We start from the raw sequence: 72,089 nt of genomic DNA, 5'->3' as shown, positions 1-72,089 counted from the left end.
GCCAAAGGGACGTCACACCAAAAATTAATTTGATTTTGATTTTCTTCTGTTCATTCTGTTAATTGATAAAAAATAAACTATTAACACTTCTGTTTCTAAAAGCATTCTTAATTTACAGCATTTTTTCACACCTGCCTAAGGCTGTGTTCGAATTCCCTGTCTGTTTTCACTGTGAGTTTCCAAAGCAGCTGTTCCGTGGTTCATCTGCGATTTCCACGCGGTTCAGATGCAAATGTTCAGAGCCGCTGGTGTCTTTAACAATAGCTGGTTGTTAAGGAGTGGTCTGGGAGGCTGGCCGCCTCATCCTTAACAACAAATGACTCATCAGCTGTCAGTGGGTTCCCCGGTGACAGTTGAATGTAAAAAAACAATTGCCAGCAATGAAAAATTATGTTAAAAAAAGCAGCATGCCCCCCCCAATCCTTACCAGACCCTTATCCAAGCATGCAGCCTGGCAGGCCATAAAGGGGTGGGAGGGGCACATGCCTGAACCATACCAGGCCACATGCCTTCGACATGGGGGGGCTCTGATGGGAACAAGGGCCTCTTCCCTACAACCCTGGCCAGTGGTTGTGGGGGTCTGTGGGTGGGGGCTTATTGAAATCTGGAAGACCCCTTTAACAAGTGGGCCCCCAGATCCTGGTCCCCCATGTGAATCAGTATGGGGTACATTGCACCCCTACTCATTCACCAGAAAGTAAAAAAAAAAAAAAAAAAAAGCAGACAGTTTTTTGACAATTCCTTTATTTAAAAAACATAAACAATGCCCCCCCCCCCGATGGAGATCCATTGTCAATCATGATGAATGTTGCTGCCGACCCTAAAGGAAAAAAAAAAACATGTCCGCACCCGTCGCTGGCTCCCGCTGTCAGCTTTTTCACCCAGTAGCAAGCTCCCACTGCAGAGAATGTGTGAGAGAGAGACATACTTATCAGTCAGCTTACATTTATAAAAAGAAAAAAGAGAGCCCTGAGCATTAGTCATTAGCATTTATGTAAACCTTTATTGCAAAAGGAATACAACTGTTGCTGTAACTGCTTATAAAGTATCAGTTGGAGTTTGTCTTTAATTTTAGTGTATTTAAATCTGCTAGTACATCTAGCACTCTCCTACCCCCAGATTGACAATGCCGCTGTCCAAAGGTGTTTCTGCACTCCTTTATCCAAGGTGGGGGCATTCTAATGCAGGAGATGTGTTACTGGTCAGATCACCAAGTGAAAACAGAGGGAAAAAGACAAAAAAAAAAAGAAATCAAATGCAGCCATCACATCTAAAGATTGGTAAGCTGCAGTATATTTCATTTGCGGTTTTGTGCTTAATACCTTTAAGACTCTGAGAAATCAAAATTATGTTTTCCTACATCAGCCCTAAAAATCTAGAGGCCCTCGCCATGTGAATGTGAGAAACCAACATAATCCTGCCAGCCACTGCCTCATGTAGAAGTACAATGTAGGAGTACAATAGGAAGACAATTTTCACCCTATTACAGGAAGTCCTGAACACTGTCGGTCATAGCAGGATCACCAGGTATTATTTTATAGTTGATTTCCAGGGAAAACAAAAATAATTCCTGTTTCAATCGTTTTTTATGAATATGTTTTGAAGAGAGAATATAAAATTAGATTACACAGTAGCGAACAATCCTAGCATGCTCAGTCCATGTAACAAAATTGGTACATAAATGGGGGGGGAGGAACGAAAGAAGAACTTGGCAGTCGGGTTAGGTCTTCTATAAGGCTCACATTGAACTATAGACTGAGTATGAGATAACTCTAACATCATAAACACTGGGAGGTAGCTGTCCAGCAGAGATGTATAGTAACTAAGTAGAACTACTTCACTACTGTACTTAAGTACCGAAAGGCGGTATCTGTACTTTCCTGGAGTAGAATTTTTTTCTCCTACTTCCACTTTTACTTCACTACATTTTTTCGATGATTTCAATACTTCTACTCCGATATTTTTTTTTTGTGCGGCATAGTTACTCGTTACAATTATACAAAATTACCACTGCCAGAACAGTAGACGGCAGGATTCATAAAGTTCAAAAAAATGTGTATAATGTCATGTGTAAATCAGCGCTTACAAAAATAAATGCTACTGTATGTATAAATTAAATGATCTACATATCTGCTGTTAAGGGGAAAGAGAACCTCCCCCAACCAAGGAGAGTCACAAGCGTACATAGACCTTTTTTCTGGTAAGAGGCTGATTTTTTTTTTTTTTCACTAGAAGTTGAGAGCACAGGTTCTGCAGTTTTGTTTCACTGGAAGAGTCTATTTGGATATTATTTTGCACTTAGCTTCATCCGCCGGGTAAGGGGGAAATCCACAAGGTGGTGGGACTCGGAGTCTGCACCTTGTATTTGGAATAGCACCTGTTTGATTCCTACACCTTTGAAAATATATTCATCTTGTTTTTTCACATATATATGGTATTATGACATTATATATATGGACTTTTTATTGACTTTGATTTCTTACACTCTTCCTTTATTTCATTATTGGAATATATTGTTGTATATCACATTGGTTTATATATGATTTTGCGCACCAATAAGCTGTGGAGAAAAGAAAAAAAAACATGCAGGGAAGAGAAGGAAGGATGCTTTAAAGGGGAAAGGGAGGGACATACTTTATCTGTTTTTGTTTACAAAAAGTTACAGCCAAAGGAATTGTGATTGTCCTTTAGGTTAATCATTTGAAATAATAAAAAACAATATGATGTTCAAACTTTTGACTTCTTTCTTTAATAACTACATAACACAGTACTTTCAGTACTTGAATAGCAATTTTTTTTTTAAATCTACTGGTACTTTTACTTTCAGTACTTGAGTAGCAAAATTAAAAAAAAAAAAATTACTTGCAATACTTAAGTACAAAAAATGTTGAATACTTTAGTACTTCTACTCAAGTCACTTTTTGATAGAGCATTTCCACTTCCACTCAAGTCACTTTTTGATCGAGCACTTGTACTTTTACTCAAGTATGGGTTTCGAGTAATTTATACAAGTGTGCTGTCCAGACAACTGCCCAGTTAATCAGAATAAAAAAAAAAAAATACACAAAAATGCTTCCTTACAGTGGGACTGCCCTTGCACTGCATAGGTTACATGCGCATTTAGCTACAGAGGACAGCAAAAAGCACTTTTACTTATCTCTGGGTTGTAAGACTGTTTCCCACAGCCTACTCTCCCCTCTGGTGTTCAGATGTCCTCAGATGTCTTCAAGAGCCCTGCACTGGACATAAAGATGCAGAGGGATAGTCCTCTGCCAGAGTGCATCGAGAGGGGGCTGGGGGCAGTGGAGCATTGGGTAAGTAAAACTGCTTATCATGGCCTCCTAGATTTAAACAAGGATTAAACCATTGGAGTGCAGGTGCAGCTCCACTGCAAGAAATAATTTTTGTTCTGCCTGGAGATGGGCTTTAAATAAATTTGTAGATTTAAAAAGACTTAAGCAACTTAAAATTACATTAACATGTTAAAAGGTTATATAAGATATATATTTTAATAAATGGGTTTAGATCTAATTTTATATTAATGAAGAAATGGACAAGCATGGCATCAATAATCACATTTCATAGTCACACCTAGTGCTGAGAGAGATTGTTCAAGGATCCAAAGGCCTTACTTTTGGCCTTGCTTGCATAAGAAATGATGGTTATGATCATTATGTAAGCCTGATGAATGTATCATTTAACAGTTATGGGTGGTTACAGAGGGGCATCAAGTATGACAGATGGTGGGTGGCCTGCTTCTGGGCCCTACTCGAGTCAATAGATCGGGACTGTAATCTGAACTCTAGCACTGACCATTCTACAATCTGCCAGAATTTTTTTTCACATATTGAAAATCAGATCAAATATTTACTGAAGGGTTCGTTGCTGAATAGCAGTTGCACAACTAAGACATAAAAAAACAAGGAACTACTCATCCATGGAAACATTAATCCTTTTTATACACACTGCTAGTACTTCTTATATTTTCTCACAGATGTGGAACCAACATTTTATAACCTCTCCCTTAACTTTCATCCATTAAATACATATATATTTGTGTTATATATATTCATAGTATGTAAAGGATCATCCTCGAATGAAAGATCTTCAATGACTCAGTCCACTTTGCAAGGTGTGTTTTTGGACTTTTATTCATCCGTGAAAAACATAAACTTCTACCCTTGCAAGAATGACCCAGCATTCCAGCCTCTTGGTTATTTATTGCAAGCACAAGCAGGCCTGGACACATATTCCCATTGTGTCTTCATCAAATGAGGACACAATGAGGGCCACACAGGTGCCCTGACTGATTGTGTTCACTTCTACTTATGGGCAAACCCTACCTGTCATTGGTAAGACACCTCCATTTGACTATCTGTTCTGGGCTCTCAGGTACTTGTTCTCTGCCAAAACTGGTTCTTAGTGTCACCTCACTACATTAACACTTTGACAGCCATATGGCACTTTTCCACTGCATGTACCAGCTCAGCTCTACTCGGCCCTGCTTGGCCCGGTTTGCTTTTCTACTGCTGGTACCGCATGGTACGGTGTTGGAACGGTTCGGTACGGTACGGTATGGTTTGCTTTTCCACTAAAGTAGTACTAAAGTTAAGTGGGTGGGATAACAACGGGGTGGGTGGGATTCTCTGACCAATCAGTGGCTAGTAGTGACTGCATGCAAAGGATTGTGGGATATGGTATGGTACCTGTTGGAACCACAATCGAGGTGGTACTGTTTCTGAGAGCCGTACCGTTCGGTTCCATGCAGTGGAAAAGCGCCGCTGTACCGTACCGTACCGAACCGTTCCTACACTATACCATGCGGTACCAGCAGTGGAAAAGCACAAAAGCGAGCCGAACCGTTCGGTTCCATGCAGTGGAAAAGCGCCAATAGTGTGCTACTGACACAATATACAATTTACTTTACACTTATGTCGTTTCTGTAGGGTACTGAAGTGGTATCATGAATACCCCATCCAAGTTGTCACATAGAAGAAATAAACATGGAACAATAGGCAAGGATTGGAAACTCCTTGATTACTATTATTGTAGTTGGACTGGTTACAAGGCTCTACCCTTAGTAAATAACCAACTGTTAGGTTTTAATGTTCTTATTGCTAATAAAGTAAAATGGATCAAATAAACCTTTCACTACCCTGAGCTTATGGTTTATAGGTATTTTCATTGAAAACCACATGTCAAGTTGAGATGAAGTCAGATAAACCTGTTTCCCAGCACTATAGTGATATCATCCAGCACCATAAGGTATCTACTAGTGTAATAGTAACATCTCTGGGCTCTTTAATAGTATATTCCACCACAATATCTTATCCCAGCATGAAACTATAATGTAATAGAGTTGATATCCCTGGAGGTGTATATGATATGGAACATGATTTTGGCATTGCTGGAAAATTGGTCAAAGCAGTGGAAACTGCAGTTCAATGTTTCTAAATGTAAAATAATGTATCTAGGGAAAAATAATCCCTAGAGAGAGAACGACATTGGGGGGTACAGTGTTGGCCAGCACTACAGAGGAAGTAGATTTGGGGGTACTTATTTCAGATATCTGCAAAATCATCAAACTGTGGGGTTGATTTACTAAAACTGGAGAGTGCAAAATCTGGTGAAGCTCTGGATAGAATCCAATCCGCTTTCATTTTTTTTTTTTTTTGTCAAAACCTAATTGAACAACCTGACATTAAAAGCTTATTGAGTAAAAAAATTGCACTTTTGCTGCATTACTCACTTTTTCTTCAGCGTTGTCCCCTATATGGGTTCACAGTGAATTGTTGCTACTGTCAATTGATTACTGAGCACTGCCCACTGCTGACACCAGAGGAGGTAGAAAAGGACCCAACTTGTCATGTGACCAACAGCTAGACATTTGGAATTAAAGTATATATACTCTATACTTTTTCATGTATGGGAAGGGGGGAGAAACATGAGGCTGGGCTTCAAATACTATTTATTTTTGTTTGATGTATATATATATCCACTTGCCCTCCTTAAGATTTACCCCCCCCCCCTCATGACTAGGCCATTTTTTTGCAATACGGCACTGTGTCACTTTAACTGACAATTGCGCGATGATGCGACACTGTACCCAAACAAAATGTTATGTATTTTTTTTCCAGAAACAGAGCTTTTTTTGGGGGTATTTGATCACCACTTCGGTTTTTATTTTTTGCGCTATAAACCAAAAAAGACAGACAATTTTGAAAAAAAGGCCAATATGTATTTTGCTACATATTTTTGGTAAAAAAATCCCAATAGGCGTATATTGATTGGTTTGCGCTAAAGTTATACAAAAGTTATACTAAAGTTATACAAACTATGGGATATTTATTTATTTTTTTAAATAGTTATGGCGGCGATTAGCAGCTTATAGCGGGACTGCGATATTGCGGCGGACAGTCGGGACCCTAACTGACACTTTTGACACTTTTTGGGACTAGTGACACCAGTAAAGTGATCGGTGCTAAAAATATGCATTGTCACTGTACTAATGACACTGGCTGGGAAGGGGTTAAACATCAGATGCGATCAAAGGGTTAAATGTGCCTAGCTTGTGATTTCTAACAGTGTGGGAGGTACTTTTACTAGGGGGAGGCATTGATTCATGTTCCTGCTTTGCAGGAACACAGGATCAATGCCTTCCTTACTGACAGAGCGGCGATCTGCCTTGTTTACATAGGCAGATCGGCATTCTGCCTGTGTACCGAACGTTTAGAGGACATTAGGTACACAGTATGTATGTATATGTACGGTGCCTTAAAAAGTATTCACACCCCTTGAAATTTTCTACATTTTGTCATGTTACAACCATAAACGTAAATGTATTTTATTGGGATTTTATGCAATATACCAACACAAAGTGGCACATGATTGGGAAGTGGAAGGAAAATGATAAATGGTTCTCAAAATGTTTACAAATAAACATCTGAAAAGTGTGGCATGCATTTGTATTTAGCCCCCTTTACTCTGATACCCCTAACTACTATAAAATCTAGTGAAATCAATTGCCTTCAGAAGTCACCTAATTAGTAAATAGAGTCCACCTTTGTGCAATATAATCTCAGTATAAATACAGCTGTTCTGTGAAGCCCTCAGAGGTTTATTAGAGAACCTTAGTGAACAAACAGCATCATGAAGGCCAAGGAACACACCAGACAGGTCAGGGATAAAGTCGTGGAGAAGTTTAAAGCAGGGTTAGGTTATATAAAAATGCCCCAATCTTTGAACATCTCACAGAGCACTGTTCAACCCATCATCCCAAAATAAAGAGTATGGCACAACTGCAAACCTACCAAGACATGGCCGTCCACCTAAACTGACAGGCCGGGCAAGGAGAACATTAATCAGAGAAGCAGCCAAGAGGCCCATGGTAACTCTGGAGGAGCTGCAGAGATCCACAGACCAGGTGGGAGAATCTGTCCACAGGACAACTATTAGTCGTGCGCTCCACAAATCTGGTCTTTATGGAAGAGTGGCAAGAAGAAAGCCATTGTTGAAAGAAAGCCATAGGAAGTCCCATTTGCAGTTTGCGAGAAGCCATGTGGGGGACACAGCAAACGTGTGGAGGAAGGGGCTCTGGTCAGATGAGACCATAATTTAACTGTTTTTTTAACACTGCACATCACACTGAACACACCATCCCCACTGTGAAACATAGTGGTGGCAACATCATGTTGTGGGGATGCTTTTCTTCAGCAGGTACATGGAAGCTGGTCAGAGGTAATGGGAAGATGGATGGAGCCAAACACAGGGTTTAGAAGAAAACCTGTTAGAGTCTGCAAAAGACTTGAGACTGGGGCGGAGGTTCACCTTCCAGCAGGACAACGATCCTAAACGTACAGCCAGAGCTACAATAGAATGGTTTAGATTCATGTATTAGAATGGCCCAGTCAAAGTCCAGACCTAAATCCAATTAAGAATCTGTGGCAAGACTTGAAAATTGCTGCTCACAGACACTCTCCATCCAATCTTACAGAGCTTAAGCTATTTTGTAAAGAAGAATGGGCAAAAATGTCACTCTCTAGATGTGCAAAGCTGGTAGAGATATCCCCTATAAGACTTGCAGCTGTAATTGTAGCGGGGGGCGTCTGAATACAAATGCACACCCCACTTTTCAGATATTTTTTTTGTAAAAAATTTTGAAAACTATTTATCATTTTCCTTCCACTTTGTGTTGGTCTATCACATAAAATCCCAAAAAAATATATTTACGTTTTTGGTTGTAACATGACAAAATGTGGAAAATTTCAAGGGTATGAATACTCTTTCAAGGCACTGTGTGTGTATGTGTTTGTGTACATATATATATATATATATATATATCTTTTTTGCTTTTCTGAAAAAATCCTGTTCTCTACAGAACTTAAGCTGATATTTGCACACACAGGAGAGCCTGAGCATAGTCTCCTTCCACTACCTCCTGCTGTGTTCACACAATTCCACCCTAAAGCCCCGTACACACGTAGCGATTGTCGGCCGAACGATCGGCCGTCTTTTGTCCGGTGCTGTCCTGTCGGTTGAAAAGTGCTAAAGACTGCACTCGAATTTTGTCGGCCAACAACAGCCGACTGCAGAAGATATGTCATGTGATGGTTAACTTTCCCTGTGTTTTTTCTTCTCTGAGCATGCCCAGTCTTGCTCATCTGCTGTTTGTCGGCCGAAATCTGTACTGACTGACGAACAATCGGCCGTTCTGGTGTTGGCCAACAAAAATTTTAAAGCCTGCACGACAGATTCTGTTCGGCCGAAAAGTCGCAGTCGGTTGTCGGAAGCATCATACTAACAAGCCAACAATCGGCCGATCGGACGTTGGCCGAATATTTACGGCCGACAATCGCTATGTGTGTACGGGCCTTTAGTTTTCATTAGTGAGAGGCAAACATTAAATCTGTATTAAATGTTTATGTGTTAAACAAAGATTTTGTATACATAAAAAGCTGATATAAAACATTGGTTTAAAACCTATAAATCGTAAAAACCCCAAACCAGCATAGCAGTAAAATAATTCCTAAAACCAATGCAGTCCTTCCTACTTCAAACAAATTGCACAAATATTGGCAAAAATGTCTGATCTACATAGTATATACAGTGTAAACCATTTAGAAGTGTTTTCTGTTTTGGTTATTGCACAGATCTTTCCTTTCATGTGGGCTATTAAGACCTTTAAAAAGTTTCCATTTTGAATATTGACTTGTCACTTGCTTTTTTTTTGCTAAGGGCAAACTAAACAAGTCAGCATGTGGTTTATTTGTAATAAAGGAATATAATGTTTTAAATGAAGTTTTTTTTTAGTTTTTATTAACATTTTAACCACTTAAGCCCCGGAAGATTTTACCCCCTTCCTGACCAGGGCCTATTTTTGGTGGTATTTGATCACCTGTGCGATTTTTTGATCATGCGCTATAAACAAAAAAAGAGCGTCAATTTTGCAAAAATAACAATATTTTTCACATTTTTTTATATGAAATTCCCCCCCAAAAAAATGTAAAAATCAAAATTTTTTAACATTTTCGGTCAATTTGTTTTATGCTACATATGTTTGGTAAAAAAAATTGCAAAAAGCGTATTTTGATTGGTTCGCGCAAAAGTTATCGCATTTACTAACAAAGGGAAAGATTTTTGTAATTTTTGTTGTTTTTTTTTTTTAACGCGTAATGGTGGCGATCTGCGATTTTTTTTTTCTGTACTGCGACATTGCGGCGGACAGATCGGAGCCTTGACTGACATTTTTGACACTTTTTGGTTTACCAGTGACATTTCTACAGTAATCAGTAAATATGCACTGTTACTGTAAAATTACACTGGCAGTGAAGGGGTTAACTTTTTTTGAGAGGGAGGGGCTATGTGTGTCCCTAGGGGCGTGATTCTAACTGTGATTGGCTGTGGCTTGAGATGTATGAACAGTGATCAATGGTCCTACATAGTAGAACCGTATGATCATCAGTCATACACCGGAGACCTACGTCGCTCTGCCTGTGAGGGGCTGACTGCCGCAGTAAATATACTGTGAGCAGTCGGCAAGTGGTTAAACTAATGTTTTTAACCTTTTTTTTTAATTTACATAAAAAAAATCTTGATTTTAGAAGTAAAAATTAAATGCAGGATCACCTAAGTGGCAAAGAACACCAAATACAATGATTGCCGTGAGACTCTCTGGCGATTCTATATCTAGCTTAAAAAAAATATATATATATATTGGAATTCCAGCTAACATGCCTTAAAACTGTCCTCTTCCCTCTCCAAATGCCTATGTTGACTAACCTGTGTAAGAAAGATGTATAAACTTACCTATTTTCAGCCTGCTCTCGTTGGGTTACGTGACCTCCCCTGTGTCAGCCAGCATGGCTGCAGGGGAGAGGAGGGGCGCCAACATTGGATGAGCCAAGGAAGACTATGAACAGACTATGAGTGACATCACCACTCCAGGCTTTACCAGCTGTTGTCAGAGCGCTATCTCCTCTCCCCTGCAGCCGCCGCTGACTGACACATGGGACATCATGTGGCCAGACCAGAGCAGACTGAATATAGGTAAATATATACATTTTTCTTACACAGGTTAGTCAACATAGGTGTTAGGAGGGGAGAGGGACCAGTTTTAAGGCTACTTAAGTATTTGCTGGAATTCCTCTTTTAATCACTTTGACACAGACCTCTTATTCACTGCAACTAATTTAAACAATTATTTCTCAGCATGATGGATGATTGTTTATAAATACTTTTGTATTACATATTATGAATGGGCCTTAGCCTCTTCCTGCCAACGTAACGCAAATATGTGGCCTCGGCTTCAAGGGGTTGTACCAGGGTGATGCCTGCATTATCCCCGTACCATTTTTTTAGAGCCAGCGGTCGGCTTTCTTGTAATACAACCGATGCGGCTAATCTGCTCAGCTGTTATTACAAGCAGTGGGATGGGGGGTCCCCCCCTCCCGCCACCTTCCGCGGCTTGCCTGGGTCTCCCATCCCACCGGGAGGCCTGAGCGACCAGCCAGCATGTCTGCCGGCTGGCAGAAGACCTGATCAATGCCGAAATTGGCTTTAATGGGGTCTTGGATCTAGTAACTCGGAAGCAATGCCATGACATCACTTCCAGTTACTGGAGCCTTAAGGGCGACAGATTTAAAAAAAAAAAAATGACAGTATTCAAAACAGCCAAACTTGCTGTTTTAAATACTTTTAAGTGCAAAGAAGGGATTTGGGGTCTTTTAGACCCCAGATCCCTCCATAAAGAGGGACTGTCACTGCCTATTACTGTCACAAGGGATGTTTACATTCCTTGTGACAGTAATAAAAGTGATCAAAACAGTGATCAGCAGCAGGGACAGTGTAAAAATAAAATAAATAAGAAAAAAAAAAAAATTTAAAGCACCCCGTCCCTCCATACTCACGCACAGAAGCGAACGCATAGGTAAGTCACGCTCACATATGTAAACAGTGTGCAAACCACGCATATGAGGTATCACCGCAATCGTTAGAGCGGGAGCAATAATTCTAGCACAAGACCTCCTCTTTAACTTTAAACAGGTAACTGTTAACATTTTTTAAAGGGTCGCCTATGAAGATTTTTAAGTATCGTAGTTTCTCATCATTCCACGAGTGTGCGCAGTTTCAATGCTTGACATGTTAGGTATCTATTTACTCGGTGTAACATCATCTTTCACATCATACAAAAAAAATGGGCTAAATTTACTGTTTTTTTTTTAATTCATTAAAGTATATTTCTTCCAAAAAAAAAAAAATGCATTTGAAAGACTGCTTCACAAATACCGTGTGACATAAAATATTGCAACAATCGCCATTTTAATCTCTAGGATCTCTGCCTAAAATATATATATATATATATATATATATATATATATATACTGTATATATATATATATAATGTTGGAGGGTTCCAAGTCATTTTCTAGCAAAAAATACTGAGTTTACCTTGTAATCAACAAATGTCAGAAAACGGCTTAGCATGAATAATAATAAAATACAGGCTGCAGTGTAGAGTAAGTTTGCATGAATTTCAGTGAATTTCTTTTCTGATCGTTTTTGGCTTACTTCACCTGACATATTATAGTCTTTATTTCAAAAGGTAAATGTTCATAAAACTGCTACAATTAGGTCCTACAATGGAAGATTTACTGCCTGTTGGGGGCTTCCCATTTTCTAGCATTGGCCTCTGATTGCTTGTAGAGATGTATAGAACTGTTCGCCGGCGAACAGTTCCCGGCGAACTTAGCATGTTCGCGTTCGCCGCTGCCGGCGAACATATGCGATGTTCGGTCCGCCCCCCATAAGACATCATTGAGGCAAACTTTGACCCTGAACTTTACAGTCAGCAGACACATTTCCAGCCAATCAGCGTACCTCCCTCCCACACCCTCCCACCTCCTATAAATAAGCAAGGGCAGCATCCATCTTAGATCATTCTGAAGCAGTGTGTGTAGTGAGAGTAGGGAGAGCTGCTGCTGCTGCTGCTGCTGTTAAGCTAGGGACAGTTAGTCAGTGTTCCTGGTCTTGCAGTGTTCTTGGTCCACTACTGCTGTAATATCAGCACCCCAAAAAGCCCTTCTAAGGGCTGGTATTTGTGTTTTTTTTTTTTTTTTATATATATATATATATATATATATACCTAGCGTCCCCAAAAGCCCTTTTAAGGGCTGGTAATTGAGTTGTTTCTTCATATATATATATATCTATATCTATCTAGTGTCCCCAAAAGCCCTTTTAAGGGCTGGTAATTGAGGATTTTTTTATTTATATATATACATATATATATATATATAGTGTCCCCAAAAGCCCTTTTAAGGGCTGGTAAGGTAATAGATTTTTTTCTTTATATATATATATATATATATATATATATATATATATATATATATATATATATATATATATATATATCTATTGTACACTGCAGTTGCCTGCCCGCTGTGTGTGAGAGGCCACAGACCTATCACAGACTGTACTGTGTGCACACCACACTCATTTCGGGTGGCACAGGCACAGTACCTGGCATTTTAAAAAATATTTTTTTTTCCTCTGTCATAATTGCAGTGAGTGCTGTGTCAGGTCCACAGAGTGCACTGTACCCACTGCAGTGCACTGCCCACCACTGATATATATACGGTGGCACAGCATCTTGTTGCAATAAATTGAAAAAAAAAATATTTTTTATTATTGCAGTTGCCTGGGCTGCCAGTGACTGTCAGGTCCACAGAGTGTACTGTGCCCACTGCAGTGCCACTGTGTGCCCACCCACCACTGATATATAAGGTGGCACAGCAGCTTGCAAAGTAAAAAAAATATATATATTTTTTTAAATTGCAGTTGCCTGGGTGCCAGTGACTGCTGTCAGGTCCACAGAGAGTGTACTGTGCCACTGCCCACCCACCACTGATATATAAGGTGGCACAGCAGCTTGCAAAGTAAAAAAAATATATATATATTTTTAAATTGCAGTTGCCTGGGTGCCAGTGACTGCTGTCAGGTCCACAGAGAGTGTACTGTGCCACTGCCCACCCACCACTGATATATAAGGTGGCACAGCAGCTTGCAAAGTAAAAAATATATATATATTTTTTTAAATTGCAGTTGCCTGGGTGCCAGTGACTGCTGTCAGGTCCACAGAGAGTGTACTGTGCCACTGCACACCCACCACTGATATATAAGGTGGCACAGCAGCTTGCAAAGTAAAAAAATATATATATATTTTTTAAATTGCAGTTGTCTGGGTGCCAGTGACTGCTGTCAGGTCCACAGAGAGTGTACTGTGCCACTGCCCACCCACCACTGATATATAAGGTGGCACAGCAGCTTGCAAAGTAAAAAGAAATATATATATTTTTTAAATTGCAGTTGCCTGGGTGCCAGTGACTGCTGTCAGGTCCACAGAGAGTGTACTGTGCCACTGCCCACCCACCACTGATATATAAGGTGGCACAGCAGCTTGCAAAGTAAAAAAAAATATATATATTTTTTAAATTGCAGTTGCCTGGGTGCCAGTGACTGCTGTCAGGTCCACAGAGAGTGTACTGTGCCACTGCCCACCCACCACTGATATATAAGGTGGCACAGCAGCTTGCACTCATAGTACAACAGTAACAACACATTAAAAAAAATGACAGGCAGAGGCAGGCCACCCCGCAAGGGCCGTCGTGGTCGTGGTGCTGTGATTTCCTTAGGCCCTAGAATAATGCCCAGTGTTCAGAGGCCACCACAGACCCTGAACTCAAAAAATTCTGAGGCCATAGTTGACTGGCTTACACAGGACACCCAATCGTCTACAGCTTCCGCTCGGAACCTTAATGCACCATCCTCCTCCAGCTCAGCTTCGGGCACCTCTCAATTTACCACTCGCCAGCCCGCCGGCACCACCACCAACACTAGCACCACAGCCGCTTCACTTGATCCGTCAGAGGAGTTATTTTCACATCAGTTTGAAGAAATAAGTGATGCGCAACTATTAGTGCCAGAGGATGTAGATAACGGGGATATGTCTCAGTCAGGCAGCATTATACACATGGACGTACATTGTGATGATGATGATGTTGTACCTACTGCTGCTGCCTTTGCTGAGTTGTCAAGTGAAGCGGCTGATGATGACGATGTGTCTGTGGATGTCACCTGGGTGCCTGCTCGAAGAGCAGAAGAAGAGGGGGAAAGTTCAGATGGGGAGACAGAGAGGAGGAGGAGACGAGTTGGAAGGAGGGGGAGGAGGTCATCGCAAGGAGCTAGTGGCGCAGTCAGACAGCATGTAGATTCGGCACCCGGGGTCAGCCAGACAGCACGCCAATCAACGCAAGCTGTTGCCACCACCAGAATGCCGTCCTTGCAAAGCTCAGCAGTGTGGCATTTTTTTTGTGTGTCTGCCTCTGATATCAGCGATGCCATTTGTAACCTGTGCCAAAAGAAACTGAGTCGTGGGAAGTCCAACACCCACCTAGGTACAACTGCTTTGCGAAGGCACATGATCTCACATCACAAACGCCTATGGGATCAACACATGAGTAAAAGCAGCACACAAACTGAAAGCCACCATCCTCCTCCTGGTCCAGCATCTTCAGCCACGTCAACCACTGCTGTCCTCCATGCCCCCTATCAACAACCCGCCCCTCCGCCTCTCACCTTCAGCAGTTCCTGCTCGTCACCTGCCCACAGTCAGGTGTCTGTGAAGGAAATGTTTGAGCGCAAAAAGCCAATCTCGCAGAGTCACCCCCTTGCCCGGCGTCTGACAGCTGGCTTGTCGGAACTCTTAGCCCGCCAGCTTTTACCATACAAGCTGGTGGAGTCTGAGGCCTTCAAAAAATTTGTCGCTATTGGGACACCGCAGTGGAAGGTACCCGGCCGAAATTATTTATTATTATTCACAAAAGGCAATCCCCAACCTGTACTCTATTGTGGAAAAGGAAATCATGTCACGTCTGGCACACAGTGTTGGGGCAAGGGTCCATTTGACCACTGATAGCTGGTCTGCAAAGCACGGTCAGGGCAGGTATATAACGTACACTGCGCATTGGGTAAACCTGCTGGCGGCTGCCAAGCATGGAATGCGTGGCTCTGCTGCAGAGGAGTTGGTGACACCGCCACGACTTGCAGGCAGGCCTGCTGCCACCTCCTCTACTCCTCCTACTCCATCCTCTTTGCTAACCTCCTCGGCTGAGTCCTCTTCTGCTGTTGCGTCTTGCTCCACACCAACTGCACCCCCCCAGCTCCCCAGGGGCTATTCCACATGCCGGATACGACAGTGTCACGCTGTCTTGGGGTTGACTTGCCTGAAAGCAGAGAGTCACACCGGACCAGCACTACTGTCCGCCCTGAATGCACAGGTGGATCAGTGGCTGACCCCGCACCAACTGGAGATCGGCAAAGTGGTGTGTGACAACGGGAGCAATTTGTTGGCGGCATTGAATTTGGGCAAGTTGACACATGTGCCGTGCATGGCACATGTGTTGAATCTGATTGTGCAACGTTTTGTGCAGAAGTACCCAGGCTTACAGGACGTCCTCAAGCAGGCCAGGAAGGTGTGTGGCCATTTCAGGCGTTCCTACACGGCCATGGCGCACTTTGCAGATATTCAGCGGCGAAACAACATGCCAGTGAGGCGCTTGATTTGCGACAGCCCGACACGTTGGAATTCAACACTGCTAATGTTCGACCGCCTGCTCCAACAAGAAAAAGCGGTCAACGAGTATTTGTATGACCGGGGTGCTAGGACAGCCTCTGCGGAGCTGGGTATTTTTTTGCCACGCTACTGGACGCTCATGCGCAATGCCTGTAGGCTCATGCGTCCTTTTGAGGAGGTGACAAACCTAGTGAGTCGCACTGAAGGCACCATCAGCGACATCATCCCATATGTTTTTTTCCTGGAGCGTGCCCTGCGAAGAGTGCTGGATCAGGCCGTAGATGAGCGTGAAGAGGAAGAGGAAGAGTTGTGGTCACCATCACCACCACCAGAAACAGCCTTACCATCGATTGCTGGACCTGCGGCAACACTGGAAGAGGAGTGTGAGGAAGAGGAGTCAGAGGAGGAATGTGGCTTTGAGGAGGAGGAACACCAACCACAGCAGGCATCCCAGGGTGCTCGTTGTCACCTATCTGGTACCCGTGGTGTTGTACGTGGCTGGGGGGAAGAACACACCTTCAATGACATCAGTGAGGACGAGGAATTGGACATGAGTAGCTCGGCATCCAACCTTGTGCAAATGGGGTCGTTCATGCTGTCATGCCTGTTGAGAGACCCTCGTATAAAAAGGCTGAAGGAGAACGACCTGTACTGGGTGGCCACGCTACTAGACCCCCGGTATAAGCAGAAAGTCTGTGATATGTTACCCAATTACCGGCAGTCGCAAAGGATGCAGCAGCTACAAAATAAGTTAAAAACTATGCTCTACACAGCGTATAAGGGTGATGTCACAGCACAACGGGAATCCAACAGGGGAAGAGGTGAAAGTAATCCTCCTCCTACCACCACAACCACGCCGGCAAGGACAGGACGCTTTACAGACGTCTTGTTGATGGAGGACATGCGGAGCTTTTTTAGTCCTATGCATCGCCACAGCCCTTCGGGGTCCACCCTCAGAGAACGACTCGACCGACAGGTAGCAGACTACCTTGCCTTAACTGCAGATATCGACACTCTGAGGAGCGATGAACCCCTTGACTACTGGGTGTGCAGGCTTGACCTGTGGCCTGAGCTATCCCAGTTTGCCATTGAACTTCTGGCCTGCCCCGCTTCAAGTGTGCTGTCAGAAAGGACCTTCAGCGCAGCAGGAGGTATTGTCACTGAGAAGAGAAGTCGCCTAGGTCAAAAAAGTCTTGATTACCTCACGTTTATTAAGATGAATGAGGCATGGATCCCGAAGGGACTGACAGTGGGGGATGCATTTGACTAAAAAAGGCCTGGTGATGACTGAGATGCCTTGGCCTAAAAATGGTCCACACGCTGCTGTATATAATCATTCTCTGCATGCCGGATGACTTACGTGACGTCTCCGCCACCAACTACGGTTCAAGCCGCAATGTTTTAGTGCACTTTCTGCCTTAAAACCTCAATTTTTCAGGCCGCTGCTACTTTTTCATGCATGTGTACATGCCTAATTTTTCTGGCCTCTGGTGCTACACTGTGGCTGCAAAAAAACAAAAAACAAAAAAAAAGGCACATACATGTGTCAATTCCCCTTCGTGATCGTTACCTTGTCGTGGTGAAGGGGCTTGCGTATCACAATGAAGCGATCACCTCTAGGATTGTGTTGGCACACCCCAGATGATAAGGTCGTTGCTTCATTGTGTACAGACCAAAAGCGATCCGCAGGATAATTTTTCCTAAAAAAAAACATTCATTTTCTTTCATTCTTTCTGCGGAGCTGGGTATTTTTTGGCCGCGTTACTGAATGCTCATGAACAATGGCTGTAGGCTCATGCGTCCTTTTGCGGAGATGACAACCCTGGTGGTCAGTCGAACCCAAGGCAACATCATCGACCTCATCCCATATGCGTTTTTTCTGGAGCGTGCCCTGCGAAGAGTACTGGATCAGGCTGTAGATGAGCATGAAGAGGAAGAGTTGTGGTCCTCATCACCACCAGAAGCAGCCTTGTCGTTGTCAATTGCTGGACCTGTGGCAACGCAGAGAGAGGAGTCTGAAGAAAAGAAGTCAGAGGAGGAAGGTGGCTTTGAGGAGGTGGAATACCAGCCACAGCAGGCGTCCCAGGGGGCTTGTTCTCACCTTTCGGGGACCCTTGGTGTTGTATGTGGCTGGGTGGAGGAAGAGACCTTCAATGATGTCAGTGAGGACAAGGAACGGGACATGGCTAGCTTGGTATCCAACCTTGTGCAAATTGGGAGTTTGCGGTTGTGCAAATGGACTGACTGACTGTTAAACGGGGAGTTTGGTCTGTCAGAGTTTGGTCTGTCACTGTGAAGCGGGCGACGGGCGTAACCCTTACACTACTTGACCGATAAAACATCATACCTGATCGTATTCACACACTGGATGTTTTAGTGCTGGTTTACACTGCCGCTACCACTAAAGTAGCGTCGCTTCCAGTGCGACTTTGGCGCGACTTAGCGCGACTTTGGCGCGACCTCATCGCGAGGTGAATTTTTATTTGGCCAATCACAATATCATGTTTTGTGACCGTCACCTAATTTCCTTTTCCTGTTTTTTGTTTTACATATTTCCCCATGTGTGCAGTGTTGTCTGTGTCATAGCTCAACTGATAGGCATGTTTGCCTTGGCATATCATATTTCAGCTTGCCAGAAAGAAAAAAAGACAGCTGGAAAGACACTGCATTAGTTTTCTACTAAAAATCATAAGAAAAATGCTGTTTTTTTTGGGTTGTGGACATACTACAGAGCTGAAACTTGACAGGTACACTTTTTAGACCCCCCAGACACTAAATACAAAAAATGACATGCCTGCCTAAAAAAATGCCCGCTAAATGCCTGCAAGAGAAAAAGCCAGCCGCAGAGAAGCCGTATTCCTGAAAATATAAGAAAAATGCTGTTTTTTTTGGGTTGTGGACATGCTACAGAGCTGAAACTTGACAGGTACACTTTTGTGACCCCCCAGACACTAAATACAAAAAATGACATGCCCGCCTAAAAAAATGCCCGATAAATGCCTGCAAGAGAAAAAGACAGCCGCAGAGAAGCCGTATTCCTGAAAATATAAGAAAAATGCTGTTTTTTAGGGGTTCTGGACATGCTACAGAGCTGAAACTTGACAGGTACACTTTTTAGACCCCCCAGACACTAAATACAAAAAATGACATGCCTGCCTAAAAAAATGCCCGCTAAATGCCTGCAAGAGAAAAAGCCAGCCGCAGAGAAGCCATATTCCTGAAAATATAAGAAAAATGCTGTTTTTTAGGGGTTCTGGACATGCTACAGAGCTGAAACTTGACAGGTACACTTTTGTGACCCCCCAGACACTAAATACAAAAAATGACATGCCTGCCTAAAAAAATGCCCGATAAATGCCTGCAAGAGAAAAAGACAGCCGCAGAGAAGCCGTATTCCTGAAAATATAAGAAAAATGCTGTTTTTTAGGGGTTGTGGACATGCTACAGAGCTGAAACTTGACAGGTACACTTTTGTGACCCCCCAGACACTAAATACAAAAAATGACATGCCTGCCTAAAAAAATGCCCGATAAATGCCTGCAAGAGAAAAAGACAGCCGCAGAGAAGCCGTATTCCTGAAAATATAAGAAAAATGCTGTTTTTTAGGGGTTCTGGACATGCTACAGAGCTGAAACTTGACAGGTACACTTTTGTGACCCCCCAGACACTAAATACAAAAAATAACATGCCTGCCTAAAAAAATGCCCGATAAATGCCTGCAAGAGAAAAAGCCAGCCGCAGAGAAGCCATATTCCTGAAAATATAAGAAAAATGCTGTTTTTTTAGGGGTTCTGGACATGCTACAGAGCTGAAACTTGACAGGTACACTTTTGTGACCCCCCAGACACTAAATACAAAAAATGACATGCCTGCCTAAAAAAATGCCCGCTAAATGCCTGCAAGAGAAAAAGCCAGCCGCAGAGAAGCCATATTCCTGAAAATATAAGAAAAATGCTGTTTTTTAGGGGTTCTGGACATGCTACAGAGCTGAAACTTGACAGGTACACTTTTTAGACCCCCCAGACACTAAATACAAAAAATGACATGCCTGCCTAAAAAAATGCCCGCTAAATGCCTGCAAGAGAAAAAGCCAGCCGCAGAGAAGCCATATTCCTGAAAATATAAGAAAAATGCTGTTTTTAGGGGTTCTGGACATGCTACAGAGCTGAAACTTGACAGGTACACTTTTGTGACCCCCCAGACACTAAATACAAAAAATGACATGCCTGCCTAAAAAAATGCCCGATAAATGCCTGCAAGAGAAAAAGACAGCCGCAGAGAAGCCATATTCCTGAAAATATAAGAAAAATGCTGTTTTTTAGGGGTTGTGGACATGCTACAGAGCTGAAACTTGACAGGTACACTTTTGTGACCCCCCAGACACTAAATACAAAAAATGACATGCCTGCCTAAAAAAATGCCCGATAAATGCCTGCAAGAGAAAAAGACAGCCGCAGAGAAGCCGTATTCCTGAAAATATAAGAAAAATGCTGTTTTTTAGGGGTTCTGGACATGCTACAGAGCTGAAACTTGACAGGTACACTTTTGTGACCCCCCAGACACTAAATACAAAAAATAACATGCCTGCCTAAAAAAATGCCCGATAAATGCCTGCAAGAGAAAAAGCCAGCCGCAGAGAAGCCATATTCCTGAAAATATAAGAAAAATGCTGTTTTTTTAGGGGTTCTGGACATGCTACAGAGCTGAAACTTGACAGGTACACTTTTGTGACCCCCCAGACACTAAATACAAAAAATGACATGCCTGCCTAAAAAAATGCCCGCTAAATGCCTGCAAGAGAAAAAGCCAGCCGCAGAGAAGCCATATTCCTGAAAATATAAGAAAAATGCTGTTTTTTAGGGGTTCTGGACATGCTACAGAGCTGAAACTTGACAGGTACACTTTTTAGACCCCCCAGACACTAAATACAAAAAATGACATGCCTGCCTAAAAAAATGCCCGCTAAATGCCTGCAAGAGAAAAAGCCAGCCGCAGAGAAGCCATATTCCTGAAAATATAAGAAAAATGCTGTTTTTAGGGGTTCTGGACATGCTACAGAGCTGAAACTTGACAGGTACACTTTTGTGACCCCCCAGACACTAAATACAAAAAATGACATGCCTGCCTAAAAAAATGCCCGATAAATGCCTGCAAGAGAAAAAGACAGCCGCAGAGAAGCCATATTCCTGAAAATATAAGAAAAATGCTGTTTTTTAGGGGTTGTGGACATGCTACAGAGCTGAAACTTGACAGGTACACTTTTGTGACCCCCCAGACACTAAATACAAAAAATGACATGCCTGCCTAAAAAAATGCCCGATAAATGCCTGCAAGAGAAAAAGACAGCCGCAGAGAAGCCGTATTCCTGAAAATATAAGAAAAATGCTGTTTTTTAGGGGTTCTGGACATGCTACAGAGCTGAAACTTGACAGGTACACTTTTGTGACCCCCCAGACACTAAATACAAAAAATAACATGCCTGCCTAAAAAAATGCCCGATAAATGCCTGCAAGAGAAAAAGCCAGCCGCAGAGAAGCCATATTCCTGAAAATATAAGAAAAATGCTGTTTTTTTAGGGGTTCTGGACATGCTACAGAGCTGAAACTTGACAGGTACACTTTTGTGACCCCCCAGACACTAAATACAAAAAATGACATGCCTGCCTAAAAAAATGCCCGCTAAATGCCTGCAAGAGAAAAAGCCAGCCGCAGAGAAGCCATATTCCTGAAAATATAAGAAAAATGCTGTTTTTTAGGGGTTCTGGACATGCTACAGAGCTGAAACTCGACAGGTACACTTTTTAGACCCCCCAGACACTAAATACAAAAAATGACATGCCTGCCTAAAAAAATGCCCGCTAAATGCCTGCAAGAGAAAAAGCCAGCCGCAGAGAAGCCATATTCCTGAAAATATAAGAAAAATGCTGTTTTTTAGGGGTTCTGGACATGCTACAGAGCTGAAACTCGACAGGTACACTTTTTAGACCCCCCAGACACTAAATACAAAAAATGACATGCCTGCCTAAAAAAATGCCCGCTAAATGCCTGCAAGAGAAAAAGCCAGCCGCAGAGAAGCCATATTCCTGAAAATATAAGAAAAATGCTGTTTTTTAGGGGTTCTGGACATGCTACAGAGCTGAAACTTCACAGGTACACTTTTTAGACCCCCCAGATGCTAAATCCAAAGAAATTTTTTATTTTTATTTTTTTTTAATTTTTCCAATAATTGGCTCTCTATCAAAAAATTATAATTTTTAAGAACTTTTTTTTGCGTGATCCCTCTCCGGCATGCCACAGTCCAGGTGTTAGTCCCCTTGAAACAACTTTTCCATCACTATTGTGGCCAGAAAGAGTCCCTGTGTGTTTTAAAATTCGCCTGCCTATTGAAGTCTATGGCGGTTCGCCCGGTTCGCCGGTTCGCGAACATTTGCCGATGTTCGCGTTCGCCGTTCGCGAACGGCGAATTTTAGGTTCGCGACATCACTAATTGCTTGTTTTGCCCCACTTTTATGCAATTATTCTGTGTTGTATTGAACTGCATCAAGTTAATATTGTCCACTAGTATGCTGACATTTTTTTTCCAGCGTTTACTATGTGATTTTGGTGGCTCCCTTTGTATCCCCCTCATGTTTAGTGCTAGTTAGTTCAGTTCTAGCTAAACCCTATTTTTTCCATGTTCCCTCAGTCAGTTTATTTATTCACAGGGCTTAGGAAAGTTATTGTCTTCCCACTTTTCAAAAGACTGGAAAAGTATTGCAATTAGCTGAAATAAAATTACAGTGGATTCAACTTCTGTGTCTTAGGCTGCATTCACACCTGAGCGTTGTGTTTTTGAGCATTCCTCGCATGTTTTTTTAGCATTTTTGAGCTTTGATGTTTTTTTTTAGTAATCAATAGAAAAAAAAACATCTGTGTTATCATTTGTTGCTATGTTTTTAATCTTTTTTAACTTTTTCATCTGCTTTTCTTTATTATTTTTTATTATTATTATCATTATTATTAACAAGAAAAATCAATAAAAAAAAACAATAAAAAATAAATAAAAAGTTCATAAATCTATCTCATAGTTTGTAGACACTATAACTTTTGTGCAAACCAATCAATATAGGCTTTTTGGGATTTTTTTTTTTTATTTTTTACCAAAAATATGTAGCAGAATACAAATTGGCCTAAATTGATGAAGAAATTAGATTTTTTACATTTTTTTATTGGATATGTTTTATAGCAGAAAGTAAAAAATATTGTTTTTTCAATATTGTCGGTATTTTTATGTTTAAAGCACATAAAATAAAACCCACAGAGGTGATCAAATGCCACCAAAAGAAAGCTCTATTTGTGGGTAAAAAAGGACATCAATTTTATTTTGGTACAGCGTCGCACGTGCAATTGTCAGTTAAAGCAATGCAGTGCCGTATCGCAAAAAATGGCCTGGTCATTAAGAGGGTAAAACCTTCCGGGGCTGAAGTGGTTAGTGGCATCCCAGTCTTAGTCCGTAGGGTTCAATATTGAGTTGGCCCACTCTTTGCAGCTATAACAGCTTCAACTCTTCTGGGAAGGCTGTCCACAATTTTTAGAAGTGTGTCTATGGGAACAATTGACTATTCTTCCAAAACTGCATTTGTGAGTTCAGGCACTGATGTTGGACGAGAAGGCCTGGTTCCCAGTCTCTGCTCTAATTCTTCCAAAAGGTGTTCTATCGGGTTGAGGCCAGGACTCTGTGCAGGCCAGTCAAGTTCCTCCACCCCAAACTTGCTCATCCATGTCTTTATGGACCTTGCTTTGTGCACTGGTGCACAGTCATGTTGGAACAGGAAGGGCCATCCCCAAACTGTTGCCACAAAGTTGAGAGTATGAAAATTGTCCAAAATGTCTTGGTATGCTGATGTCTTAAGAGTTCCCTTCACTGGAACTAAGGGGCCAAGCCCAACCCCTGAAAAACAACCCCGCACCATAATCCCCCCTCCACCAAATGATTTGGACCAGTGCACAAAACAAGGTCCATAAAGGCATGGATGAGCGAGTTTGGGGTGGAGGAACTTGACTGGCCTGTACAGAGTCCTGACCTCAACCAGATAGAACACATTTGGGATGAGTTAGAGGGGAGACCTCGCAAAGGCGCTTCTGGAAGAATGGTCAAACATTCCCATAGACACACTCCTAAACCTTGTGGACAGAAGAGTTGAAGCTGTTATAGCTGCAAAGGGTGGACCAACTCAATATTGAACCCTACAGACTAAGACTGGGATGCCATTAAAATTTATGTGCGTGTAAAGGCAGACGTCCTAATACAATTTTGACAATATAGTGTATGTTAACTGACTGTGAATAAGCATAGCAGACATTTAGGTATTGTTACTTTCTAAAAACCCATAAATAGCAGACTGCATAAAAGTCAGTGTGTGTTTTAAGTGGAAAATTTGGCCGTGTAAACTCATCTACCCTTTACTTACACCATACACCGTAGTCAGTGGTGCAGTCCTAGTACATTTTAAACCCACAGGCAGAAACCACATTGCTTTCCACTGTTGTTTCTCTGTTTCCATTTCCTTACTCACCAGTGTAAGTTATAGATGTAGACTTCAGCGATGACCCCATGATAATATTCCCTGGCTGAGCTGTCAGTGTGCTTCAATATGTGATTTGCTGAATGACTCATTCTAGTTTCATGTCATCTATTGCTGGCTGCAGTCTGATGACAATTACCCTCCGGGTCCCGCTATGTGTAATGGGTGAGATTGAAGGTGAAAATAACACAGGAACCTAAAATAATTTATACAGGATATTACACCCACAGCTTGAGATGGGTAAGACGGACAGTTTTTAGAAACACAATTTTACTTTCAATAAATTTTTATTAATTAATGTAACACAATTTTAGACAAACGTTACGCACTCCAGTTATGATTCCATAATTTTCAATGAATAAAAGGATACTCAGTACTTGAAAGCACAACCTGTGCTTTAACCGGTTGCCGACCGCCGCAAGTACATATACTGCGGCGGTCAGCCCCGGCCCGGCTCGTTCCCTGGGAAGTCCGTGCATGTGACCGGCGGACCCGCGATCGTCCGCCGTGAAGGGAGAAAGGCAGGCGGCTGATGTAAACAAGCCGCTGTGTAGGAATGGTGATCATACGGTTCTACTATGTAGGACCGTTGATCACTGTTCCTACACCAGTAGCCATGTCCAATCACAGTAAGAAGCACACTTAACCCCTCCTTCCCCAATAAAGTTAACCCCTTCCATGTCATTTTGCAGTAACAGTGCATATGTATAGCACTGATTACTGCAGTAATGTCACTGGTAACCCCAAAAGTGTCAAAAATGTCAGTCAAGGGTCCGATCTGTCCGCCGCAATGTCGCAGTACCGCAAAAAAATCGCAGATCGCCGCCATTACGCGTTAAAAAAAAAAAACACCAAAAATTACAGAAATCTTTCCCTTAGTTAGTAAACGCAATAACTTTTGCACAAACCAATCAAAATACGCCTTTTGCGATTTTTTTTTAACCAAACATATGTAGCAGAAAACAAATTGGCCAAAAATGTTAAAAAATTTTGATTTTTACATTTTTTTGGGGGGGAATTTCATGTAAAAAAGTGTGAAAAATATTGTTATTTTTGCAAAATTTACGCTCTTTTTTTGTTTATAGTGCAAAAAGTAAAAATCACACAGGTGATCAAATACCACCAAAAGAAAGCTCTGTTTGTGGGAAAAGAAAGACGTCAAATTTGTTTAGGTACAGTGTCGCACGACCGCGCAATCGTCCGTTATAGTCACGCAGTGCCGAATCACAAAAAAAGCCCTGGTCAGGAAGGGGGTAAAATCTTTCGGGGCTTAAGTGGTTAAAGTGACACTAATATCTGGTTTTAAAAAACCTGTTCAACAGTGGTAGCTGGTGCTCCATGGGTCGGGGGGGGGGGGGGAGACGACACCACACCATACCCCCCCGGACCACACCAGCCCGCACACCGGTCACCGGCTCACTCCCCCTGGACATGTGGAGGGCAGTCGGCAGCGGCGGCTTCCCCCTCGCTTGGTCTCCTACGTCTCAGCAGTCAGCAGCGGTAGCAGCGGCTTTCCCCTCGCTCGGTCTCCTGTGTCTCCTTCCTCCTCCTCCTTGGCCAATGGCATGGCTTCTCCTTTCGGCGAATCGGGAACGGGTCTCAGGACCCGCTTCCTGATTGGCCAGGAGGAGAAACAGTGTGATAATAGTGAATATTCATTCACCCACACTTTTTTGAAGCCTTTTAGAGCCTCTGTCTCTAATCACGTGCTTAAAAAAAAAAAAAAAAAACCCATTGGAATCCATGCATCCGACGCCCTGCTTGTAGATTAGAGGGCCGGACGTATGGATAGGGGGGGGGGGGGGGTGGCGCCCCTGCGCCCCCAATGGACGGGCTTCCCCTGCTGTTCAAGTATGTATTTTGAAAGCAGTATTGAATCCATCAACAAAAATGTAATATATTGCAACCTAATAATTATTAAATGGTAGCTCCACTTTCATGGGGAAAAAAATAGCAAATAAAGAAAAAATATTATAGCGTATACAATTGAGACACAAATCATATTGTGATTGAATGTTATTTAAAATTACTTTTCCTTTCCAATCTGCAGCCGCTGTCATTTTCTGAAAATGCAATGCAATATGGCTACCTGGAGTTGTTCTGTACACAGAATGTATACTGACCACACCCCAGAGACATCATTTCCTGCTTGTGTGATTGGTTCATCGATTTTCCCAGAAGTCTGCCTAAGATACAAGTCAGATTTTTGGCATCTCCTGAAATAAAAATGTAATTTTTAATGAGATACTGCCAATAGGAACACATCTAAAGGGATGCAGGCCCAGCAGATTTCCTCATTAGAACCCTGCAGCGTCACAGCTGATGGATAATTATGAAACCACTCCCATTAGACCCACTCAGCACAGAGGCGCAGAGGAACAAACAATGATTTCTTCAGAATAACAAAAGGTAGGAATCTGCAACAAAGTTTGTTAAAATTCTTGCAATGTACATAGATCACCCAGAGGGAAATGTTTTTTTCTCAACAAAAGTGGAGTTACGCTTTAAAGTAGTTGTAAACCCTTACATATACCCATTGAAGTGACTGGCCCCAGGTGATCTACACACGCATCAAAAAAAAATCCTCCTACGTAAGTTGTACCTGTTTATCTGCAGCCACCCCTTCTTTACATCCGTTCAAAGTGCTAAATTTATAAAGTTTGTCTGAGAAAAAAAAAAAAGGGGGGGGGGGGGCAGAGAGCGAAAATTACACTCTGCAGAGCTCAGTGAGGAGAGCTCTGGGAGCTGATTGGAGTGAAGGGATGGGACACCCCCCTCCCATCACACAGCACACAGGAACGGAGGCTGTCAATCAGCTGGAGGTCCCTCCACTGTCACCTTCTTTCTCTTGGTGTCAGGCAAACCCCATGCCATTGGCCAAGGAGGAGGCGGGAGCGGGAGGACTGTAGGAGACGTGCCGCCGGGACCGAGGAGAGAGAGAGTGATGAGAAGCAGTCCCACCGCCGCTGCTGCTCCAGGTAAGTAAGGGGGCACGCACGCTGATCTCTGCATTGGGGGAATGGTATGCTGGTCACTGCATTGGGGGAATGTATGCTGGTCACTGCATTGGGGGCATGTATGCTGGTCACTGCATTGGGGGCATGTATGCTGGTCACTGCATTGGGGGAATGTATGCTGGTCACTGCATTGGGGGAATGTATGCTGGTCACTGCATTGGGGGCATGTATGCTGGTCACTGCATTGGGGGCATTTATGCTGGTCACTGCATTGAAGGGGGCATGTACGCTGGTCACTGCACTGAAGGGGGCATGTACGCTGGTCACTGCATTGAAAGGGGGCATGTACGCTGGTCACTGCATTGAAAGGGGGCATGTATGCTGGTCACTGCATTGAAAGGGGGCATGTACGCCGGTCCCTGCATTGAAGGGGGAATGTACGCTGGTCACTGCATTGAAGGGGGCATGTATGCTGGTCACTGCATTGAAAGAGGGCATGTATGCTGGTCACTGCATTGAAAGGGGGCATGTACACTGGTCACTGCATTGAAAGGGGGCACGCTGGTCATTGTGCATTGAAAGGGGGCATGCTGATCACTGTGCATTGAAAGGGGGTACGCTGGTCACTGTGCATTGAAGGGGGCACGTTGGTCACTGTGCATTGAAAGGGGGCACGCTGGTCACTGTGCATTTAAAGGGGGCACGCTGGTCACTCTGCATTGAAAGGGGGCACGCTGGTCACTCTGCATTGAAAGGGGGCACGCTGGTCTCTCTGCATTGAAAGGGGGCACACTATACCTTAATTACTGAAGGCCCCTTTCACACTTTTGCGACCTCAAAGTCACGCAATTTTTTACATCGTTATTTGCCGCAAAGCAATGCCTATTACATTTTTCTGTTTGCGCCTCCCCAAAAATTTTGAGCACCAGCCGCCACTGATGTTGATAACAGAGGAAGGAGAGAGCAGACATAACTGAAACTTAATGCTCCTAATTGAGACAAGTACACACCATAGAGGGATAAACTTTCTTCATATTCCATATTTGAGGTTTACAACCATTTTAAGGGTCTATTCATACCAGCCACTGCGTTACAACACAGCTGCTGGTTTGTGGTGTAATACTATGGGATCACTGCAGTGCAAATTTGCAGATCGTGGCACATGGCACTGTTCATAAAGTTTATTGAAATGTCACTCAGTGACCTTTTAGTAAATTCTGTCAGCCACTGAATGGCACTGCAAAAAGTACTTTTTTAGTGCACAACAATGCAGTGATGTGAGCCAGCCAGATGGGAGACAAGACATTTTGCCTTGCCTTGCGATAGTACTGCAGTGGGACTATACTGGAATAGCCACTCAATGCAGTACTACAACTCCTGGTGTGAATAGGCACTAAATGTGGTGGCAGCATTTGTTTTTGATATTTTTTTTCTAGACTTTTTTCCTTTAGTTTCACCTGGTGATCTGGCCAGTAACACATTTCCTGTCTTAGAGAGTCTACACCCTAGATAGAGGAGTAATGGAGACACCACTGGACATCAGCATTGTCAATCTAGGAAGAGGGTAGTGTTAGATGAGCTAACAGATTTACCCAAAATAGAGACCAGCGGATATTTAAGATACCAACGTAGCAACATATACATTTACAAACATATCTCTTTTTAACATCTTAAAACCAATATCATTAAAGGAGAGATATGGTCTTGAATTAAAAACATGGCTACCCACCTCAATTGTGCAACATCAGTGTGATTCTGCCGCTGTCCCACATTCACATGACCGCTGATCGCTCAGCTCTCAGTCCTCTCAGAGTGGAGAGCAGTGACTGTTAGTCACCAGCCTCTACTCTGCCACTCCAGTGCTCACTGGCTCCGGCGCTGTGATTGGCCGAAGCCGCGATGACGTCACTCCCATGCATGTGCACGAGAGCCGCCGGTCACTGCACAGGCCCTGAAGAAACAGCATGAGCGGCCCTTCCTTCAGAGTGCATGTGCCGATGAAGTAATCGGTGCAGTGTACAGTAAATATCTCCTAAACGGTGCAAGTTTAGGAGATATTTACAGTACCTATAGGTAGGCCTTATTATAGGCTTACTTATAGGTACAAACAATCAAAGGAAGTTTTATTCCTCTTTAACAATAGCTGGTTGTTAAGGAGCGGGCCAGAATGTTGGCATCCGCATCCTTAATAACCGATGACTCATCATAAATCAGTATGATGAGTCATTATTGAGATTATTTTAACAAAATAAAATAAACATACACAGTGTGAATTTATTTCCTGCAACCATGAGCTGAAACACAGATCTCTCTTTTCCTCTAGTGCATCCACTCCCACCACAGTTAGAAAGCACTCTCTAGGAGCACACTTAACCCCTTGATCACCCCTAGTGTTAACCTCTTCCCTGCCAGTGTCATTTAGACAGTAACAGTGCATATTTTATGCACTGTATCGGTGTCACTGGTCCCCAAAAAGTGTCACTTAGTGTCAGATTTGTCCCCTGAAATGTCGCAGTCCCGCTAAAAATCATTGATTGCCGCCATTAGTAGTAAAAACAATTAAAAAAAAAAAAAAAGTCAATAAATGTATAGAAACATAGAAACATAGAATGTGTCGGCAGATAAGAACCATTTGGCCCATCTAGTCTGCCCAATATATCTGAATCCTATGAATAGTCCCTGGCCCTATCTTATATGAAGGATAGCCTTATGCCTATCCCATGCATGCTTAAACTCCTTCACTGTATTTGCAGCTACCACTTCTGCAGGAAGGTTATTCCATGCATCCACTACTCTCTCAGTAAAGTAATACTTCCTCATATTACTTTTAAACCTTTGCCCCTCTAATTTAAAACTGTGTCCTCTTGTGGTAGTTTTTCTTCTTTTAAATATGCTCTCCTCCTTTACCGAGTTGATTCCCTTTATGTATTTAAAAGTTTCTATCATATCCCCTCTGTCTCTTCTTTCTTCCAAGCTATACATGTTAAGGTCCTTTAACCTTTCCTGGTAAGTTTTTTCCTGCAATCCATGGACTAGTTTAGTAGCTCTTCTCTGAACTCTCTCTAGAGTATCTATATCCTTCTGGAGATATGGCCTCCAGTACTGCGCACAATACTCCAAGTGAGGTCTCACCAGTGTTCTGTACAGCGGCATAAGCACTTCTCTCTTTCTACTGCTTATACCTCTCCCTATACATCCATGCATTCTGCTGGCATTTCGTACTGCTCTATTACATTGTCTTCCCACCTTTAAGTCTTCTGAAATAATTACTCCTAAATCCCTTTCCTCCGATACTGAGGTCAGGACTGTGTCAAATATTCTATATTCTGCTCTTGGGTTTTTACGCCCCAGGTGCATTATCTTGCACTTATCCACATTAAATTTCAGTTGCCAGAGTTCTGACCATTCTTCTAGTTTTCCTAAATCCTTTTCCATTTGGTGTTTCCCTCCAGGAACATCAACCCTGTTACATATCTTTGTGTCATCAGCAAAAAGACAAACCTTACCATCGAGGCCTTTTGCAATATCCCTTATGAAGATATTAAACAAAATTGGTCCCAGTACAGATCCCTGAGGTACCCCACTGGTAACATGACCTTGTTCTGAATGTTCTCCATTGACTACAACCCTCTGTTGTCTGTCACTCAGCCACTGCCTAATCCACTCAACAATATGGGAGTCCATGCTCAATGACTGCAGTTTATTGATAAGTCTTCTATGTGAGACAGTGTCAAAAGCCTTACTAAAATCTAGATATGCAATGTCTACTGCACCTCCACCGTCTATTATTTTAGTCACCCAGTCAAAAAAATCTATAAGATTTGTTTGACATGATCTCCCTGAAATAAACCCATGTTGGTTTTCATCTTGCAATCCATGGGATTTAAGATGTTCCACAATCCTATCCTTTTATAGGGTTTCCATTAATTTGCCTACTATTGATGTCAGACTCACTGGTCTATAGTTGCTCGATTCCTCCCTACTACCTTTCTTGTGAATGGGCACGACATTTGCCAATTTCCAATCTTCTGGGACGACTCCTGTTACTAATGATTGGTTAAATAAATCTGTTAATGGTTTTGCCAGCTCACCACTAAGCTCTTTTAATAATTTTGGGTGTATCTCATCAGGACCCTGTGACTTATTTGTCTTCACTTTAGACAGCAATCTTAGAACGTCTTCCTCTGTAAAGACACATGCATTAAACGATTCATTACTCATCCTTTCAGGTGGAGGTCCTTCTCCTTCTTTTTCTTCTGTAAAAACTGAACAGAAGTATTCATTAAGGCAGTAGGCTAGCCCTTTATTCTCTTCTACATACCTTCCGTCCTTTGTTTTTAATTTAGTTATTCCTTGTTTTAATTTCCTTTTTTCATTTATATATCTGAAGAATGTCTTATCCCCCTTTTTCATAGATTGAGCTAGTTTTTCTTCTGCCTGCGCTTTAGAAGTTCTTATAACTTGCTTGGCCTCTTTCTGCCTAATCTTGTAGATTTCCTTATCTTCATTGCTCTGGGTTTTTTATAATTACAAAATGCTAGCTTTTTATTTTTAATGATTTGGGCCACTTCTGCTGAGTACCACAGTGGTCTCTTCCTTTTTTTGCTTTTACTGACAAGTCTAATGCAATTTTCTGTTGCCTTCAATAATGCACCTTTTAAGTAGTCCCATTTCTCCTGGACTCCATGTAATCCGTTCCAGTCTGATAAGGACTCATTTATGACTAATTTCATTTTTGAAAAGTCTGTTTTTCTAAAATCTAAAACTTTTGTTTTTGTGTGGTGTGACTCTTTCACAGTTCTTATATTAAACCACACTGACTGGTGATCACTAGATCCCAAGGTTTCACCTACAATGACATCATATACCGAATCCCCATTTGTGAATACCAAATCCAAAATGGCCTCCCTCCGGGTTGGCTCCTCAACCACTTGTTGCAGAGACAACCCCAGTAGGGAATTTAGAATATCTGTACTCCTGGTAGAACTTGCTATTTTGGTTTTCTAGTTTATATCTAGAAGATTGAAATCTCCCATAATGATAACTTCTCCTTTTATTGTCATTTTAGCTATTTCTTCAACTAGTAGATCATCTAGTTCTTTAACTTGACCAGGTGGTCTATATATCACACCTACACGAGTTACTGCATGATTAGCAAACTGCAACGTAACCCAAACTGACTCTATGTTGGCCTCACCAACTTGTATTAGGTTAGATTTAATGCTATCTTTCACATACAGGGCCACTCCTCCTCCTTTCTTGCCTTCTCTGTCTCTTCTGTATAAAGAGTACCCTGGTATGGTTATGTCCCAGTCATTTCTTTCATTAAACCATGTCTCCGTAACAGCCACTAAATCTACATTCTCAGATGCCATTATTGACCCAAGTTCATTAATTTTTTTACCTAAACTGCGAACATTTGTAGACAGGACTCTGAGCTTATCATTTCTTAACCTCTGTGCTTCTGACCTGTTCTGGCATTGTTTCGGGGGGCAATTGGACTCTTATATTTTCACTCTTTTGCCCCCCCTTCCTAGTTTATATACTCTTTCACAAATTCTTGGAGTTGTTCACTAAATACATTTGTTCCTTTGAGAGAAAGATGCAAACCATCTTTTTTGTACAGTTCCTTTCTATTCCAAGTAGAGCTATCATGAGAAACAAAGCCAAATCCTTGCTCTTGACACCATTTACTAAGCCATATGTTGAACTCCTTTATGCGCCTCTGCCTATCATTCTGAACATTATGCACAACTTCAGAAAATGAAATGGTGGATGCAAAATTCTGTACGTCATTACCAAGTGTGATAAAAGATTTTTTCACCTCTGACACTTCATTGCAAGCCAGGTCATTTGTCCCTAGATGGACAAGAACATCCACGTCACCTTCCTGCTTTGCTTGCTTAATATTAATAATACGTCTTCTATCTCGTCTAGCAGTAGCACCAGGGAGACATCTCACAAAACCATTTTCTTTAAGCTCCACACTTCTTATGATTGAATCACCCAGCAACAGCTGCTTCCTTTGAGACTTCACTTTATCTTTTTTGTCCTTGGCTGCAGTCTTGCATACATTAGACATAGGAGTCGATGGTTTCTCACCCTCTGTGCTTGAGTCCATATCCATGTTGTCCTTACATTCTGAGAGTGCTGCAAATGAATTATGGAGAACCACCGACTGTGGGACATGTCTTCTATCCACCATTCTAAGTCTTCCAGAACCTATAGTAACCCATCTGCCATTTCTGGGGGTCCTCTGTGGCAGTGACATTGCAGCAGTGGCATTGCAGCAGTATCCCATAGTTTGTAGATGCTATAGCTTTTATGCAAACCAATCAATATACACGTATTAGGATTTTTTTTTTACCAAAAATATGTAGCAGAATACATATTGGCCTAAATTGATGAAAAAATTTGATATCTTAAATGATTTTTTATTGGGAATGTTTTATAGTAGAAAGTAAAAAATATTGTTTTTTTTTTTTTTTAATTGTGGTTCTTTTTTTGTTTATAGCGCAAACAATAAAAACCGCAGAGATGATCAAATACCACCAAAAGAAAGCTCTATTTGTGGGGAAAAAATGTTTTATTTAGGTACAGCGTCGCACTACCACGCAATTGTCAGTTGAAGCAACGCAGTGCCGTATCGCAAAAAATGGCCTGGTCATTAACCACTTGCCGACCGCCGCAAGTATATATACTGCGGCGGTCAGCCCCCCCTGGGCAAAGTGACGTACCGGTACGTCACTCGCCCGTGCGCCCCCACTCGTTCACTGCCATCCCTGCGCGAGTGACTGGCGGCTCCGATGTCCGCCGGCCACTCGCGATCGCCCGCTGGAGAGGGAGAAAGGCAGGCGGGTGATGTAAACAAAGCCGCCTGTCATTCTCCCTGGTGTAACTGCAGAGATCATACGATCCTGCTATGTAGGATCGCATGTCTCTGTGGTTACATCAAAAGCCACGCCCCCCCCCCTGGTTTTGTACCGTCGCGTGAGGCAAGGGACAATACCACTAGGGTTATAGATATCATCTATGCGGCACATGTTTCCCACAATAAAATGGTGTTGCTTTCTACTGATGCGTAGAAAGCATTTGACAGGGTGGCCTGGAGCTTTATCGAGGCCACCCTGTCATATATCGGATTGGGTCCGCAGATGTTACCATTTATTTTATCACTGTACGCTAATCCCTCAGCAGCGGTTCGTGTTAATGACTGGAGATCGGATTTTTTTTTTATATCAAACGGGACTAGGCAGGGATGCCCGATATCTCCTCTCATTTTTATTTTAACACTTGAGCCTCTACTTTGCTCAATACGTAGATCTTCAAATATTGCAGGGATGTGGGTTGCCGGCGAGCAGCACAGGGTGGCCACTTTTGCAGACGACCTTGTATTCTTTGTCACTAATCCAATTGTATCACTCCCAAATATATTGGAGGCACTTAGAGTATATGGAGCATTAGCTAACTACAAGATCAATCTCACCAAGTCGTCAGCGCTGAGTATTTCTATGCCACTACAGGAGGAACTTCAATTACGCACATCATTCCCGTTTTGTTGGGTGGAGGGCTCATTAAAATATCTTGGGGTCCAAATCACAGCAGATCCATTGGATCTATACAGAATTTTTTTTTTACCTTTATTAAGGAAGATTAAAGAAGATTTGAGGATATGGCAGCAGTTATTTCTAACCTGGTTCGGTAGGTGCAATGCACTTAAAATGAATGTCCTACCCAGGATTCTGTACGTAATGCAGGCCCTGCCAGTTGCAATTCCCCCTGTCTTTTTTCACCAGATAAGGGTGTTGTTCCGCTCTTTTATCTGGGCTCATAGGTCCCCGCGGATTCGGTTACAGATCCTGTCCCTTGCTAAAGCTCAGGGGGGGATAGGGTTACCGGATGTATTTCGATATTACAGGGCTATCCATCTGACACGGGTAGTGGACTGGAATTGTAATAGGGCCTTTAAACGATGGGTGGGGCTTGAAGTTGACGAGGTGGGTGAATTGACCCCCCCCGCACCGTGGTCGATATATTCCTCTATGGATAAGGCCTATGTACACCCTACTATTCATGATTCCTCTAGAGCTTCTACCATCCTATGGAACTCCCTGCCCCAATCTGCCCGTCTCCTAATCTATCCATCTTTAGATGATCCCTGAAACCCTTCTCTTTAAAGAAGCCTGTCCGGCTTCTAACTAATGCACTGTTTCTCTTTCATTTTGTTAAGCACTGCGTAAACTGTTGCCACTATATAAATACTGAAAATAATAGAAATAATTTTGATCACCCCCCTGTTTGAAATAGACTTCTCAGCTGTCACCAGGGCTGCTGTTAGAAATTGCGGGGCCCCGTACAGACTACCTGGCAGGACCCCCCCCCCCCAAAGAAAATATTAAAGATATATTTAGCTAAAATTACAACAAAAATCTTTTCCTATATGGCTTATGTTTATCACCCTGTTCACTACTTAATTTCCTTAGAGATTGGGTCACTGATCATTGGAATCTCTCTGTTCACTTGGACATTATTATATTTTATAATGTCTCTATCTGGGTCTGTACTGAACCACCTTGTATCGGTGTCTCCAAGATCCTTTTGCTCCATTTCTTTACTAACTGTACAGTCATCAATTTTAATATCATTTATTTTGTTATCTTTAAGGGATTGCCCTGAGATATTATATACTCCTCTTATACGCTAAAATCTCATATATCACCAAGATCAACATATATTATTCTCTTGAATTCAGTACGTACTATTTACACTGGTTCTTTTGAGTCCCTTCTCTATGAGTGACTGTGCCATATTCTTACCTTTACTTTTTCTTATTTTTAGACGCCCCTTTGGGGACCACCTTTTGGGATCCTCGTGGGAACTACTGGTGGGGGCTGACCGCATTTTTTGGAATGATGTTATACATTTTCATCATTTTACCACGCTCCCTGGGCCATGGCAAATTTAATTAATTTTTGCGCTTTTTAATGTTGCAGTAGCCCAACACTGGGCGTGCAAAACATTTATATGTTTTTTAAAATAGTGGCTATATATATATCACACGGAGTGGCATGATTGGTACGTATACATATTTCTTTAACCACCTCAATACTGGGCACTTAAACCCCCTTCCTTCCCAGACCAATTTTCAGCTTTTAGCGCTGTTGCATTTTGAATGACAATTGCGCGGTCATGCAACACTGTACCTACACCAAATTTATGTCATTTTTTCCCCACAAATTGAGCTTTCTTTTGGTGGTATTTGATCACTGCCAGGTTTTTTCTTTTTTGGTGCACAAATAAAAAAAGACAGAAAAGTTTGAAAAAAAAAAAAAAGTTTTTTTGTTTAGGTTATAAAATTTTGTAAATAGATATGTTTTTTCCTGCACTGATGAGCACTGATGACGCCGCACTGACAGGCACTGATGAGGAGACACTGATGGGGTGGCACTGATGGGGTGGCACTGATATGCAGCACTGATGGGCACTGATAGGTAGCACTGATATGCAGCACTGTTGGGCACTGATATGTGGCACTGATAGATAGCACTGATATGCAGCATTGGTGGGCACTGATAGGCAGCGCTGATGGGCACTGATAGGCAGCACTGATGGGCACTGATCGGCGGCACTGATGGGCACTGATAGGCGGCACTGATGGGCACTGATGGGTGGCACTGATGGGCGGCACTGATCGGCACTGATGGGGGGCACTGATCGGCACTGATAGGCAGCACTGGTGGGCAATAATGGGCACTGGTGGGCAGCACTGATAGATGGCAATAACGGGCACTGGTGGGCAGCACTGATAGATGGCATTGGTGGGCAGCACTGATAGGGGGCACCACTGGCAGGCTCTCTGAGCCCTGTTTGCCATCCCTGGTGGCCATGGTGGGCATCCCTGGTGGTCATGGGTGGGCATCCCTGGTGGCTCTAGTGGCATCCCCTCCCCCCAGGGCTGGATTACCAGCATCTGATTACCAGCACAGACCCCCCCCTGTGATTGTGATCAGTGAGTAATTAGAAATACTCACTGATCACCCCGGCTGCAAAATCGATCCTCTACTTCTCCTCACACTGACAGGATCTGTCAGGAGGAGAAGAGATCGAAGCCGTTACAACGGCTGTATTGACATTACATGACGGCTGTGATTGGTCACAGCCGTCATGTGATCAGGAGGGCCAATCACAGGGCCCTCCTGCCGAGTCTTGTTGCTCTGTGTCCCAGGGACACAGGCACATCGAGATCAAGCCGCTGCGCGTGCCCGCGGCGGCGCGATCTCTCTCCTTCTAAAGGACGTTCCGGAACGTCCATTCAGAAGGACGAGACTCCCACCCGGCCGTATATGTACTATGGCCCGGGTGGGAGGTGGTTAATAATGATACAAAATCTCTTCTACTGATACATATTTATGTATAACAGATACCTTGTATATTTAATACATGACTGTAAACTAGGAGTGCATATACATATGTATGTATCTACGTCTTATTTATACTTGTTTTTCGTACTTATAGCCTGAGATGTATTTCCATGGACCTCTGAAAAAGGCCAAGTCCGAAACGTGTCAGTTTACCATATGGAACTCTCTAGCTTTTCATTCCACATCTCCTCTCAAGTGATGTAACATTCAGCCACATGTATTTTAATTGTTATGTTGCCGTTTTATTTTTCTCATGATATTTTGTATACTTTGAATAAAACTATATTTGTTTAATACTCAAGTCTACTCTGTGATGGGTTATTGCCTAAAAAGTCCCACCTTCAAGGGGAATTTCTTTCCAGTTCTGTAACTTTAGGGATGTTGGCAATACCCATCCTAGCCACCAGACCCGAATACCTTCCATTTGACTCTGTCATGTACAACCATGGCTCTGTCTCTCACATTGCATCATTTGAGCCAATAAATGATTATCTCTCACTTCTATTGACAAGCCTGTCTCCTCAAAATTGAATTGTCACCGGCAAATCTTTGTGAATTAACACCCCTTGCCTTTCTTCATAATAACACCTTTTAGTGTAACCTGAGGTGTTTGCAAAACAAGTGGTGCAAAACCCACAATGTATGTGACTTATAGCATTGTCCAATGCACTTCTTAACACGTTTACTGATAAAATTGTCTCATCATCCACATACACTTGAATGCAAAATGGTTGAGAGAGATCTGCATTAATCAGAAATACTGAATTTATAAGGGCTTTCTTTAGATCTTCAAATGATTGTATACAAGGCCTTTCCTATTAAAAATATTTGCCCAATAGCCTCAGTAAGCCTCTATAAATTATTCGTATTTACTCAGACAAATGCTTTGTCTGCAAAAATCACAATGAATTCTCGAGAAAAGTTTACAAGGCCTAAAAATCTTCTTATGACAGTTACATTATTAGGTAATAGTACATTTTAAAATATTTTTTTTTTCTTTTCTTCCATGCACTCTCTTCCATGTATCTGGAAGGGTTGACACAAAAACCTGTCATTCTCTGAGCCACACAAGAAATGAAAACTGTCATGGGATAGCTAGCTAGTTTGTGTAACTGGATCTTTGCTATTCTTTAAGGACTGATCGTACATGCCTTAAATTTCACATTCTTTTCAGAGAGAATGCAGAAGATAATCTATTACTGTCAGTCGTAGCTGTCACACTTTGTATCCCATTATACTGTAGGTAACAATCTCGTTTATCGTGTTTATAGTTTTTATTGTTTTTGCCAGATTTTGATTGTACATCTGCAAAAAAACCTGTACACTGCTTTTTGTTATGACTTTTCTGATTATAGCAAAAACAAAGACATTTTTTGGAGACTGATTTTCTCGTGAAACTCAGGGACTGGGACCTGCCCATGATCTGCGATTGGCCAATTCCCCTGAGAGACTCCTCCCACAGCCATAGTCTTTACTCTTACCAGACATGCTTATTGCAAAAACTTTTAAGTAAATTAGGACAATCTACAACCTTTAGTTTAATAACCAATTCCAATTTCAAGTTTAGAATCTTTTGTAAGATTTACTCAATCAATAACTTATTGTTTCCTGCAACCTCATCTGTAGGATTGTTGTTAAACACTAAACACCAAGATCTTTCCCAATTATTTAATTTGCATACAATTCTTTCCCCAATCTCAATTAATGGATTCTACCTGTAAGCTTTGTACTGCCCCTTGTATGTGTTTGGAATGACCACATGTAATGTCATTATTTTTTCAATTTATTTTTTCAATTTTTTTTTTCAATTTAATTTCATTATTTATTATTAATTTTCATGTATTTTTTTAATTTTATAATTTTTAATTTTTCATCTTTTTTAATATATTTTCATTATATATTCTTTAGTATTATTTTTATCCATTGTTCTTTTTTTCCTTTTTTACATATTCAAAATTCATCTTCCTTATAACTTATCCATATATATATATATATATATATATATATATATATATATATATATATATAATTTATTCACATAATTTCATTATATTCTTTCTTCTCTTATGATCATTCGTGTCTGTCCATATAAAGGTATTGGTTATTATTACCGGTTTATATTATGCCATTCTTTGTTATGGTTGCATCTCTGTACCATGTGTCATTGCATTGTTTTGTATGTCCTGTCATGATACTAAGAAAGAATACTGGCTTGTATGTCTCCCTTCCGGCCACTTCCTCCTTGTCTCCATTCCCCTCCTCCTTCCCTCCCCCTCCGTTTTCTATTTATACGTACTCATTGTCTATTCCTGTTATTGCTGTGAAGAAGGAGCGCGGCTGCCTGCCCCTCGGCAGCACGCACGCTCAGAAACGCGTCACATTCCAAGTGATGTCATCCACATGCTACTGCTGACCAAGCCTCGTTTTTAATCCACGGACTTCAGAGCCTCGTTCCTGCTCCGCCGTCATTGCCGGCAACGGTGAAGAGGAGACCAGTCCCCGCGGGATGGCAGCACGGACCGGATGATCTCTTCCCCCCACTGACCTGTCTTGGAGTCCCCAGGAGGGTCCCTTTACATGCTTTTATTTACTCACAGATGTGAGTGCATACTTTTATTCAATAAATGTGTTTTATAGTCTACACTTAGAGGCGCCTCTCTCTCTTTTTGTCTTCAGCTTGACATATTGAAGTAACCTTCAAAAACAAACATATTACATTATAACATTCATATGTATTACAGAGACCTTTATCATTTAAAATATTATTAAACTCTAAATCTCTATCAACCCCCTTAATGTTCTGACGACCTGAAAAATGTACATATTTGGATATGAATTCTTGTAAAGTATGCTGCCTTGTGCACACTTTGATCGTTCAGGGGTGTAAGCAACCCTGAAGACCAACCACAACCCCCCTTCTTTCCTCCCCCTATCCAACGCCCATCACCCCACATCTCTCTTTCCCCTACCCCCTTTTTTTATTTTGTTTTCTTTCTCTGATTTAACTTATTAGGTAGGTTTACTTTCCCTTCTTCCCCATATAGGGACCTCCCATTTCAATTCCCCCTCTACTTTGTAAGTAAAAAAATTATGGACTTCTGTTTATGATTACTTGAGCAGTGCCTTACATCTGCCCTTACAACTTATCATTGTTATATTATTTGGCACCTTAACTTCAGTGTGATATTTTAGGCAGCAAACATACATGTTGTCCCTTTAAGTTTATGTGTTAAAAAAAGAAAAATGGGCAATGCCCACTGGGTCTAGAGCTGTGTAGCAACAGACCAGTCAGGGTGCCCACGATGACTCATGTCCACAGTCAAAAGTGCCTACAATAGGCACGTGAACATCAGAACTGGACCACAGAGCAACGGAAGAAGGTGGCCTGGTCTAATGAATTGCATTTTCTTTTACATCATTTGGATGACCGGGTGCGTGTGTGTCATTTACCTGGGGAAGAGATGGCACCAGGATGCAGTATGGGAGTTGAAAGGCAGTGTGATACTTTTGGCAATGTTCTGCTGGGAAACCTTGGGTCTTGCCATTCATGTGAATGCTACTTTGACATGTACCACCTACCTAAACATTGTTACTAACCTTATAATAATCAGCGATAATCAGTGAACTCATAGTCTATTGAATCTTTCCCCAGCTCTCCAACTGACAATCCAGAGGTATGGGCAGAGAGTTAGAGGAATAGTTTGCAGGAGCCTATAAAAACACTCCTTCATGAAAACGTGTTCCCCAATCGCAGTTGCCTCTTTCAACACGATAACGTGCTCTGCCACACTGCAATATTGGTTCAAGAACGATTTGAGGCATTAGTATCTTATCCTGACTTGGAGTCTTTAAGGCTCAGTGGCAGAGAAATGCCCCGCAACTAGATAATGATGACTGGGAAGAGATTTGAGACCTACCATTCTGTATCTTGGTTTCCCTCTGTGACAGACTCATACAATTTAAAATAGTTAATGAAGCCTATTTCACTCTCTCCAGACGTCATAAAATGAGCAATTCACATTCTCAGGAGTGCTGGAGATGTGGGCACTCCCCAGGTGATTTTTCCCACATTTTTTGGTTATGTCCTGTAGTAGTTGGGTACTGGGCTGAGGTGTTCAGTGTCATTAATTCCGAGATATCAACACCTTTGCCTGCTACTATGGAAATCTGCCTTCTGGAACTGGTAGAAAATGTCATCCCAAGAGTGGCAGGGAGAACTCAGATTAATCTCCTGTACTATGCCAGATAGGCCATAACGTTACATTGACAGAAACGGCCCCCCTATTCCTTTTTGGAAACAATTGATAAATAATTGCTTTCCACTGTATAAGGATACTTATGCTAGCAGGGGTTGCCTTGCTAAGTACAAACGGATTTGGTCTAAATGGTTGGCAGAACCTTCCACTGCATAATAATGCTGATTACCCTTACTTTTTTTTTTTAAAGTGTATGTACAGTTGTCTGCCCCTAGCGGGGCCATCCTTGGAACTCTTTAGTCTTCGCCAGTATTTCCGCACCATTACTCTCTAAGTGTTATCTTAGCTGCTGTAATGTACTTATGTTTGCTTGACTTCACTGCTCCCCTGCATAGGTCATGACTTGACTAGTTACCCCGATTGTTTGTTTTTTGTTTTCTTATTTTTGTTGATGTTTCATGTACATTGAAATGCCTAATAAACATATTTAAAAAAAAAATATTTGAGGAATAACGAGTTTGACGTGTTGAGGTGAGTTTGAGGTGTTGACTTGGCCTCCAAACTCTCCAGATCTCAACCCAATCGAGCATCTGTGGAATGTGCTGGAAAAACAAGTCTGATCTATGGAGGCCTCCCCTTCGCAACTTACAGTACTTGAAGGATCTGCTACTGACTGCTTGATGCCAGATACCACAGCATACTTTCAGAGGTGCAGTGGCAGCCATGCCCTAATTGGTCAAGGCTGTTTTGTTGTCAAAAGATATGGCTGATCAGTGTATATAACGGAAAAAAATGTCATATATTTACTTTTATATTGACCAAATTGCACTGATTTTGACTATGTATAATCGCACGTTGTCATAAACAGAGGATTTCAAAAATTTACAATAAATGCAATTTCTTAGAGAAAAAAAAAAAAACAAGTTGGTAAATAATATCTACCCATGGAGAGGTGTCTGCTTCAGGCCAAAAGCAATGGTTAAAGTTAATTGGCTCTAGAGGCAGACTTGGTCTGTACTTATAAATTTTGATTTGAGGATAGAATACAAACATAGCGGCCCTTATTGTGAACCCATCTTTTATGTCTGAGGGATAGTAATTACTGTGCCTGTTTCCTCACCTGCAAACCTATGACTGTTCATACATTACTGAGCTATTGCCAATGTTAAGACTGCCATGATCTTACCAAAATTACACCGAGTACATCTTTTCAGGAAAAAATCAAACCGCGACCGTCTTTATTTGGATTTAAATGGCCAGATAAGCCTTTTTATTAAATAGCCATCAATAGCAAAATTACAGCTTTTAACATTACATTCAAAAGTAACAATAATGTAAATTACTGACATTCTAGTAAGTCTTTGAAGGCACATGTGATCTACCAACCTGCTGTATCTGCCGCTGAACTTCCATATCAAGGCACCCAGCCGCAATTACATTACCTAGGGGACAATTGCTTACCAAGTTACCACCCAATACAGCCCAATAACACGTTTCTGACATCAGTTAGTAGGGAAGGTACACCCATACCTGAGATTGGCCCAACTCATCATTCTACAAGAACTTTCAAACCATCTCCACCTTCAAAAACCCTGAGACCCCTGCCCGCTGCTATGATACTACCAGTTCACCCCGAGAGTGAGCGCTTAGGAAACAATCCCCACCATGACCAACCGCAACTGCCTTGGCAGAGGAGAAGAAAAGAAAAGCAAGAGAAGAGGGAAAAAACAACTAGACCAAAAGTGTGGAGGGGGGGGGGGGGTAGGGTAGGAGAAGCTTGTCATTGCTCCAACTGACCCTTGAGGCAGCTCCACCCTCCTATCAGTCTACTGGAGCCACACCCTGCCACACCTTTTCCCCCACCAATAGGATAAGACTATTTTTTTTATATAATTTAACCCTGCACTAACTACAGCCTAGACTTGCAAACTCAGTTATGTAGGTCTTCCACTTATGCTGCGCATTCAGCTCCTGGCCTAATACTGTACTGGGAAATTGTTGCTAACCATGAATGCAACTGGTCTATTTTCTCTTTTAGCTGTAATCCTCATTTGTCAAAATCTAGAGTGGCCATTAGGGAATTTTTTCCACTTCTTGCTTTGACAAACCCTACCTTGGTCTTAACAGATACTGTTCATAATAACCATTATGTGTTATAATGTTTGTTTTTTTTTTACTCTCATAAAAAATTTAATTTTATTTCACCCATACTGTGCTGAATGTGAAATGTTAGTTCATTTTTTGAAATCAGATATCAAAAACTAGTTCAAATTCTTGTACTTCTCCTTTTTGTGTCTGAACAGGCAGCAGGTATATCGGGACAAGTAGTGGCTTCAGTAGAGCAGGCAGTAATCTGCTCATAGCAGGCAGCAATCTGTTCATAGCAGGCATCAGGATCATCAGAGCAGGTGGCAGGATCATTAGAGCAGGCAGGAACATAGGAACAGGCAGCAGGATTGTTTGAGAAGGTAGTAGGATTTCTGGAGCTGGCAGCAGGACCATTGGAACAGTCAGCACGTATGTCCGAGCACTCTGCAGGCTTCTCATCTTTGTTCTTCATTGCAAAGTAGTCAAATGACTCGTATAATGTTGATATAGCCTGTAAATCCACAGAAGACAATGTAACCTGTAATTTGATGGTACTGACATCACCAGGCCTAGTAAAGTTGGAGGTTTGAGTATTTAAAGTGGAAGTTCAGCCAAAAACGAACTAACTCTAAATCTACTGGCAGCCTCATTCTAAGACTAATCTATCTAACCCTGTAAAGCACAAATTGCTAAACATACCTTTTCTGAAGCAGATCCGGTCCGGTCTACATCGGCGGATGCTGAGTGAAGGAGACAGCCGACAACCGCAGGGAAATGCCTGGGAAGTGACGTCCCCCACAGACTTATTATGGGGCTTCCGTTGTCGGCTGCCTCTTCTGCACACGCCTACACAGAGACGCTGCCACTGACAGCTCAGCGTGGGACTGGACCAGAGTGGCTGCAGAAAAGGTATGTATAGCGAATTTTGCTTTACAGAGCGAGATAGATTTGTCTTAGAATGTGGCTGCCAGTAGATTTAGAGTTAGCTAGGTATTTAGCTGAACTTTGACATTATTTAGCTAAACTTTGACATTAAGATGTATAGTGTACATAGGGGGAAAATTTACAAAGAAGTAAATGCAACATTCACCAAGCATTCACTGGCAGCGAATCAACCACTGTCATTTAAAAAAACATGCACCAGGCCAGGGAGATTCACCTGCAGAGAATCTTTGGTAAAGATGCCTCTTCAAGTGTATGCAAGGTATACATTTTTATATTTGTTTTTTGATAAAGTAGGGAATGATTAAGATTAAGACCCTTTTCAGCTGGGGTTCTTTTTCTCTGCCTTTGTCCTGTTGGAGGGATTTCCTATCACTCTCTGTAAGACATTGTAAGAATTATGAGGATACCCCTTGAAAGTGAGGGAAATCCCCTTTTACACGCTATTCACACTTGTGCAACTTGTCATATGACTTTGGACATCAAAGTCGCATAACAAGTTGTACTCTATATTTTCCAATGATAAGCATTCATATATGTGCGACTTAAAGTTGCAGCAACTTCAAATTAGCTCATGCACTACTTTGGTCCTACTGTCATGCAACTTGAGGGCCATAGATAGACTTCATTGCTAACCCTCAAAAGTTGCATGAAAGTTGTACCTGAATGTTTACATGCAACAGCGGGTCCAAATTTGCAGAGGGACAACAATTCACATCCAAGTCGCACCCATCCAAAGTTACGTCAAAGTTGCACCAAAGTTGCACTCCAAAGTCGCCGAACTTTGGAGTCGTACAAGTGTGAATGGCGCCTTAGACAGTTGTCACCTGAAACAATTTCCTCATTGAAAGAGTTTCCCTCGCCACCTGTTTTCAAACATCTGAAGCATTTTGTGTTTTCTAGCACTTTTTTGTACTGGAGAAAATGTTCACCCAGGCCAATAGTGAGGGTAAGTCTCCCTAGTGGAAACACAACAGTGGAGGTTCTAACATGCTCCACTCTATTCTAAGTCGAAACACATTTGGCTTTACATATACTTTGTAGTATTTAAGGTAGCAGGAGAGTTAAGAGTTATGCCTCGTACACACGCATCGATTATCGGCCGACCGATTGGCCGTCTTTTGTCCAGTGTTGCTGTGTTGGTTGAAATGTGCTCTAGACTGCACACAAATTTTATCGGCCAACAACAACCAACTTCAGAAGTGATGTCATGTTCTTGTTTACTTTCCGTGTGTTTTTTCTTCTCTGAGCATGCCCAGTCTTGCTCATCTGACTTTTGTCTGCCAAAATCTGTACTGACTGACGAAAAATCGGCCGTTCTGTTGACGGCCAACAAAAATTTTATAGCATGCACACCAGATTTTGTTCGGCCGAAAAGTCGGAGTCGGTTGTCGGAAGCATCACACTAACAAGCCGAAAATCGGCCGATCGGACGTTGGCCAAAAATTCACGGCCAACTATCGTTGCGTGTGTACGAAGCATTAGGGTCAGATAATCCATTACAACCAAAAGCTCTGAGCCAAGAAGTACTGTTTTAGAGCTGAAAATGAGGCACCAAACTAGGTCCTTCAAGGCTTTCACCTAATGAATTAGGATGGTATGGCTTCCTTCTGGGTGTCATAACATTATCATAACATAAATGACCTCATTTTGATTATACTAATTCCTTGGAGTCCTTTGCCAATTTACGTCAAGGCCCACAGACCAGTACATTTTCTACAGTGTTGAACAGATAGCAGGGCCAGATTTGGTAGCTCACCAGGAAAGGAAACCCTTATAGAATTCCATCAGGGTTATTCATTAGAATTTTATCAGACTTCAGTATACCAAAATCTGACAGCTTTTTCTGCACTTTGTACCTGAACGTTGCCGTTTGTCCTGCCTAATGCAAAAGCTTCATATATACATTTCCCTGGTACATATAGCTGACCACATTTTTTAAAAAAAGGGTTGTGATTTCAAAAAGAACACGGGCAGTTTCACTATTTATTATTTTTAGCAGATGAAGACTTTTTTTTCAGTTCTCTATTTCCCAACATCTGTATATATTTGTAACATATATTACATAAGCGGGATCTTGCATCAGTTTGAGCATCTGAAACATTTTTCACATGAACTGATTTATTATAGAGTGGTTTATTGGTCAGGACTGCAAGCAGTTGAGTGTTGGCTGTTCTCCGCCGAACAGGTGTCTGTGATCAGGGACTACTGTGAGTGCATTGTTTGCTCAGTGTTACTCAGCCATCCCTAAGGCTAGGTTCACATTGGTGCATGGAAAAACACCGCATGTGATTCACACAGAAATCGCACCACATTCCTTTGCACATCACATGCGATGTCTGTACGGTGCGATTTTAGCCATACATTTTGTATGGCTGAAATTGCATAGCATCTGCACTAAAATGGTGCAGGACCCTTTTTTTCTCCAGTATCTCAATTGCATCACATGGGTTTTCACAGCCATGCGATGGGATTCTGGCAATCGCACTGCATTTTAGTATCTGTTTCGGGGTGTCGTTAAGGAAACATTGACACTGCCACAAATCGAATTGGACGCCGTGTAATTGCATCACAATGCAAGAAACACACAGGCTTTGCTGCATTTCCTGCATCACATAATCTGATTTAGTTGGGGAGAATTACTAAAACTGGAGCACTCAGAATCTGGTGCAGCTGTGCATGGAAGCCAACCAGCTTCTGGCTTCAGCTTTTTCAGTTATGCTTTAAAAAAAAAAAAAATTGAAGCTGATTTTTTTCTACACAAAGCTGCACCAGACTTTGCACTCTCCAGTTTTACTAAATAACCCCAATGTCTGGTGCCAAGGATGGAACTGGCACCAATAGAGCTCCCTAATTGTTCATTCACAAAAGATCAAGACCATCAGCACTAGCAATTGAAAATAGTACAATCTAATTGGCTATAATAAGTAATATGCTCCCTTTGTGAGGGGCCTAAATAAATATAATGAGAAATTTATGTAGGCTGCTGTTTTTTTTACCTTATTTTAAAATGCTAGTTGACCTGCCGTTTCTGGTTTTAATTCTGTAGATTCTGATTTACTCAACAGATGCAAAGTCAGAATCACATTTGTATGCTTGCTCAAGGTCATTGATTCTAAAAATATTTAGCATGGCAACCAGGACGTTGCCTAGTGTTTCGTAAAGCAGATGCAACCTACATACCAACTCAGTACAGGGCCCTTAAAGAGGAAATAAACTTCCCTCTGTAACTTTTACCTATAGGTAACCCTTTGATAAGGCTTACCTATAGGTAAAGTAAATATGATATTTAATTTACATGCAGCCAGTGACATCACTGGAGCATGCGCTCTGAAGGAAAGGCCGCCTGTGTCGTTCCTTCAGAGCCCTGTGCCGTGAACGGCGGCTCCCACGTACATGCGCGGGAGTGGCGTCATCGCGGCTCCAGCCAATCAGACGGCCAGAGGACTTAGGAAGGAAGATGGGTGAACATGTCGGTCATTTCAGCATTGTGCGGGCGCCGCTGGAAGGGCTTCGTTCTAAGGTAAGTAATTCATAATGAGCAAGTATGTGATGCATACTAGCTGATTTTGCCTTTGTCTTACAGGTTTTTATTTATTTATTTTTTTAGGAGGTATACAACCTCTTTATTAATACTGCCTATGGCTGTATATTGCTGATGCATACCTTTTTTAAGGTGGAACTAAACTGTATCTGAGCACCACAAACCAAAAATGCTGTTTAACTCATTTTTAATATTCAAAGCAAATTCACCCATCCATCCATGTCTCCGTGCTTTATTTTGTTGAGAAATCACTTTTAAAAATACCTCCCTAGCATTTCTGGTCGTAGCTATCTTGAGCAAGTGCGGTTCACACCAGAATCGCACAGGAATGTGCTCTGTCATCCTATGCAATGAGCTTTTCAGACCATTCATTTGAATTGACTGAAATCACACTGGATCATGCAAAAGTAGCGCATTAACTACTTTTAAAAATGCACTGCAACCGGATCGCACCGTACTGCAGTACCATGTCATGCTGTGCAAGCAAATGTACTGCGATTGTGATCTGCTTTTTGGATGTCATTAGGATTACATTGATACCCGCAGAAAATCACATACCCAGTGCTTTTTAAACATGGTGTGTGGAAAAGCATAAGGAAAATGAGTTTCCTTTTCCAGCACCATGTTCCAATATGAACAAGCCCTAAGGCATAACTCCCAACTGTCCCTGATTTCCAGAGACTGTCCCTGATTTGGAATTTGAACAATGTCCCTCTGTCCCTCTTTCCTCCTCATTTGTCCATCATTTTGGACTGATCTATACAGTTGTATGTAAAATGCATTTTTTATCTTTCAAAAAGTGTTTCCCAGTGCTAAAGCTTTCATTCATCATTCATCAAAGCTTTCAGTATAAAGGAATAGTAGTGCTAAAAGAGCACTATTTTTTTTTGTATAATCCTCCTTTAAGGGGGTGTGGCAGGGGGTGTGTCCTATGTCTACATACTTTTGCTAAAAGGTGTCCCTCATTCCCATCTCAAAAAGTTTGGAGGTATGCCTAAGGGCAGATGATTCATGTAGCATTTACTTCCTGGAATCTATCTGCCCATAGCTTGTAGGGCGGGAGCTGAGAAAGTCCCTTCTTCCTTTTCTCCAGATGCAAGAAAACAAAATGCCCTTGGGATGCATGGGATCATTTTGACCGAGGCCAGAAACAAGGAAGAAATGTAAGAAAAAAGTTTAAAACAAGTAAATGTAATATACCTTCCTAACCAAGGCTAGCAACATAACGATTAAAAATAGTTCATGTTGATTGAGAGAGTTTAGTTATTCTTTATTGTTATGTTACGATATGGATGGGGCTGGCATCTGAGCTGGAGCACACAATGCTAAACATTAACCCCTTCGCCGACGGAACGCAAATATGCGGCCTCGGCTTCAGGGGGTTGTACTGGGGTGATGCCTGCTGCTAGAGGAATCACCCCGGTACCGTTGTTTAGAGCTGACGGTCGGCTTTCTGGTAATGACAACCAATGCGGCTGAGCAGCCGCTCGGCTGTCATTACGAGAAGCGGGAAAGGAGTTCTGTGATTAGACCAGTATTTAGTGCCCAGATTATATTCTACAATAAATTTTACAAATACTTTCCTGTTTTGCTTGCTGGCAAAGCCAAAGGCAGTTGGCTTCAGAAAGGAGAAACTTTATACATAAATCAGTTAAGATTTTCATTTCCTTCTTTTCATTTGCATTATCCCCCTACTAATACTGAGCCAGGGCTCAACAGAAATAACACTGAAGCAATTACCCATGTCGCAGAATTGCTAGAAGAGGAGCTCTCATCAGCATCGTTATTTTCTTCACCCAGGTGATTAAGTTCTATTGATTCTTGTTCAGTTTTTTGTAAGATTCTCCTCTCTTGGAAAATATAACAAAAATATGTATTATTGAAATGCTCAATAAAAGACAACTAAAGTGCAACTATTTTGATAAAAAAAATGAACAGTGTTTATGTCAGAGGTAAAAGGTTTACTAAATAGCCTCAAACACTTTTATTCTGTAATTCTATCAGAAGAGGGGGGTTGCATACATTGAATACAATTTCATACTACTCCCATGTATAATAAACATGTTTTTTACTGTTTAATAGTAGCTTATCACTACTGCAAAATGGCAAAAATTATTTACACAAAAAATTGAAAAAAGATGTTCAAATTGTTCCTATTTTGTTTACTATTGACTATTATGTTAGTTACACTATAATATATGTTGTAAAACACATTATTCATTTACTAAAGACGTAATGGCTGTTCACGTTTGTGAATAAGTCAAAAATGCGCTGACTTCAATCATCTAATCATGTGAGAAAGCTAAAGTTAATTTATAAAAACTATCCTTGCATGTGATTAGGCATTTAAGGTGAACACATCCTTACCTCATTCACTTATTTAAGTGAAAATTCACTTTGCAAAAGAAAAATACTCTACTGCTTTAATAAATCAACCCCAGTATGTTCTTATTCTTAGAATATAACTAAAGGCAAATCTTTTTTCTAGATTTGGAGAGTGGTGATGGGTTAAAACAACTGTACATTTTTTATTGCTGTCTGTCTTCTCATTACAATAATTCGCTCTTTCTAATTGCCATCATCACCGGGAATTAAAGTGAGGGTAAACCCGAAATATTTGGAATTGCCACAAGAACACTATTAGAGGGAAAATCTTCCACTGGGATAATTGTTCCAGTGATAGCTGTCCAAGAGGGGATTTCCTCAACATTGGAATGATATCCTGTTCATTTCTGTTGAGTGTACAGGGGAGGAAGTCAAGGGAAATCTCCCTAATGAGACACGGAAGGCAAAAAAATTACAGTGGTTTTAACCCTCACTTATTCTATCCACAATATAAAAACATTATAACTAAAAAAAAATTAGCTTTGACACTTGCAATGTCTTATCGCTGCCTTCCAGAACAGCTGAGTGATTAAAAAAATACTGCGAGATTGTACTTTAGCACATTGTAGTGGGGCATTCTTGCATTTTTTACAGCTTGCTTGACTTGGAACACACAACTCCAGTGTAAAGCTTGGTGGGAACCCCAATGGGATAGGTAATCTGTTAATAGTGAGGAGAGCCAAAAAAGGTTAAAAAAATGCTCCACTTCACCCAAGGTAGATGTAGTCCCCCTTCTTTTTAGGATTTGGAGGTTGAGGCAGGAGGATAGGCAATGAGCTGTCATAGTCTTCCACTCTTTCTCACTCTACTCTTTTTTCTTTCAAATCTCTCTTTCTTTCCATGTTCTCCCTTTGTTCCTTCCTCCTAACCTCCTGCCCCATTTTTTTCCCCCTCTCTCTTTCCCCATTTGGTTTCCCTCTCCAACTTTGTATTTTATTAAGCTTGTATCAGTTCTTCCTTCTCCTTTCTGCTTTTCCTCTATGAAGATGAATTCTACTTGGTGTGTGCTTTGCGTTCTCTCAGCTGCTTGCTCAGTTCATGTCCTCTCAGAGGTACCTAAAAGATTTGTCAACACTATGATGTTTTTCACCCTATGTGCTATGACAATTACCATTGTAAAGGATTTTCTATGTTTTTCTTTTATGACTTTCTGTTGCTGTGGACTCTTATCCTAGTATGCAAAGGCCTGATCTGTACCAAGACATCTTTTCTAAAAATGTATGAAAATTGATTCTTCTTCATCAGTACTACTGTTTTTGTAAAAGTAAAATAAAAACATTTTTGGCAAAAAAAAAAAAAAGTTCCACTAAACCATCTTTAAGAGTAACTCCACTTTTGTTGAGAAAAAAATCATTCCCGTCTGGGTGATCTCAATACATGACAAGGATTTTAACAAACTTTGTTGTAGAATCCTACCTTTTGTTATTCTGAAGAAATCCTTGTGTGTTTGTCTGTGTCCATGTGGAAAATGAATCTAATGTGAGTGATTTCATAATTATCAGATGCTGCGCCTGCAGGGCTCTAATGAGGAAAGTGGCAGGGTCTGCATTCCTTTAGATGATGATTTTGTATGGTGAGTATCTCGCCACAAATTACATTTTTGTTACAGGGGATGTCTGAAATCTGACTTGTATCTTAGTGCAGACTTCTGGAAAAATATTTAGGCCAATCACACATTCAGAAAATGATGGTTCAGGGAGGGGGGGGACGTTCTGTACACATTCTGTGTACAGAACACCTCCAGGTAGCCATATTGCATTGCATTTTACAGAAATCTACAGAGCTGCAGATTGAAAAAGAAAGGTAATTTTTAATAACATTCTATTACAATATGAATTGAGACGCAATTGTATATGCTATATTATTTTGTTTTTTATTTGCTATTTTTTTCCCACGAAAGTGGAGTTACCCTTTACAAGTTCTATGTAGTGAAGACAGGCCTGCTTAACTATAAGCAAATGCTCATGAAAACTGCAACTGATATCACTAAACAAGCAATGGTGTTCCCTGCATTTCACATATTTCGTTTAGAATATTAAAAAGAAACTATATACATACGTGGTCTTTTCTTCCTTTTCCAAATAAGGTATCCAACAATTATCACAACAGGAAATACACAAATGATGGCCAACAAACCTAGAGTATCTGTAAAAATAGTAAAACATTTTTTATTAGTATTGCTGCTTATATTATAATATATTGTTGGCATTGTTGTAGGTATACTTTCTGACAATAGTTTGTGTCTTTACTTCGCCCTCCCAGCAAGGTTGGGAGATACCAGATTTTGGTATCTTGGTGGTTACTGTGACAGACCTAACCGGGACAGGGGATTTTGAAGGAGACTGCAAAGAAGCCTATTGCCTACTGACTATGGGCCCGTTTTGTGAGGGGGCTCTATTCTGTGTGGTGTGTGCCTGGGGGACCTTTGGAGTGGTTTTGCTTCAGATTCGGATCCATATCTCCCCAAAAACACACAGACTCTGGGAACCTAGGACCTGGATACAGATTTGGAGCCTCTGTGCCCAAACCAGCATTGATTGCTTCAACCCCCCCCCCCCCCCACCGACTCAGAGACTCTAAGCAGAAGATTATAATCAGCTTAAAACAACCTGATGCTGAGGTCTCCTGCTGCTATGTGTAATTTGTTTATTAAGGTGTCTTTTTCTCATTGTATAATTTCACATTGTGGGTCCCCTAGGTGTGAATCCCCATTGTTAATTGAGTAACCAATGGTTTCTGTCTGTTTTCTAGTATTGCGTCTACTTCACCTTGTTACCAAACTGTTGTGGGATGTTTATGTGTTTATGTTTATGTTAGATGTTCATTAGATGTACTGTTAGATGTACTAATGATATTACTGATTAAAGTTTGCATTGTTCAGGATAATGGGATTAAGCTCTTATCTGATTTTGTGTGGCATATATTCTATGTGAGTTTACAATAAAGTCAGTTCCAAATTGCACCTAAGCTAGTTTTGTCTAGTTCTTGGGTGCAATTCTCAGCTACAGTTATAATACCTATGAAGGAAGCTGTATCTTGGCAGAGGCACCCAGGATGGGTGCCAGGCGGTCCGTCACAGTTACCCCTATTAGTCACGTATTCTATATAGTTTGAAATACATAGAGAGAGCAAAGCCATTACATATTTTAATGGATGCTGCATATTGGCAAGCCTGGGAATCCTGGTGGATGTATCTAAACAATGGCATTCTCAAACCAGATAGCAAGCAGTCGTGCTTCAAGTTTGAAAATGACTTGCTAAGCTAGTGCTAGACTTGCCAGGCTTCCCAAATGTGTTGCAGAACTGCAGCAAGTCCGCATTGCATGACTCCAGATACACTTTCTTTGCAAACATTCAATAGTCACTCCACCACAGGGGTCACTGTGGCTAAATTTCCATGCTGTAGACTTGCAGAGCTCTTGCTGTAGACTCACCACTGCAACGTTGCTCTTGCTAGAGACTTGCCACACAAATTTGCTACAAAAGTGTCAAAAGAGTTGGAAAAGTGTCAACTAGAACTTGTCCTTCAAATGCTCTGCAAGTGTACAACTTGCTAGTGAAAATGTTCAGCAAGTTAACAGATTTACAATTCAACACTGCCACAAATTTGTGGCAAGTTATCCTTGCTACCTGGGAAGCCCTAGAGGAAGCTAGCTTCTAACATAAAGCCTAACCCCATTTTCCAACTTTGCCCGAACAAACTATTTAAGCCTGCTGTTGGTTGTCTTTGATTCACATGCTTGCATGCCCTGTGAATCTAGCGGTCCTGCTGCAATCCACTGCTCAGGTACCACAGCCCAGGTCCCCTACACCTATCTTGGTCCTCCTCAGTCATCGGATACCAGCTGCCTCTTCCGGGTTTAGGCGACCGGCCCCGATGAGCTCCACCCACCAGCCACTGTGTATCCCTGCTTCTGCAGCCTGCAGCCTTCGGGGATATGTGCAGGGATATATTAGGAGGTTGAGAAAGCAGGGACACATAATTCTTGTCTAGACAAGGGTCAGGGCCAGATATAAAATGTAAAAAGCAGTAAACTAACAAAAAATTCACCAATTTCTATTGTGTAGAGGGAGGAAGTGCAGGAAGCTTAAGTGGATCTGGGGATTGAAGGTCCACTAAAAAATGACCAGAAACAACAAAAAATTAAAAATCTGTGGCATTATGCTTTAAAGCAGAAATTCTAGTGTGATTGTCACTTCTGGTCCTGTTTTAATCTGGAAACTAATTGGGCCTGCTATAAGTATTTTTTTCTTATAGGTCCTCTTATCTCTCACTGGCTGCTCGTGTAGCTCAAACAATAGTTGGGTCTATAGCTGTACATGATGAATCTTCTGAAATAAAGGCCAGAGTACAAAGGGAAAGCAAAACCAGGAATTGCAAAAAACAGATATTTTCATAAAATAGATATAGATGACTTGAAATTCAAGCCATCGGTGACCATCCAAACACCAGCTGGCTTGACAAAAAATTGATTAAAAAAATCGCCTGAGCCAGGTGGAAAATCGTTGAGCATTTAGTTAGCCACGGATGGCTGATTACAGTGAAAATTCTTCCATCCACGCTGGGTAGCATGGATGAGAGAATCAATTTACTTTTTTCATTCAGCCTGCAGGGCTGAACAAGGGAAATTGAGCTGTGTGTGGCTAGCCTAAGACCCACACCTTCTGATCAACTATAGAAAACACATTGGGGTTGATTTACTAAAGGTAAATAAGATGTAACGTTGTAAGAAAACTTTCCCCAGAGCTTAATGAATGTGGTGAAATTTCATATTCAAATGGCATGTTTACAGTTTGGTTGAAACAGCAGACCAGCACATAGAGGGGCAGATATTTCCCCATTGATCTGCATTTGTCATCCTCTATATTTTGTTTTCTTTATTTCTTTAATCCTCCTTTGCAAAAGATGGAACATATGTGTGTTATCATGAGAATTTCTGTTCACTGACTATGGCTCACCCATTATAAATATTACGATATCACAGAGCTTACAGAGTACTCTTGTAGCTTAGAGTATACATAAATCCTAATTTGCTAAAACATTGTGGGTTTAATTTACTAAAACTGGAGAGTGCAAAAACAGGTGCAGCTCTACATAGAAACCAATCAGCTTCTAACTTCAACTTGAAATGAAACTGCACTGCATCTGAGCACCACAAACCAAAAATGTATTTGAATTAATGTTTAATATTAAAAGCAAACTCCCCCCATCCATCCTTGTCTCTATGCTTTATTTTGCTGAGAAATAATTTTGAAAAACACCCCCTGGCATTTCTGCAGTGGCCATCTTGAGTAAGGGCAGATGTATCATTTACTTATTGGAATCGATCTGCCCTTGGCTCAGGCATAAGCTGAGCTCAAATCCCTCCTTCCCCTTCTGAAGCCTGCTGGAATGTATGACATCACTTGCTTAGACCTGGAAACCAAGAAGTAACTGAAGAAATGTAAAAAAAAGTTTAACACAAGTCCATATGATATACTTTCCTATCTATTTACTAAGGCTAGCAGCATAAGGATTAAATTTGTCAGTGTTGATTGAGAGAATGGAGTTTTACGCTTTGGCAATAAAACCTGGAAGCTTATTGGTTTCTATGCACAGCTGCATCATGTTTTGCACTCTTCAGCTTTAGTAAATCAACCGCTGTGTATCATATATAAGAATGAACCAAGATACATTGTAGATGGATTTGGAAGCTTTGTTCATACACCTGTAGCCCAAATACACTATAACAATACTGTTACAATGTTAACATGTCAGGACTCCTGATATATATAGAAGATCCCTACTGTTAGACAGAGCAGAGCCTTTCACATTACATTTGGAAGACTGGTAAAGCAGGTCCCCAGCAGTGCCCAAGGACTCCTCTTCTGCCTTTGTGTGAGCCCATCCTTTAATACTAGCTACGGTTTCACTTTTGTTATCTCTTGGCCTTGCAATTTTCTGGGACACGTCAGAGGTCCAAGAAGATTGCCCGGCCATTCCAGATGCACAGCGCGTCTCGCGCATGCGCAGTGCACACTTGACTGTGAAGCCGCAAGCTGTCACAGCCGGGTGCCCACACTAGTAATACCGGGGCCTACGAGAGGAGAGGGAGAGAACTGAGGCTTCAGGCGGCTGCATCACTGGATCCGGTGACAGGTGGGTGTGTGTTTATTAAAAGTCAGCAGCTACACTTTTTGTAGCTGCTGACTTTTAATAAACCCAGAAACAGCTGGAACTCCGCTTTAACTAACCTACTGTAGATTTTGCATTTAGGCTGTGATGTGTGTGGCCAGCATAACATGTATGTCTGTCAGTATCTGGAGTGGTTAAGGTACTGTATGTCCAACACCTCCAGGTTTGACAGAGCAAAGAATGTTAAACTCCTTTCCCCCGACGGAACTCAAATATGCAGCCTTGGCCTCAAGTGGTTGTTTCAGGGTGATGCCTGCAGCTAGAGGCATCACCCCAGTAACGTTTTTTTAGAGCCAATGGTCATTTTTCTTGTAATAACAACCAATGTGGCTGAGCAGCTGCTCGGCTGTTATTACAAGCAGCGGGATAGGACGCCCCCGCCACCTTCCGCGGCTCCCACGGGTCTCCCATTCCATGCATGACCGCCAGCTGGCCGAAGACACAAACAAAGCCAGATCGAGTCTCCAATGAGGAAACCCGGAAGAGATGTCATGACATCACTTCTGGGTACTGGAGCCTTAAAGGCGCCAGATTTAAAGAAATGACAGCATTCAAAACAGCCAAACTTGGCGTTTTGAATGCTTTTAAGTGCGAAGGAGGGATTTGGGGTCTTATAGACCCCATATCCCTCCACAAAGAGGACCTATCATTATTACTGTTACAAGGGATGTTTGCATTCCTTGTGACAGCAATAAAAGTGATCAGAAATGTTTTTTTTAAAGGGACAGTGTAAAAATAAAAAAATAAAATAAATAAGAAAAATTCAAGAGTCCCATCCCTATGTGCTCTCACGCAGAAGTGAACGCATACGCAAGTTGCGCCCACAAATGTAAACAGTGTTAAAACCACACATGTGAGGTATCACCTTGATCAACAGAGCAAAAGCAATAATTTTAGCAAAAGACCTCCTCTGTAACTCTAAAAATTGGTAACCAAAAACATTTTTTAAAGCGCCGCCTACGGAGATTTTTAAGTACCGTAGTTTGTCACCATTCCACGAGTGTCCACAATTTTTAAGCATGACATGTTATGTATATATTTATCATCTTTCACATTATGCAAAAAAATTGGGCTAACTTTACTGTTTTTTTTTTTGTAATAGTTCATGAAAGTGTATTTCTTTAAAAAAAAAATAGCATTTAAAAGACCGCTGCGCAAATATCGTGTGACATAAAATATTGCAACAATCGCCATTTTATTCTCTGGGTCTCTGCTAAAAAAAAAATAATGTTTGGAGGTTGTAGGTTTTCTAGCCAAAAATATTGATTTTAATTTGTAAGCAACAAATGTCAGAAAAAGGCTTAGGCATTAAGGGGTTAAAATGTGTTAAAATTGCAGTAAGTCGCATTACATTCGTTGCTGCGTTGCAGTTTCATTCATTTTAAATGGCAACGCAACGCAATAAGGCAGAGCGCAACTATAGTGCATTGTGGTGCATTACAAATTTTGTGTCTTGTTTGATTTGCAGGATGTTTTGGTGTGTTGGCAGCCTATTATTTTCAATTGGCTGCCTTAAGGACCTGAATGTTAACCCATGACACAGCGTGCATTACATGCCTCAAAAATGTAAATGGGCCTTTTGGGAAGATTTTCTTTCACTTACTGTCCCAAAAACAATAGGAAGTGAGAAGTATTTTCTCCATAAGAAGGGTGAATCATATTTAGATATTTAGTTGTTATTGGAACAGATGACCTCACTGGAAAAATATCTTCCTCCTCTTGTTCCGATGACAACTGTTACATTTTTAAAATAAATTCTTTATTTATACAAAAGACATATATGCACCTAATATGACGGTAAACATATAGTTTGCCCAAGTAACACCGTGCTCTAGGGCAATGTTTCTCAACTCCAGTCCTCAAGGACCCCCAACAGGTCATGTTTTCAGACTTACCATTATTTTGCACAGGTAATTTGATCAGTTTCACTGCCTTAGCAATTACCACAGCCGTTTCATCCGAGGGAAATCCTGAAAACATGACCTTTTGGGGGTACTTGAGGACTGGAGTTAAGAAAAGTTGCTCTAGGGCAGTGATGGCAAACCTTGCCATCCCAGATGTTTTGGAACTACTTTTCCCATGATGCCCAACTACACTGCAGGGTTCATGAGCATCATGGGAAATGTAGTTCCAAAACATCTGGGGGTGCCATGGTTCACCATCACTGCTCTAGGAATCCCAAGGTTTAATGTAATAAAGCTGTTAAATGAATGGCACCTACACATTCTAGGCATGATACATCCACTACTTTTATGAGATCTCTTGCAGATAAGAACCGTTTGCAAGAGTGAATGCTGCATGTGGAGGGGGACTGTAACATTTTTGATTTTGCATCACTTTCTGTTCTGAGACATTAGTCACCAGTTTAGGCAGAAAAGGGTGAATCTCCCAAGCACGATAACAGAGAGCAAAAAAAGAGAGACTGCCCCAACCAATTGAAAAGTTTGTTACAGTCCTGTGAGTGTAATTTCCACATTGTCCTTCTCCTAGTTCACTAACCAGCACTGATTTAAAGTCACACTAGTACACCCCCCATACGTATATTTCTCCAGCTATGAGTAGTTAACATTTTATATAGTAATTTATACAATGTACACTTACCTTTTGATTTATTATTATTATTATTATTATTATTATTATTATTATTATTATTGTGGACTTGTAACAGAGTACCATTTCCTTGTCCTGTGATCAGTGTTGGTATTTCAGAAAGAATCTTACAGACATACAGTCCCTCATCTTCCTCTGTAATGGATTCCAGTGTCATCACTGCTGTGTCATTGGTAATTACATAAGAACTTCTGTTTTGGTTCATCAGTATAAATGTAGTCGTATTATTTGGATAAGTCCACAAGACAGTTGACAAGAGAGTTCCATTGTCATCCAATGTCTGTAATTTAAGGTGTTTTCTCCATTCTACTCTGATCCGTTGGGCATCTGTAATATTCCATCTACAGGTCACATTGACAGACTCTCCTTTTAGTATGTTCAATTCATTTGGAACCTGGGTGATTATCAGCTTCCCAAAGGTAAAACCTGTTAGAGAAAGTATATAGGTAGAAAAAAATTAGCACACTGGCACATGATCTATACCCAAATCTAATGGCTTGCATACTTGTCAAGGATACTGCCGATGTTGATTTCATTCATGTCTCTCCAGCAACTATAATGTGTTGAGGCAGGAGAGTACAAATCTAGTCTTGGATATAATTGTGTAAGTGGAATGATTTTGTCACCTTGCTTTATTCTGTGCTGCTGCTACTTCCATTTCTGCATTGGAGGCCTCCATAAACTCTAGAGCAGTGATGGTGAACCTTGGCACCCCAGATGTTTTGGAACTATATTTCCCATGATGCTCAACTACACATGAGCATCATGGGAAATGTAGTTCCAAAACATCTGGTATGCCAACGTTCGCAATCACTGCTCTAGAGTCTTTAAAATGTACTTTACAGTGTATGGTATGGTATAGTCCAAGCCAGTTTATTTTTAGGAACATCTAGATCCTAGTGGCTATTTTTTTCTAAGACTAAAAAATTAAGTAGGACTTAAGCATTGTGCCTACATATGACTAATGAGAAATCTGGATCTTGTTTAACTTTTGGATGATGTATTGACCTAAATTTTCATATTTTCCAGTGTCATGTTTATGGCCATCTGGTTTCTACACTCATATTCTTTGTAAATATACGTTGTATTGCTTTTGAAAAACGTAAAAGAAAGAATTACAAAAAAAAAAAAAAGTTCAGTTCAAGAGCATGCAGCAATCTTTCCATGGCATGTTACATGGACATCTGCGACTTGACCTACAACAATGTATTTTAACTTTATTAAAGAATTTACTCCTTAAAGGCTTGTGTTTATCAGTTACCACCCTGTATGGCTCCTGTCATATAAGAGATCTTTTGATATGTGCACAGTCATTAGCTCTAAATCTTAAAACTGTGTGATTGCTTTGAAATGTTTTTAAATAATAAAAATATTAGCTAACATCCAGTTTATATTGAATTGCATTGTTTGTTAAAATTCAAATCAGTTATACCTAAGATAAGGTGGCCATAGATGGATTATAAGTCTATACTGAATTTCGATGAGTGTGTGTCTGATCGTTACATTGATTTCTGTTGAATAAATAAGTTGGAAAATTTTCAACATTTGTCGTCTATTAACTGCAGCCGCTGATCTGTGTATTCTGGGTCAGAACGTGATGTCCTGACGGGGGAGAGATTTTTCCATCCAACTAATATGTGTGGGTGGAGGAATCTGTTTTGTTTTGTTCAGCCTGCTGGGTGAACAAAATAAAAAATCAAATCTATGGCCAGCTTTACATTAGTAAGCAGAAGTAGTTTCTGAACCCATCACCAATACTTATATCTGTCCTGAACTGTGTTTTATATCAGGGCATGTGTAATAGTAGTTTTTGCTCAAAATTATTTTTAATTGTGAATGTATTTTTGTTTATATTCTGCGCAAGGACATTTGAAATATTTGTCAACATTATTGGATTAAAGTTTTATTTGTGCTTTTATCTAAAATGGTAGGGTTCAAGATTGCAGTTTCTCACGCTTTTGTCACTGTAAATTTAATGTGTTCTCTAATATGTGTGTGGTGTGAAATACTGCTGTCAAAATCTATTTTTGCAAGTTAAGCTGGCCATACACCATATGTAATATCGGACGATAGCGATAAAGAAAAATAAAATAATTTTCGGAAGGGCTGAAGATACTACCATCATGTAGCGCCCAAATTTCGAAAGATAAACGTTCAATGGATATAAATTAACCGGTTTATCATTCCATTTGGTCTTATTGGAAAGGAAATGACGAAATAAAATTGAACTCTCAGCAGGGAGCATCGATAGTTTCAAAAAATGGGCACCTTAAAGACCACAACATACAGGGGTATACAATGTATGGTTAACAGCAAACACACACACACATCATAGGTTGAACTGGATGGACTGATGTCTTTTTTCAACCTCACAAACTATGTAACTATGTAACCTCTCAACGTCCCTTCCCTGTATGCCTGCTTAGTGTTCTGTACGTTGGTTGTGGACAGATCTTTCTGTCCCTCTTCGTTATCTTTGCTTCGTTAGAATCCCCGTAGCTTTCCATCCATAATGGATCATGTGGATGAGAGGACCATTGCCATAGCAATGCTTGGTATCATGGCAATACAACAGGCACAGGACAAGAAAACTAAAAGAAGTCAATGGACCAAGAATGGCTGAGGAACCATGAAAATTTTATGTTGCATTATCACTAATTTCTTTACTTCCAGGTTAAAGTTTTCTTGCACCTACGCACGAAAAATTGAAAGATTTTTCCCATGCGAGAAAGCTATTAACCTTACAAATTTCGTTCATTCATCAAAAATATTTCACAATTTGAAATCGCATTTTCGGGGCTGAAAATTTTAAATCGATTATCATTCGTCTTCCACTAACACTAACTAATCAGAAAATCAGCCGAACGTTCAAAAACAATAGAATTCTCATCTGATTTTTCGTATATTGTATGTCCAGCATTAAGTAGTCCTAAAATAAAATAAGTCAGTACACTTAGTTTTTTTCTGTTACACCATAATTATGACTTCATTTGAAAGACCTTGATACGTTTATGTGAAAAAACTTGCCTGATTTGAGGATGTGTCCAAAAATATAATATGATTGATATGATTATAATCAGGGATCAGAGATTTTGGTGGCTTATTGCTGTGCTTTCCTTGACTTGTTATGAATTTTATATGTATATATTCAGAAAGCTTTAATTTATGTATTTATTTTTTTATTTATTTTTTGTGTACAAATAAACTGTTTACATAACTGTTTATATATAGAAGATATATAATGCAGATGTATAAAAAAATGTAAATCATCACACTGACATTGATAAATAATGTACAACTCTATTAACAGGTAGTACTGGAGTTGCCTGTTATTTATTGATGTCAATAGCTTCAATAAAGGTTTCCAATTTGTTTAGTATGATTTATTAAATAAATTATTTATATTACACAATTTACAATTTAAATCAGATATTTTCTTTTGTAGTGAGCAGCATACAGTGATGTGTTCATTCTTCACTGACTGTTATACATTCTACAGGATAAAACTTTCCAAATAAATCATGCAGCTAACTGATCTTTTGTATTTTTAAGCAGGCCACACACACATATATAATTTCCATCAAATTAGAAAGAATTTAAGTGCATTTGTCTTTGACAGCGCTTGACATTTACTGTTTATTTTAAAATCAAACTTCTGATCAGAAGACAATTGAACATTTAAAGCTCTAAAATGTTAAGGGAAAAAAAAAAAGAATTTATTTAGGCTTTGCACGCTACAGTCACGATTCAAAAGATCACAGATCACAACATTTTAAAATACTGGAAAATGAAATTTTTGCAATAAACAACCTTTATAGGATTGACATCGCTGCTTTTGAATTGATAAATAAACAATGAAAAGAAAAAAACAATGTGTGTGGATATATACTGTGTGTGTAGAAGTGTGTATATGTATATTAATGTTGCACAAGTGAGAATACAATTTTGATTAAAAATACAGTTAATCCCACTAAGTTAACACTTTTATTAACAAAGATTTTGTTATTTTCCTAATGACAGTCCCCAAAAAAGATTTTCTTATAGATGGTACCTGGTCAGTCCAAACCTGGCATCTTATATGTTTTGGATACTCCAATAGCCCAATCTCCACATTTTTTTCTGTCTACCTGGGGGATTTGGGTGTTCCTACCCACCTTTCTGTTTCCTAAGTACTTCCTAGTGCTTTATCCATACTATAATATAATTGGATCAAACAAGGAGAGTACAGGCCCCTCATAAAGGGCTTGCAGCCCTAGGATCTCAAGTACAGTAGTGTCTGAGAGATTTTAAGACATTATCAGGTGGCATACCTCTCCGTTGTCTGCTAAAAGGTAAGACATTTTGGTTGAACTGAGCCTTTAAGTGGATTTCCTTACAATATCTAAACACAAGTGCAAAAATATAATATTGCAGTTTACCACGCTTTAAGCTCGTCATAGATAGTTCAGATCTTGGGTGGTTCAGCAGGAACTAGCTGAAATTCAAATAATCTATGGGCAGGGTGAATGTACCCAAGTCGATCCATCAATTGACTTTGATACATCCAGCATGTTGGATTTTTGGCATGCAATTACTGCCAGTGGCCATAGCTGCTAGCGATAATCACTGTGTTCTCCTGGCAGGGACAGCTCCCTACGCCCTCCTCCCACCGGGACCATACAATAGCTCCATGGGAGGAATTCCCCATCTACACTGACTGTGATGATGGTGGAATCAACCTGTGAGTGCAGGAAAGAAAATCGCACCATCTGTGGCCTGCTTTAGATTTTTTTTATCATCACCTAGTATTCCTGCTAACACAATTCCTGTCCTAGGATGGCTACACTAACTAACTGCACTGTATCTATGGAGGAGCAGCATGCAAAGGGCGGTTAAATTATCTTGTCTTCAGGGAATACTTTCCTATAAAACCTGGAAATAATAATTTTATTCTTTAGCTATTGAGTTTGCCCCTATATACATGACTATAATTGTTTTTTATGTGTGTCAAACCTCAGCTCTACAGAATAATTTCCATTTATGGCCACCTTTTCTCATTGTCTACTTTAACCACTTTGCCAGTGCTCACTAGAGCTCTACTGCGGCAAAGTGGTTCATTATCGTCTGGCGACGTAGACCTACGTTGCCAGATACTCCCCTTTCTCGGCGGCGCGCGCGCCGCCGGAGTGTCGCTACCGCTGTATTCAGTCACAGCAGGAGTCGGGCTAGGGGAGGAGCAGCGCCGATCGCCACTGCTCTTCCCCGATCGTCGGGGAATCGAGTCTGGACATCCGCCCCCTTGTGTAAACAAAGCGGGCGGATCTCCTAAGTGACAGGCAGGGTCAGATTGCAGGGTTCAGCATAGCTGAACCTGTGATCTGTCCCTGTGTCACTCAGTCACCTCCCCCCCACACATGTCAGTAAGCACCAGGCATACATTAACCCCTCCCTCTCCAATAAAATTAACCCCTTCCCTGCCAGTGTCATTTTTACAGTAACAGTGCATATTTATAGCACTGATTACTGTAGTAATGTCACTGGTACCCCCAAAAGTGTCAAAAATGTCAGTCAAGGGTCCGATCTGTCTGCCGCAATGTCGCAGTCCCGCAAAAAAAATCGCAGATCGCCGCCATTACTCGTTAAAAAAAACCCACCAAAAATGACAGAAATCTTTCCCTTAGTTAGTAAACGCAATAACTTTTTCGAAAACCAACCAATACGCTTATTGTGATTTTTTTTACCCAACATAGGTAGCAGAAAACAAATTGGCCAAAAATATAAAAAAAAATTAGATTTTTACATTTTTTTGGGGGGAATTTCATATAAAAAATTTGAAAAATATTGTTATTTTATCAAAATGTACGCTCTTTTTTTGTTTATAGCGCAAAAAGTAAAAATCGCACAGGTGATCAAATACCACCCAAAGAAAGCTCTGTTTGTGGGAAAAAAGGACATAAATTTCGTTTGGGTGCGGCGTTGCATGACCGCGCAATTGTCAGTTAAAGTCGCACAGTGCCGAATCGCAAAAAGTGGCCCAGACGTAAGACAGCAAAATCCACCGGTGTTAAAGTGGTTAAAATAGAAACCAAATGAGCTATTCAAATAATGCTTGAATAATTACTCCTTAAAGGCTTAGTGCACTTGTCCTTCTCCAGGCCCCCTCCTACATTTTTCTAATGCAACATACTTCCCTAAAATCTACCTGGTGATCATTCCTGAGTGGTCCTCCTGGTGCCACACCAGGAATGCCGTGCAGTGCTGGTCCCACAGTGCACAAGAGACCCTCATTCCATTGTCAGTTGACCTGAAACAAACATAAAGCCTGCAAAATCGAATTGATCTTCATACTGTTCTAGGTAGGTCAGTTAGCTCAGGTAAAGAAGCTAGAAGGATCAGGATGACCCTGGAACCTGTACCTCTAAAGACCAAGTCACCAAGGGCAGTTTCTATGTTTCTATATTGACAAGTCCACTTTAAGCATCCAACTAGTGCAGGTAACTATTAGAGAACAACAAGATATACTGCCAAAAGCTAGAGCAATACATTATGCAGGCAAAGAAAATGGACTTACATCTGCAATACACATGAAGCCATACAAGAAAAAGTAGAAGTTCCATGGACATCTCTGGATGGTCATAGCTGATCTGTTTGCTGTGAATGCAGGAAACCCAGATATGACAGCTGGCGGCATACACACGGTCCCCTACGCACACACTTCCTCTTTACCTTCGTCATCTCAAAGAAAAAATCTAGTACACTGAGTTCACTGAATTACCATCCTTTTTTCGTCTCTGATCAAATCTAGGATGTGGTCATGTAAATATTCTGTTTCTACAAAAATTGTATATTATCATTAATTTATATTACATCATATATTATGTCGAATTTTCAGTTGATAAAGTCAAGTCCCTGCCACTAACCAAAGTATTTATATTGGCATACACAGTAATAAGTGCACTTTAACTACTTGCTGTCCAGGGCAATTTTTTTAATTTCTCATACACATTAAAATTTTATTTTTTTGCTAGAAAATTACTTAGAACCCCCAAATATTATATATTTTCTGAAAGCAAAATCCCTGGGGAATAAAATGGGGGCTGTTGCAGTTCTTTTTTGTTACATGATATTTGCGCAGCCATTTATCAAACCTAGATTTTCAGGAAAAAATACACTAGAATGAATTTTAGTGCGCACAAACACAATATAATACCAGATTGTTTGGTAAATAAAGATGATGTTGCATAAAGTAATATATATAAAACATGTCAAGATTTAAATGTGGGCATGCCCGTGAAATGGCAACAAGTTAAAATACCTGAACTTACCCATAGGTGACCCTTTAAAAGCCTTTAAAGGGTTATTAGTTTTGAGTTAATTGTGAATTATGGCAGTAGAATTATGGTTCTCACACTGATGTTTTTGGCGGTAATGTGTGTGTTGTGGTCACTGTTTACATATGCTTGCAGGACCTATGCATGCATTTCCATTTGTGTGTATGTGCAGGAACGCAGGGATGCTTTTCATTTTATAAAATTTATTAATAACTTATTAATAACTTATTAATAACTTAAAGTTATTTATAACTTTATTGTTATCAGAAGGGGCTTACAAACCCCCTTGCGATATCTTTGAGCGAATGACAGGTACTCTTTATGGGAGCGAATGACAGGTACTCTTTATGGAGACATGAGGGGTCTAATAGACCCCTCATGTCTCCCCTGCCCTCCAAAGCAGATAATCAGGCACCGATTGTGTTTGCTTAGCTGCTACCCTGACTATAACACCCAGGGAATAACAGCTCTGAAACCAGAAGTGACAAAATCTTTGTTGCTTCCAGCTTCATTAGTCACAGAGGAGAGGAGATCTACAGTATTTACTGCAGTATTGTTGGCAGTGGAGGGTGGAAGGTCAGCCCTTCACAGCACTGTAAAATTGATGCACCTGCCCAGATCACTTTTACAAAGCAGCCAACCACCGTCTGAAAAAAAACGGTACCAACTCTATTTTTTTTTTTCATGCAATCTTTATTTTTATATTTTGAAAAGGAATCGGGCAGTTTACAACACAGATAGAACTGAATATACAGTACATGGAGGGTACATAAAAATAAATTAGAAATATAATGACATCAGGATTTCAAAACAGATACAGAAGAACATAGGCGTGTACATGGGGTGTGCCGGATGTGCCTGGGCACACCTTAATCATCCCGTGCAGCAGTGCCATTTAGTGTATCATCTAGTGCAGTGGTCTCCAAACTGCAGCCTGTGGGATGGATGCAGTTTCCCTTTTGCCTGCCTTTGGGGATTTTTTTTACCACAGATATAAAGCGCTATTCCTCCTGCTGATATAAATGTTGAAACAATATTTTTTTCACTGACAACAATGACGAGGCACTACTTCTCCCACTACCACCAACAATGGGGCACTATTCCTTTCCCTGACATTGACAACGGGACATTATTCCTCCCACTGACACTGACAATGGGGCACTATTCCTTCCACTGACACCAACAATGGGGCACTATTCCTTCCACTGACACCAACGATGGGGCACTATTTCCCCCACTGAAATCAATGCTGGGGAATTATTCCTATCATTAAACTCTTTACAACTGCTCACTGTGCCTCTACTGCGGCACAGTGGCTCGTTATCATCTGGCGACGTAGACCTACGTCACCAGACATTCCCCTCTCTCGGCGGCGCGCGCGCGCCGCCGGGGGCTCGCTCCCACTGTATTCATACACAGCGGGAGTCGGGCCAGGGGAGGAGAGGTGGTGATCACCGTCGCTCTTACCCGATCGTTGGGCATTGAGTGAGGAAATCCGCCCGGACAGGCAGTCACAGATTACAGGATTCAGCATAGCTGAACCTGCGATCTGTGCCTGTGTCACACGGTCCCCTCCCCCCACACACGTCAGTAAGCACCAGGCATACATTAACCCCTTGATCACCAGTAAAAGTTAACCCCTTCCCTGCCAGTGTAATTTTTACAGTAACAGTGCATATTTATAGCACTGATTACTGTAGTAATGTCACTGGTACCCCCAAAAGTGTCAAAAATGTCAGTTAGGGGTCCGATCTGTCCGCCGCAATGTCGCAGTCCCGCAAAAAAAATTGCAGATCGCCGCCATTACTAGTAAAAAAAAAAACAATAAAAATGACATAAATCTTTCCCGTAGTTAGTAAACGCAATAACATTGCGCAAACCAATCAAAATACGCTTATTGTGATTTTTTTTTTTACCAAAAATATGTAGCAGAAAACAAATTGGCCTAAAATGTTAAAAAAATTTGATTTATAAATTTTTTTGGGGAATGTTATATACAGTATCAGAATGTAAAAAAATATTGTTTTTTTTTCTCAAAATTTTCGCTCTTTTTTATTAATATCGCAAAAAATAAAAATCGCACAGGTGATCAAATACCACCAAAAGAAAGCTCTATTTGTGGGGAAAAAAAGGACATACATTTAATTTGGGTACAGTGTCGCACGAACGCGCAATTGTCCATTAAATTAATGCAGTGCTGAACCACAAAATAATGGAATAAAGGAATGGGGTAAAATCTTCCGGTCTTAAAGCGGTTAAAAATACGCTCATTGAGGATTTTTTTTTGTCAAAGACATGTAGCTAAATATATTTTGGCCTAAATATATGACAAAAATTTAATATATTGGATATTTTTTAACTGTCAAAGTAGAAAATGTAGAAAATGTCAATTTTTTCGCAAAATTTTCGCTCTTTTCTTATTAATATCGCAAAAAATTAAAAGCACAGAGGTGATAAAATACCACCAAAAGGAAGCTCTGTTTGTGGGAAAAAAAGGACGTAAATTTCATTTGGGTACGGCGTTGCATGACCGCGCAATTGACCGTTAAATTCACGCAGTGCCAAGTTGCAAAAAGTGGCCCAGACGTAAAGCAGGAAAATCCTTCCGTGGTAAAGTGGTTAATATCCATTATGAGGGGCACATTTCCCCCTCCTACTAACCAAAGGCACTATGCAATTTTTTTTACTCCCACTGACCACAGTCCCTCTAAAGTCTGAAGGACAGTAAACTGGCCCTTTGTTTAAAATTTTGAAGACCCCGATCTAGTGTTTGGGCCTTGAATGGGGGGACTCACTGTCAGACTTGTATAAAGTACTCGAAATTTCTACTTGAGTAAAAGTACAAGTGCTCGATCAAAAAATTACTTGAGTAGAAGTGGAAGTGCTCGCAGAAAAAGTTACTTAAGTAGAAGTACTAAAGTATTCAACATTTTTTTTACTTAAGTATTGCAAGTAGTTTTTTCAAAAAATTTGCTACTTAAGTACTAAAAGTAAAAAGTACCAGTAGTTTTGAAAAAAAATTTCTACTCAAGTACTGAAAGTAGAAGTACAAGTACTGTGTTAAAGAAAGAAGTCAAAAGTATGAACATCATATTGTTTTTATTATTTCAAATGATTTATTCAAATGATTAACCTGTGTTTGTTAGTAGTTTCTTGATGCACTTTAAGTGCTGTAGCACCATTTATTTGTTTGTTTCATATTTTCTTTTTATTGGAAAGATTTGGTATAGCAGCTTTTATTATACACAGCCTTTATTTCCGTATGCGCTGATTTACAAATGACATTATACACATTTTTTTGAGCTTTATGCAACCTGCCATCTACTGTTCTGGCAGTGGTAATTTTTTTTAAAAGTAACGAGTAACTATGCAGCACAAAAAAAAAATACTTGAGTAGAAGTATCGAAATCATCGAAAAAATGTAGTGAAGTAAAAGTAGAAGTAGGAGAAAAAAATTCTACTCTAGGAAAGTACAGATACCGCATTTCGGTACTTAAGTACAGTACTTAAGTAGTTCTACTTCGTTACTATACATCTCTGCTCACTGTGCCTTGTCACACACTAGACACCCTGAGTAATCCATTGTATGTTAGTATCACTGGATCTGCTGTATCATTTCCCTTGCTGGCTGGGCGGGGGGGGGGGGGGGGGGGGCTGGTGACAGTGTGCTGTAGGAACAGGACAGCTGATTCTGCTCTGCCTCCCATCCCTACTATGTCTGCCCCACTCCCTCTCTCTCTCAACCCCCCTTTCTTATACCCCCCCTCTCTCTCATCCCCATTTCTCTCTCTCACCCCCCTCTCTCTCTCTCTCTCTCATCCCCCCCTCTCTCTCTCTCACCCCCTCTCTTTCTCACCCCTCTCTCATCCCTCTCATCCCCCTCCTCTCTCTCACCTCCCTTCTCTCTCTCACCCCCCTCCCCCCCTCTCCAGCTCTGCCATAAGATGTAAAATGTGTGTGTGTGTGTGAGTGTATGTATGTGTATATATTGTGTTTGAGCTTTGATGTGCAATAGGCAGTGCAGACCTATGGTGTAGAACATCACACAAGAGTAGAATTCAAGTGTATTATACTGAAACTCCAGGTGCATCCATCAGTAGCAATATCGGCTTCAAAGTTGCTGGGAGAACGCGTGTAACCATTTTCCAATTCTTCCAATTTAAAGAGGTGGGGGGAGAAACAAACTTACAAACTTACAATATACAGAACCTTCTTTTCCTCTTTAGCTTTTTCTTCTAGTTCCTTCACAAAAGTTGCTTTTGCAGAGTTCTAAATGCCCAACTTCTTGTTAAGAAGGAAACTCTATCCAGCTCTATCCACACAGGCTGCTGTCTGATCGCTCAGCTCCTGCACACTCTGCCAAGTGAATGATTGATGGCTGTGTATGTAGTGAGAACGATTTTCACTGATTGCATTCGGAAAACGTGCAGCTGATAAGGGGTGGTAGTGATCTGCAGGAAGGGGAGGCAAAATATGTAGGGTGTGTGCTAATGAGGTCGATCCAGGAAGAAATGGAGATGTTTTTTTCATAGAGCCAGCTGGACAGTGAGGTAAGGGGTGTAAATTTAGATAGAAAGATGTTTTTTTTTTCTGCAAAAGAAGTACGCTGATAGCACATTGGTACACAGGGGAGCTGGAATTAAAAAAAAAAAGGTGAACTTATCTTTTAAGGCTGAGTTCACATATATGCGGGTCCAGTTTTGGTGTAGTGTCCGGTGCAATTCCATTTAGCAGTACATGTGTTGTTCAGGTACAAATTTAACACT

At 41.0% G+C, this 72,089-nt stretch overlaps 1 protein-coding gene across 1 annotated transcript; it reads right to left on the bottom strand.

Annotated features, from left to right (window-relative positions):
• Window positions 1-44,442: 44,442 nt before the first annotated feature.
• Window positions 44,443-66,717, bottom strand: LOC309546316 (uncharacterized protein). The gene is made up of 5 exons (XM_082245927.1): window positions 66,564-66,717; window positions 60,051-60,439; window positions 53,287-53,401; window positions 50,584-50,693; window positions 44,443-44,868 (listed from the first exon to the last, which is right to left on the bottom strand). Exons 1-5 carry the CDS (start codon window positions 66,613-66,615, stop codon window positions 44,536-44,538), a joined length of 999 nt encoding a protein of 332 aa, XP_082102053.1. The 5' UTR covers window positions 66,616-66,717; the 3' UTR covers window positions 44,443-44,535.
• Between the last annotated feature and the right edge of the window lie 5,372 nt (window positions 66,718-72,089).

This window comes from Pelophylax lessonae (genome assembly GCF_965119305.1).
Source record: "Pelophylax lessonae genome assembly, chromosome: 1".
NCBI classification, from domain to species: Eukaryota; Metazoa; Chordata; class Amphibia; order Anura; family Ranidae; genus Pelophylax; species Pelophylax lessonae.
This window is presented reverse-complemented; position numbering and strand designations above follow the sequence as displayed.

What these genes read in the sequence shown, in the direction of transcription:
- LOC309546316 (XM_082245927.1), bottom strand. Translation starts at nt 66,615, where the DNA reads ATGTCCATGGAACTTCTACTTTTTCTTGTATGGCTTCATGTGTATTGC. An exon ending in GAAAAGGAAGAAAAGACCAC is followed by an intron (nt 50,694 to 53,286) that starts GTATGTATATAG and finishes ATATTTTCCAAG; the next exon opens with AGAGGAGAATCTTACAAAAA. An exon ending in CTAGCAATTCTGCGACATGG is followed by an intron (nt 44,869 to 50,583) that starts GTAATTGCTTCA and finishes GTGGATTTACAG; the next exon opens with GCTATATCAACATTATACGA.